Raw genomic sequence first — 60,785 nt, forward strand, 5'->3', positions numbered from 1 at the left:
TGGCTATATCTTGAGTTGATCATGAGCTGACCGCGCATTCTGGCCTTTACCAATTATAAATTCTAAGCCCTTAGGTCTGTTCATTTCCAGACTTTGCCCATCCCAGTGAAAGGCAGCAGTCTTGTATTTGTGGAGTCTCTGGTCTAAACAAGCTTCCACAGTGTCTCTGTTTTCTGCCTCTGCGTATGGCTTTATACCAAAAGTTCTTTGTGGTAGCTCTATCTTCCCCCTCTATCTTGATTGTAAAAATAAGAAGTAAGTTACCTTACTGTTTGACCCAGATAGTCTGAGCAAGACTTTTAATCTCTTTCTTGAAAGAGAGAAAGCAAAGAGCTAAAAAAAAAAAAAAAAAAAAAAAAAAAGTTATGCCTGTTCTAATAGTAATTTTATGAAATACCTTTAAAATATGGCATCTTTCTTTAAAATATGGCATCTTAGAAATGAGTAGTAGCCCACTGGGAGGATCATTCTAAGTTTTATAATGTCCTTTGCCTATAAGAAATCAGATATTCCATGGTTTAAATTAAGAATCATATCCCTAGCCAGTGTAGTTCAGTGGATAGAGCATCAATTAGAGGACTGAAGGGTTACAGGTTTGATTCTAGTCAAGGGTACATACCTCGGTTGCAGGCTTGATCCCAGCCCCCATTGGGGCACGTGCAGGAGGCAACCAATCGATGTGTCACTCTCACATCAGTGTTTCTCTCTGTCTTTCCTCCTCCCTTCCACTCTGTCTAAAAATCAATGGAAAAAAATATCCTCTGGGTGGGGATTAACAAAAAGAAAAAAAAGACTCATATCTGGTATCTGAAAGTTTCACACAGCTGCCAGTTTTACTGATATCAGGAGGGTATGGGGGTGAGGCAGGTGGAGGGTGGAGCATGGGCTCCAAACTGCCTGGTTTTTAAACTGGGCAAGACACACAACCCCTCTGTGTCTATTCGGATATAATATGAGGGTAAATCATAGCACCCACCCCACAGAGAAGTCTGGAGAATTAAGTGACTTAATTGTATAAATAAATAAAATGCAGAGGACAGAGTCTGGCAGATAGTAAGTACGCAATAAATTTTATCTGCTATCATGATCTTTCCCCACTTCACCAACTGCTGGGGGAAGCGGCACCATTTACTTTCTGCCAGAATCCCATTGCAAGGAACCTGGACTTGGTCCCTGAGAGCAAATAAATCATCAAGGATGAGGTCTCTGCCTGAGCAGTGGGGTTCGGTTCAGACATAACAAGACTGTTTCACTTCTCCCTGGGTGAGACCATTAGAGTCTCTTAGGGGCGTGGTTCCTCCTAAAAAAACAAACAAACAAATCCAGGAGGGGAACTCAAGTTCCCTAAATAAATCCATTTCCAAGTTCTGAGGTGACTGAGCAGGTCTCAGCTGCGGGAGAGAACTCCTTCTGTAGAGAAACCTGCAATAGCTTCCTTGAGTACTCCTTGGTGCCATGACCTGTCCTGTTCAGACTTTCTTTAACTGTAACCCCAAACCTCGCTGACACAGGGCTATGCATTCCAGAGTCCGCCCAGTCTTGCTCTCCTGCTACCACTTACACTCCCTGACTGGTTTGGTAATGACCCTGCCTGCCTGGCCTCAAGTGGTGGTTTGACCCGTAGAGCAGCTCATGCTGACCTGTGGTCTGGTAAGGAATGTCCAGTCTTAGCCAATGGCATATTGTGCCTATGTTGTGCTCAATTCCACCTATGGCCCATGGACACTTCATAAGTCTCCCTAACTCTACTCGGGCTCCTGGCCAACTCAAGAGAAAGCTTTTTTTTTTTTTTTTTTTTTTTTTTCCCCAAAGGGAAAACATAGGTACACAGAAACAAAATTACTTATTTAGGAAAATAGAGAAAGAGCTAGAAATTTCACTGAGCCAGGATTTAGAACCTTCAGATCCCGTTGCATCTAAAACGTAGTAACCAACAAGACTTCATTCTTAAATAAAACGTTGTTTTTAATAAAATACTGCACACATATGCTTTTCTTTTCAAAGATGTTTTGACCAGGAAGGTTGGTGTGAATGATAACACACGGCGAACTACATAATTAGTAGCAAAAACAAGGACTCTCAAATAAATAGACGTCAGCATTTTTTCTAGGACATAGTGTGCAAACCAGCTGAAACTGAGGACCGGCAAGGAGACTTCCCCTCCGAGGATGTGCCCTGGGTTGGCGTGGGATAGAGAAGGGAGTCACGGGTGCCCTCAGGAATCCAAAGTAACATCGGAGTGACCTTCTGGAGAGGAGAATCCTTGCCTCTCTGTACCTTTTCGCCCAAGATTTCAGAGCGTAGCTGGAACAGAGAAAAAAGCACCACCGCAGAGTCACCTGTAGGCATCCGAGGATCCAGCAGGGCGGGTGTGGAGCCAGTGGAAAATTCTGGGGAAAGCAGAGCTGGGCTAGTAAAGGAGGGAGATCTAGGGTGACAGAGGAGAAGCTTGACTATGCCTGAATGCCCTGACTTAGTACAAATCTAGGTCACGGCAGCCACTCAGAAATCCTGGTAAATACAATGACCACAGATATATAACAGAGAAATACAAGATGCAGAATTACCCCACTAACCACCCATTCATTACACCTCAGGTCAGTCTCCCACTATTGAGAACTCCTCACCTAAAGGTTTAAGTACAATCAAAGCCATGAAGGTATTGCTTGACATAATTTGCATCATAGTCAAAAGGCTAAAAAAAAATCCTCCTTAATCCATCCTTCCTTTGCTATCAAATCCGCTTCTCTTTTCTCCTTTTCTGGATAAGAATGAGCGTGGGGAGAGCCTTCTCAGGTGGGATTCCCAGCTTGGGACCGTGAGCTGTCCCCTCCCTGGAAGTCTGACTTTTGTGTATCTGACGGAAGAATAAGCCTTCAGGGAAAAACCCATACCCGGCTTCTAACAGACACGGCTTTCTCAAATACCCTTATTCGGTTTTCAGAAAACACCCCCTAATACAATTAGAATTGCATAGGAGGTAAGGGGTCACTCAAGCTGACTCAGACACTTCTGGCCTCAACGTGGGCTGGCGGGAGACGCCAGTTGCCCTCACTCCTCGGCACAGTCATGGACGTTAAATACTGTCCAGAAGTTTCCACGTTCCTTACAAAGACTTCTTGTCTGTCTGGCCCAGGATCCGGGCCAGGCAGTAGGGGATGAGGCTGGCCGAGGCCAGGGGCACTGCCGCACTTTTGCAGAAGGACAGGACGTAAAAGACCATCTCGACTCGGGATGGGGGTTTCAGAGAGTCGAAGAGGTGCAGGAGGACGAGGGAGGCCGCGATGCAGCCGAGGCGGAACGGGAGCCGCTTGTGGAGCTGTCCCTTGCAGCTCTCCCTGTACAGGCCGGAGTTGAGAGCCAGCCCGAGGCCAAAGAGGGTGCCCAGGTTCTTCAGGAGGCTGGCGAAGGGCGTGGTGTCAATGTGGACCCATTCTGGCCGCGCGCACCACCTCTTGGCCTTCTCCAGAGTCCACAGGAGGTCCACACCCAGCCCCTTCAGCAGCAGGTAAAATCCAATGGCGAAGCTGAACAGGAAGAAGGTGATGAGGAAGTATTTCTTGAGACTGGCGTTGTAGATGCCCTGGATGTGGCGGAAAGTTTCAGCAACGGCGATGCCTGAGCGGGAGAAAAGGTGACGGTGAGAAATGGGAAAGGCTCCGGACCTTCGGCTAGAGACGGGCTGGCAACCAATGGGTGACGTGTCATCTGTCGCCCATTAAATCACAGATGCTAGATTAGAGGGTCACCTGGCTTATTCCCATAGGTGACCCCAGCCCTTCCCCACCCATAGACTCTCTCCGAGGGAAGAGTCGTGGTCCATACATCCTCCTGCTGCCTGCTTGTTCCCTGTGGGGCGTCCTCATGTCTCTAATTGAACAGCCTGAGGGAGAGGAGTTCACTCCCACTTGGGCAGCCCACTTCCTCTTGGAATGGATTTGATTATTACAACATTCTTGCTTTTGCTGAGCTGAATGAAGCCTGTCCCCCTCCACTGCCAACGATTGGCCTCAGTTCTTCCTGCAGGAGTTAAGTGGCGCATCCCGAGCCTCTTTAACATGTTTGAGGATAGTTATTCTCCTCTATAATCTACGTTCCCAGGTCTTTCATGTAACTCGGCTTCTAGGCTCCTTCTCAAACATGGAACCCAGTACTGAATGTTGTGTTATTTTGTAGTTGCCATGAACTCATTCTATCTCTTGATTGCAGCACTGTTTTCTGCTCTTACAGATCTCCAGGGGAAAATTCACAATTTCCCTAATGAAATTCGTGCACAGGTGGGGTCCCTAGGCCTGGCCAGCGATCAGAGCCGATCTATGGGGTGACCAGTGGGGCAATCAGCCCCTCCCCTGGCACCCGCTTTGGCCACCCGGGTGCTGCCCACTCACCAACCCTGCCCCCTGCTGCTGCTGCCACCGGTCACCTCCTGCAGAGGGAGGCAACTGGCAGGGAGATGGAGTGGGTGCTTTGCTGGCATCCACCTTGGCTGGCTTGGGGCCTGTGGGATGGGGGCAGCTCCTGATTTGAATATCTGCCCTGTGGTGGTCAGTGTACATCATAGCAACCAGTTTTGCTGGTCGGTCAATTTGCATATTAGGCTTTTATTATATAGGAGGCCTACCACAAAGTCAAATTCTTTCTATACTTAGCCTAGATCTTTTCTCAACCTCATTAGTTAGATATAAAAAAACAAACCACAAACATTGAAAACTCTAAACTTATAAAAATGACCAATTGTGGGTCATATTAGGTTTGCAAGTGAATTTATTTAAATAAAGAGCTTTCCTGGGACACTGTGTTAATTTGTTAAATTTGGTAGAGTCCCTTAAAATTAAACGAGTGGCCACTCCCAATGGAAAATCAGTAAGAAATAAAGATTGTAAAAAGCTCAGAGATTTCAAGCTAACTTAATAGGGAAAGTATTCGGTGTAGTGCAGCTTTTCTGGAACACACTTAAATGTGTAGATCTGAGCACTCCCATAGAAATGAATCACCTTACACGATCTACCCTTGACTTTCAGCCCACTAAAATTATAATTAACGTAACCGCATTGATAAGCACAGAATATGGCTGGCATGCTGGGATTTTGTCCTGACTAGGGAGAAATGGGATACATGGGAGAGGAAGGGAGGGATCCAGAGCAGCTGATACCTGACAACACTCCAGCCACCACCTGGTGGGGAAAATGAGCAGCAAGGTAGATCCGTGACAGACAGACGTTCAGCTGCACAGCCCAGAATCCCAACCACAGAGCGATGTTCAAACACCTGCAACGGAAGAGGCAACCATGACAGAACCCAGATCCACATCCTTCAGCAGAGAGAACAGCTTCCGCAGGAGTGTTGAAGCCTGGCAAACTTGGGCTCACCAGTGGAATACTTGTAAGTTAATGCCTGTACTCACAAGCTCAGAGATGCCTGTGGCAGGCGGTGAACTCTTGTGTATGAGAATGTATTTGCACCGTGGCTACACACCCAGAATTCCCTGTAGTAGGAATGTCTTACATTTCTCAGTTTGTTTTAACGTAAATGGGTAGACTCTATGATTGGTACAGAAATGGGTCTTTGTTGAAATCCCACCACTACTGACTCCCTGATCTCAAGAAGCCCCTTTTCCATGTTTCCTTATCTGTACAATGAGGCTGTGCATGTGTGGGTCTCTTCCAGCCCTGACGTTCTGTGACTCTAATCTTCACACTCAGCAGACAGGCTGCAACTCTTATCAGTACCAACCCAAAGTGTGGGATGGGCTAGGGGGATGCGAGGAAGAGCAAGTGGTGTGTCAGCTACAGAGAAAGCTGCCTCCTGCTCTCCACCACCCACACCCCAGGGCTGAGTTCTTACCTAAATCCGAAGGTGGGCTTTTTCTTTCCCCGAAAGATGGAGAGGGTGGATGTGACCATCACATAGTATACACCTGCTGTGCCCATGGCATGGCCGGATGGACTCCCTAAAGGGCGGGAAAGAGATGAATGAATGTACTACAGGTGAAAGTCTCCATCCCAGAGACTGCTGGGAGTGTCATCTATCCATCAGTCCTTCCATTCATCCACCCATCATACCATCCGTTCATGTATCTATTTAGTCACCTATTTAACAAGTCTCTACTGATTCTATTCAGGCCCAGCACTATGCTGCGTCCGGGAGTATAGTGGTGAACAGAACCAGAGAAGGCCCAGTTCTTGTACCTACATACAGTCTAGAGATTACACAAAGGATCAGAGTATTGGATATATAATTAGAAACTAATTGGCCCTCCATAACCTCTCTTCTATTCTTTTTAAAATATATTTTATTGATTTTTACAGAGAGGAAGGGAGAGGGATAGAGAGTTAGAAACATCGATGAGAGAGAATCATCGATCAGCTACCTCTTGCCTATTGGGGGTGTGCCCGCAACCAAAGTACATGCCCTTGACTGGAATCGAACCTGGGACCTTTCAGTCTACAGGCCGACTCTCTATCCACTGAGCCAAACCAGTTTCGGCCTCTCTTCCATTCTTGCGCTCTCTGCCCTGCGCATGCTGGCCTCATTGCTTTCCTGTAAACATGCTCCCACTTCAGGGTCGTGGCATTGTTAGTCTTTCTGGCCACACAACTCTTCCTCCAGAATTTTTCTGGCTAATTCCCTTGCCTCCTTCAAGTTTTTGCTCAGATCTCAACTTCTCAATGAGTATTACCTTGATCACACTATTTAATTCTTGACCACACGGTTCCTATTCCCGATCCCTCTTCCCTGAGACATAGAGGGCCCTAAGATATGCTAACCTCCACCCAGATGCCCTTCTGGACAGAAAGTCTTATTTTTCCAGCTGTTGAAAGTGTGCTCACAGATGGGCCTTAGCTCTCAGCCTTCTCCGGCTGAGACAGCCATTTTGATCAGGGTTACCCTCTTCCCGGGGCTGGCCTGTACCCAGTCACTGGTCTCCATGGGAGTATAAGGGCCTGTTCCTCTTGACACAGTTCAGGCAACTCTTAAGGGCCATCCTCAGCTTCAGAGCTCCCTGTGGAGTTGGCTGAGGCTGAATTACAACTAGACCTCTCCTTCTGCCCTGTTGGCTTTAGTTTTCCTTCCATCAATGCTGCTCCTGAGAGTAATGAAACTCCTGTATGCTGATCTCCACCTGAGTCTGCTTCCAGGGAACCCCACAGGCAAAGCCTTGTCTTTTCTTTTTTAAAAAAATATTTTTTATTGATTTCAGAGAGGAAGGAAGAGAGAGAAAGAGAGAGAGAGAGAGAGAGAGAGAGAGAGAGAGAGAGAGAGAGAGAGAGAGAGAAACATCATTGATGAGAGAGAATCATTGACCAGCTGCCCCTTGAACCCCAACTGGGGATTAAACCCAAAACCTGGTTGCCAAGACCAGTTTGGCTCAATGGATAGAGCGTTGGCTTGGGGACTGAAAGGTCCCGGGTTCGATTCCGGTCAAGGGCATGTACCTTGGTTGTGGGCATATCTCCAGTAGGGGCTGTGCAAGAGTCAGCTGATCGATGTCTATCTCTCATCGATGTTTCTAACTCTCTATCTCTCTCTCTTCCTCTCTGTACAAAATCAATAAAATATATATATTTTTAAAATAAATAAATAAACCCGAAACCTGGGCATGTGCCCTTGGCTAGAATTGAACCAGGGACCCTTTAGTTTGTAGGCTGATACTCTATCCACTGAGCCAAACAAGGTAGGGTGCCTTGTTTTCTCCGTTCTCCTCCTCCTCCCTCTTCTAAATTATCATCTTCTAATATTCTATATAATTTACTTGTGTGTTACACACGCACGCGCACACACACACACATACACACACACACACCCATTCGAATAGCTCCACGAGAGCAGAGATCTTTTCTTTCTTTCTTTTTTTTAATCACTGAGGTATTCCAAGCTCCTAGAACAGTGTCTGACACAGAGTAGGTGCTCAGTAAATCGCACCTGAATGAATGCACACGGTCTGAAGTGAACGAGGGGTTTGTAAGAATGAATAACCATGGGCCATGCCCTAGTTTGGGGGTCAGGGGTAGGGCCCCTGAGGACGGAATGCCAGCACCCTTCCTAAGGGTAAAGGACACTTACGAGGAGTGAAGGGTTTGCATACTGATCACCTACTAAAAAACGAAATCTGCCATTTGATTGAGCAATACCAGCATGGCTATAATTAGCAGAACACTGGCAGGTTGTGGGCTTGGTAGGCCAGCTCAGGAGGACACAGCTGCCAGACCAGGCCCCTGGGAAGGACAGCCAGGGCACCAGGCCTCTGAAGCTTAACCTTTCCCAGACTAAGGGCCATTGCACACGTACCCTCATGAGCCCACTGCCCGTGAGGGTGCTTGCCTCTCCAGATTAGTAATTAAGGTTCTGGAAACATTAGGCAGATTGCCGAAGCAGCAGCAAGATGAGACTCAGGAAGGCCTTCTTGAGAGCAGTTACGATGGGATTGTATCAAATCGAAGACCCGGAGAAAAAGTGGGAAGGAATGGCTTTCCTCCTGTCCCCTCAAAGTCAGCTTCACCCACAACAAATGCTGACAGGGTGTCCACATGAGCAAGGGGCACCGAGCTTCTGTCTGTGCCAAGGGCGGGGCCCTTACCTGGGCCAGTCTCACAGGTGACGGGGAACTGCTTTATCAGCGGGGCGGAGGTATTGCTGTAGTAGTCTGTGTCCAGGACCCACCAGTACGGGCGCTGCCCAAAGAGAATCCTGTGGGAAAGCAGAGCCCGTGTCTGAGGTTGCTGAAGGAACCCTTTTGTCAGAAGCCCACACCTCTGAGAAGAGAGAGCAGCTTGAGAAGAAGATGCATGCGACCCTAAACAGAAAACTGGTGCATTGGCCGCCTGGGAGGAGGCGGGGGAGGTAGACTTGTATGCTACAACCTTATATCATGTTTGCATTTTCAACTATTTGAATTTTTTATTTATTAAAACATACATAAATAAACCTGAGATCCAAAAACCCATCTTCACAGCCAGCTAGGTGACTTTTTCTTAAAACCGCCAGACCAATTTGTCCTGGAAGGACGCATCTGGAACTGCAGTTTGCAACTGAAATTTGCGTATCCCACCCGGTCCCTCCGCTCTTTCTTCAGGCCTCAGAATAACTCCCTGTGAGACAGACATGGCTTCGGGTGCTTGCTCTGTCTCCTTTGCTTTGAAAGAGGATATCTCAGACAAACCCCTGCCCTTTTATTTTATTTATTTTTTTTTCCTTAATCCTCACCCGAGAATATGCTCCCCTTAGAGAGAGGAGGAGAGCGGGGAAGAGGAAGAAACATCGGTGTGAGAGAGAAACATCCACCCCTTGCCTCCTGTATGCATCGGACTGAGATCCAACCTGCGACCTTTCGGTGCATGGGATGATGCTTCAACCAATTGTTGGCCAGGGCCAAGCCACTTCCCTTTTAAAAAGCCTAGATCGTTTTTTGTTTTTTTTTTTAATTGATTGATTGATTGATTATGGTATCATATAATTATATCCTCCTATTCTCACCCCAAACCTCTCTCCACGTTTTCCCACCTCCCTGTTGTCCATGACCACTGGTTAGGCTCATATGCACAAAAGGCCTAGCTCTTTTATTGTGGAAACAGGCATCAGAGATCCTGCTGGAGGCCTCCGTCTCCCTGTGCTGGTGGAACAGTGATTGCTCACCCAAATCAGGGACAGCCACTAAACCCTCACCTCTACCAACTCCGAGGAAAGCTATCCCTCTTTAATTGAGATCAGATGTTTGCAACAACCACTTCTATTTTTATTGCTTAGGGCAGTGGTCGGCAAACTCATTAGTCAACAGAGCCAAATATCAACAGTACAATGATTGCAATTGCTTTTGAGAGCCAGATTTAAACTTAAACTCCTTCTAATGCCGCTTCTTCAAAATAGACTCGCCCAGGCCGTGGTATTTTGTGGAAGAGCCACACTCAAGGAGCCAAAGAGCTGCATGTGGCTTGCAAGCCGCAGTTTGCCGGCCACGGGCTTAGGGTCATGCTCTTTGATAGGGGATGTTACAGATAAAACTTGGGTTTTTCAATAGAAATTTCACAATCCCTTGGGCTTCTGAGCCCAATAATCTTTTTTCTTCTTTTTCCCCCCCCCTATTCTAAAGGACTTTTACTGTTTATGGCCAGAGACTATTAGAGCTGAAAGAGATGTAAGAATCGTCTGACAGTAGTCATAGATAGCTTTAGAGACAGTAAAGGGCTTAGACTCTAAGCCTTAGAGGGAAGCTGATTCCATTTTTCATTTTCTAGATGACAAAAGAGAGGCCAAACCAGAAATATGCTGAAGTCAGCTGGTACTGGCTAACAATTATAAAACATTCAGGATTTTTGCAAAGAAAAAGTCTTGAAGTCCTAGTGATTCGAACCCATCAGTAGCTTGCAAGTGGCTATAATGGGAATATACACTGAGTGGCCAGATTATTATGATCTCTGAACGCATAATAATCTGGCCACTCAGTGTATATCCTATATAATAATCCTATATAATAAAAGGCTAATATGCAAATTGTCCCCTCAACCAGGAGTTCGACCAAAAGGTAGGCCTGCCAACCACCCATGCCCCCCTTCCCCTGACTAGGCTGGCTGGATCCTACCCATGCATGAATTCATGCACTAGGCCTCTAATATATATACATATACACTGAGTGGCCAGATTATTATGCTCTCAGAGATCATAATAATCTGGCCACTCAGTGTATAAACAGTAGAATTTGGCAAATGTTAAAATTGGGGTTCTTCTACCTCCCATCCTTCCCTGAAATAGTCAGTTAATCAGCATTGGATATTCCATGGTTCTTAAGAGCCTTGCCCCTGAAGCCAGCCTGCCTGAGTGTCAATCCTGCCTCTGACAGGATTGGTCTAGGCACCGTCTCTTTATCTATAATGTAGTGACTACCCCCAGAAAAACATTCAGCACATGGCCTGGCACATACTAAATGTTCGATAACTGTTAACTATAATTATTATAAGGTCCCAGAGATAACCCAAGTTTACAGATTATAAAACAAAAACTCAGAGAGTTGCTATGACTTGCCCGGGACATGCAGCTGGTAGGTGGCTGAACAAAGCCTGGATGGAGCCTAGTTCTCTGGATTTCTCCTCATTGCCCCACACGCCAGGTTTTTAAATGACCTATATGCTTCCTTTTTTCATACATAATTTTTCTTCTTTCATACGTCTACTGTTATGTTGCCTATTCTGCTGCAACGTAGTAAAACTGTGTTTCTTTGCTTATAGCCTACAATCCAGACTTTCCACTAAGTCCAGCTGGCCTTCCATCCACATGACAATAGCCTTTCCCTGTGTCTTCAACTCACTGACAGGGTTTCCTCCGTCTTCTCTCTTTAGTAGCGGATGGAGATTCAGGAAGGGAGAATAGCATGGAGAAGGCAACTTCTGATGGACAGACATTTCCAGAAAGAACGCCAGCCTCTTTCCTTGCCGACCTCCTCTCGGCCTGGCTCTTACTCACCACTTGAAGATGAGGTTGAGCCAGTCTCCAATCACAGCCACCCAGAGGAGCTGGATGCCCACCGCTTCTTGAAGATGGAACCAGATGGGGAAGAGCACATAGAAGGCATTCCTGAGGTCTGCGAGCACAGAGACCAGGATGAACCAATCCTGGGAGTCCTGGTAGTTCACCTGGAGGTAGTGTGTTGACTGGATCCCAAAGTCATGAAGGATGTTCATGCCTTCCTCCATGCTCGCTCCCTGGCCCGTCAGCTGAGCCTTTGCAGACTTGGTGGTGATAACTCTGCTATCAGCCTGCGTCTTGCCTGTTTTATACACCCTGTCACCAGCCTGCAGGTCAACCCAGCCCTGATCTTTGGACTCAAAAATCACTTTTGTCTAAAATCTATTGATCAAAGGTGCATCATCAGTAGGTTGATGCAAACATGTTCAGGGTGATTTACGTAAAATAGAAAACCAGGCACACAAAAACAGCCTGATCGGCCATGTACTCTGCAAGGCCAATGATTAACTTGGGCATGCTGCTCAACAGTGCCAGGGGCTGCCCTCCTGGCTCTGAACCCAGCAGGAGACACGGGACAGAGTCTAAATCACCGTGGTTCTTGCAGAGATGCCTGATTTCCTAAGTCTGCGACTGCACTTATTTTCCAAAGAAAAAGTCTTGAAGTCCTGGTGATTCAACTTTTTCAGTTATTAATTTAGAAGGTAGTTCATTTGATTGTCCTGGGCAATGTCACCTTACTGGGCCTTTCTTAACTGCAGTAGGGTCTAGGAAATGCCTCTGGTTTGGAAGCTCAAACTCTCTTCCCATGTGGCTCCCTAGCTCAGGACCAGAAAAGAGTCCTCTTTGAATGCCTGATTAATTCATTCATTTAATGTCCTTACAGTGAGGACTTTTGGGGTTTTCCCACGAGTGTAAGCAATAAAATGAATGCGTGTTCATACAAAAACAATATGATTGATATATAGTTCTAAATAAAATCACCAACCAATTGGTGACTGGGGACTCTGGAAAGGGCTGCTGTAGTTTGATCTTCCATTTGTAGTTGGAGATATTTATGTTCACGAGGCAGTCAATCCGTTTTTACTACAGCCCTGGATCTAGACAAGGAATAAATTAAAGTAACAGATGCCCGGTCGTGAAAAGCAATGCTGCCTTTCTCCCCAGCACAAGCAGAAATCGCCCTGCAGCAACCAAAACCTCACCCTTGGTCAGTTCAAACTCTGAAGGAAGCAGGGGCTGAATCAGGCGGTGAACGGGGGCAATTTTCAAGGAGAAGAGCTGGCGGGAATAAAACTTTAAAATATTCACTTGAATTTCCTACCAGCAAGTCCATGATCCCTTGTAAGGAGTAGGTTAGGGACAGGGAAAAGGAACTCGGAGCTAATGAGTCTGTAGCAAAAGTAGACAACATTCCATGTTGGAAACGATTAAAACATCACCCGGGAAGTATAGTCTGGCATCTTCTCCCCAACCTCCATGGGCTCCCACCCACCTCCAGCAGACCCCAACTGCCCTTGACCACGTTGTCTCTGCTGGTCCAAGCAACCCTCTCCTACCATGCCTAGTCCGGGGAGGTAATGGTGGGTTGTGGGTGGGCTGCAAATAAAGCATGCACTTGGCAGTGCTGTGGGGAAGGGTGCTCTGTATTGTCAGGAATGCTAGGCCACAGGTAGTGGGCCCCACTGGAAGAGATAGTCTCTTCCCTCCACCCAGATAAGCCTTCCTCGAAAGTATTGAGCAACTGCTGTTGCGATCCCCGGGGACTGAGGTGAGTTGAGGGCAAATAGGGCAGACCCTCTGACAAAATATTCCAAGGCCACTCACTATCTGGCTCTCCACAGGGCTGCTAGCAGCCAAATCTCTGAGCCAGGCAGAGTTCTCTCAGCATAGGGGGAGGCCAGTGCAGGGCCCTGTCTTCTGGAGGGAACTCAGGGAGAATGCTCGTGTTGATAAGGAGTGGGATGGAGCTGATATCTGCTCACGGGATAAAGAAGGAGTCCCTCTGGCAGGCAGCCCGCCTGGTTTGGGTACCTCTTGGTCAGAGCCATTGCATATCATCATGAGACTCTTTGCTAGTCTATCTTCCTACCTTCCAGCCCCTTCCTGCTGCCTCCAGCAAATGTTTATCATGTACAGAAAGAGGTGAGGCCCCCAAAGACGCAGCCTGCTAGGAAGCTGACTGCAGAGAGAGATGGCCGTGTCCTCCAAGGCTCACAGGACGTGTGGATATTTCGAGGTGGATAATGGGGAGGAAGTATTTGAGCTGCTGGAGGTTTCGATGAGAATTTAATCTCTTAAAGAACTCTCTCCAGAGAGGGAATTCTATCATCACCTTCTAATTCCTGTCATCTTCCCTTTCAAGAAGGTCTCCAGTTTAATTCAGTCAACATTTCCTGAGCAAAGCCCCATGCTTGGCTCTATAAGAGATTGCAAGTGAGCCCTAGCTGGTTTGGCTTAGTGGGTAGACCGAAGGCTGAAGGGTCCCAGGTTTGATTCTGGTCAAGGGCATGTACCTTGGTGGCAGGCTCAATCTCCAGCCACTGTCAGGGCTCTTTGGGAGGCAACCAATCAATGTGTCTCACGTTGATGTTTCTCTCTCTCCCTCTCTTCCCCCCACCTCTTCCTTCCACTCTCTCTAAAAAGTCAATGGATAAATATCCTCAGGTGAGGGTTAACATAAACAAACAAACAAAAAAGAGATTGCAAATTAAATCTTGGTTGTCCTCTGGGACCTGGACATTCTAGTGGGGAAGGGAAGTTAGATGTTGACCCAACTCACTGTGTCAATTGGGGGATCCTTAGATTGAAACTGAACTCATATGTACAGATATCGGTGAGCTCCCTATTATTTTGTCTGAAGCAGAGATGACTCAAGACTTTTTTTTAAAAACAAACAAACAAACAAACAAACATATTTTATTGATTTTAGAGAGAAAGGGAGAGGAAGAGAGAGATAGTAACATCAATGATGAAAGAGAATCATTGATCGGCTGCCTCCTGCATGCCCCTACTGGGGATTGAGCCCACAACCGAGGCATGTGCCCTTGGCCAGAATCAAACCTGGGACCCTTCAGTCCGCAGGCCCACGCTCTATCCATTGAGCCAAACCAATTGGGGTGACTCAAGACTTATTGATGTCTTCTGGGAAAACGACCAGTCAAGACTGGGAGGCGACGAGGGTGGAAAGTTCTGTGGGAACACGAGTGGGGCACTCCTCAGGCGCTTTCTCCACAAACAGAAGCCCAGAGGCTCGGGGATCTCGGTTTGGGAAGCACACGCAGGAAAGGGGCCAGAAAGAACAGTCTGGTCTGCTGCTAAATAAGTGCAGCTGGTGCCCGTGTCCTGGCACCGGCTCCTCCTCGAGCCAGGCTGACTCATTCACTCAGGCGGGTTTATTTGCTACCAGGCAAGCAAAGAGGGGACGGAGTCATAATTTGCCACTCACCTCATCCCAAAATTGCTTTTATTAGCAGGAAGGCATCCTGACTTTCCCTGCAGTCAAATCCTCTCTTCTGGCGGGGGCTCTGGGTTCTGCGTAGTGAGGCGCTGCCTTGTTGCTCAGCTGTGATCACTAGAACGGGTCTTGCCTGCACATTGTATTAAGGATACAGAACCTGCTGAAACCGCTTTGGCTCAGTGGATAGAGCGTCGGCCTGTGGGCTGAAGGGTCCTGGTTTCGATTCCAGTCAAGGGCATCCACCTTGGTTGTGGGCAGATCCCCGGTGGGGGGTGTGCAAGAGGCAGCTGATCGATGATTCTCATTGATGTTTCTAACTCTCTATCCCTCTCTTCTTCTCTATAAAAAATCAATAATATATATATATATCTTATATATATATATTTTATTGATTTTTTACAGAGAGGAAGGGAAAGAGATAGAGAGCTAGAAACATCGATGAGAATCATCGATCAGCTGCCTCTTGCACATCCCTGCTTGGGGCAAGTGCAAGAAGCAACCAATGTACATGCCCCTGACCGGAATCGAACCTGGGACCTTTCAGTTCGCAGACCGACGCTCTACCACTGAGCCAAACCGGTTTCGGCTATATATATATATTTTTAAAAAGGATACAGAACCCAGCTTCAAGCCAAGGCTTTGTCTGAGCATTGGGGGAAGGGGATTTCCTTAAAGTATTACAGCTCAAACTCCAAAATGTACAGTTTTAAAATTTTATTTATTTATTTATTTACTTGTTTGTTTATTTATTTTTGGGCTCCTCTCCCAGGTGAGGGTTAACATAAACAAACAAACAAAAAAGAGATTGCAAATTAAATCTTGATCCCTGGGGAAGGTGGTCAGGGGTAGACAGTAGAAACTGGCTGGATCAACTTGCTGTCACCTTTTCAGTGAGTGACCCTGTCCATGTGTTACAAAACTATGTCGGGGAAAGCAGGTGAAGGGAGAGGCTGATTAATCATTGCTAGCCTGTGAAAATGGCTGGCTTATCTCCAGCGTGGTGAGAAAGTTCAGCTCCAGAACCTTGAACTGTGCACTTACCCACCACGTGGGGGGAGCATGCTGTCTGACTCAAGACGCGCTCGCTGCACATTTTGTCCACAGCAAAGCACCAGAGGCCTTTGGCTTCATTGTAAACAGTTAAGAACTCCCCGCTCACTGCCTTCCTCCTGCCGCCCTGCTTTCTCCCAGCGGTCCATGAATCCCTGGAGCCTTTATTATGGGAAGCACAGGCTGACCATCTTCTTCCTCTCCTCTGTCATCTTCAACACCACCCTCCACCCAAAGAAGCTGTTGTGACCCCCAGAGACAGCCAACCAGTTCCCTCATGACCAGATGGTGACACTTGTCCAACTGGCAGTCAACCCTTTGGCGGTGCCAAACCACCCTGGCAGCTGGGAAACCTTCTTGTGTTGTTTGATCCTTCCTGCCAGGAGCTAAGCTTTGTTGATGATGCACAGGAGAGGCAGAGTCAAGGGAAGTAAGCCTCTAACAGGATGGTTGGGACTGTCTGGGAAAAGCTTAGGTCCTTCCTTCTTCCTGGTCGGTACCACAGAGGCAAAGAAGAGCTGTCTGAGGAGAGTGGGAAGTATAAGCTAAGAATCTAGCCCCAATCCACTGTGCCTCCTTGCTTCATCTCACAGATATTTTGAAAGAATTGGGGCTAACTAAAGAAAAAAGGGAGGGAATGTGTCATCAGTCGCCCAGTCATAGCTCAGCCTGGTTGGGTGTGGAACGAGGTGGGGACTGGGGATGAGTGGTGTGTGTGTGTGTGCATGTGTGTGTGTGTGTGTGTAAAAGCTGGGTGTGTTTTTCCTTAGAAGACCCTCAGAAAATATCCTCAAGCTTTCAGCAGGCAGCCTTTGAGACATCTCTCCTACTGCCATCACTAGGACTTCTAAGGTAAAAAGAAAAACAATAAATAGGAAGATAAAGAGTGTGATCGTCTTGGCTGGTGCTGCTCAGTGGTTAGAGAGTTAACCAGAGCACCAAAGCGTGGCAGGTAAGAATCCCGGTCGAGGGCATGTACCTGGGTTGCAAGTTCAATCTCATGGGGCCACGGGCCACATGGGGGAGGCAACCAATCAATGTGTCTCTCTCACATCCATGTTTCTCTCTCCTCCTCCCTCTACTCTCTCTAAAAATCAATGAGGGGAAAAAAAATCCTCCAAGTGAGGATTAAAAAAAAAAAAAAAAGAGTTGTGTGATCTTGGCCAAGTCACTAGAGTTCTCTAGATTTTACTTTTGTCAACTGTAGTCTGAGACTTGGTGACTCTCACCCTCCTTTCACTTCTGTCATTTTCTAACTCTGGGGTGCTCCTTTGAAAGTAGCTCCAATGAAGTGGTACTTGACTTTTAGTGACCTAACAGAAGTAAATGATTCATTATTGCCAGAAGGAAAGATGTGTTACTATTTAAAATTTTTTTAAAAAATATTTTTTTTTTATTGATTTCAGAGAGGAAGGGAGGAGAGAGAGATAGAAACATCAGTGATGAGAAAAATTAACTGATTGGCTGCCTCCTGCATGCCCCCTACTGGGGATCAAGCTCTTAACCTGGAATCGAACTTGGGACCCTTCAAGTCTGCAGGCTGATACTCTATCCACTGAGCTAAACTGGCCAGGGCTCATATTTTTTAATTTAAAATATTTTCAAAAGTGATATATTCACATGGTTTTAAAGAGTTCGAAAGAGTTGTTCCCACCTCTGGGCACCGCCCAAACACTGGTGCTGCCAGAACCCAGCTGAGACCCGAGGTGCATCCAGAGTCATCCAGAGTACCCCCTCCCCGACACACACACACACACACACACACACACACACACACACACACACACACTTCTCCATCAGAAGTCAGCTCCCTTTGTAGAGCCTGGCATCCAGCTGAGATCCAGATTGGGGAGGGGTCATCCCTTCCACCTTCTCTCTGCCCTCCCCTCCTCTGTTTCTTCCCCAGCTCTTCCCTATAGTCCTTTAATCAACTCTTTCTTTAATAGCCGTGGAACGTTCATCCCAACCAAAATGCCCATGTTGTACAGTCAGTTATTGTCCTTCCCTCTTCTGGAGCCCAGTTGGGGGACGTAATTAGGAAATCAGTAGTCTTGGACCCTCTTAACCCACAACTTACCCCTTTTGAGAGTTTCCAAATGAGGTGTGGCCAGAATTGTCATGAAAACAAACAGTGAGGTTTCCCTGCCCCTCCCCCAGCCTCCCAGGCCGTGAGAGGGCCAAGGAACTATTCTGAGCTATGAAAACACAGATGGGCTCAGCTAGGAAGTAAACAGTAGTCTGTCCGCCAACGCTTGTCTCCCTGGATGGAAGTCCGGACAGTGCCTGATCTCCAGCCAGCCAGTAGGAGAGAAAGGGAGAAGGGGAGGATAGAAAGGAAAGTCAGTGTTTGCTTTATGTTTAAGATTTAAAAGATTTCCTTCACTTTAGTAGGTTTGAAGTGGAAGGAAGTCAGCCCAGAATCATGCAATTCCAGGGGATCGCTCCAACCTTGAATTCCAGAGAGAGGATGCTTGTTGCTCTCCTCAACCCTGTGGAATGTCAGCCTCGTCCGCTCTCCTGGTTAGTCACTGTGACCTTCTCATGGTCAGATCTGCTGGTTGGCCTTTTCTCATCGTTGTTTTCCCTTAATCTTTTGGTCACATCTGCAACATTTGGCAGATAACTGCCTTGCAACACTTGCCCTCTCTGTGTTCAATGTTGCTCTAGCAAAATCTACTGTCTCTTCTCCTCTTCATCCTCTCGTAGTCAGTATGATGTTAGACCCCACTTGGATACCAACTGGTTGTCCATGTATTCCCCAAACCTGTAAGTTCCTTCTAGACCCATTCTAGTTCCATACTTCTTTTTTGTAAACATCTCCTCCTCTGCCATCCCACAGGCACTGAGTCTGGAACCCTGGAGTCACCTTTGACACTTCCTCATCAGGTTCTGACTTGTTTGATTTTCTACTCTTACTGTGCCTCATCAATCCCTCTGTCTTGACCTACTAGTCTCTTCATTACCTAACAATCTCTTACCCCCCTTCTCACAGCCGCACCCAAGCCATCCTACAGACCACTGGCAAAAGAGCCTCTTACAATACCAGGTGTGTGTGTGTGTGTGTGTGTGTGTGTGTTTCACTTAACACCTGAAGAATATCCAGTGGACACTGCCTACAGAATGAAGTTCAAACTCAAACTTATCCACAATTAAACCTCAGGTTATCACTCCAGCCTTATGTCTTGCAACTCCTCTTTCTGGACCCCCTATTCCATATACATGAATGGGATTGGATTTCCCAAACACATTTTGTTTGCCTAACTTTGCTCTTTCTTCCATCTGGAATATCATTTCCTCATCTCCACATGTCCAGATTCTAAACATACTTCAAGGCCAAGCTAATAAAGCCTTTCCAACCCACTAGGCTTAGCTGTTGTCAGCTATGAAGGACCACTCTGTCCTGAACTTTCCTAGCATTCAATGATTCTTATTTTAGGGCGTTTAGCATGTTCAAACCTTGCATTGCTGATGGTTTTGCATAAGACTTCACCCTTTTGCCAAAACCGGTTTGGCTCAGTAGATAGAGCGTCGGTCTGCGGACTGGAAGGTCCCAGGTTCGATTTTGGTCAAGGGCATGTACCTTGGTTGCAGGCACATCCCCAGTGTGGGGCATGCAGGAGGCAGTTAGTCGATGTTTCTCTCTCATCGATGTTTCTAGCTCTCGATCCTTCTCTCTTCCTTTCTGTAAAAAATCAATAAAATATATGAAAAGAAAAGAAAAGAAAAAGAAAAAGACTTCACCCTTTTTCAGTTATCCTGAGCCCTGTGAGCCAAGAAAGTACCCCTTCCAGCTTTCAGACCTGAACTCTGCTAGCATATTTGGTGCCGGTGAGATAGATTGTTTAGACTGCTGTGATGGTTCCTTCCGTTGCTGATATGCACCTCTTTGCATTGTTACTTTGCCTCTCTTCCCATCAAGGAGAGAATTTATATCTCCATTCTTTGAATCTGGGGGCCAATGGGATATTAATAGATGCGATACAAACAGAGGCTTGAAAAGCATTCACTCACTAGGGCTTGTCCTCTTTGGGCTACCATTGGAATCCAGGACCACAAAGAGAAGTCCAGGCTGGCCTGCTGGACACACGTGGCTGTAACATGTAACCTGTCTGTCCACCAGCCCCTGCTGCCAGACGTGTGAGTGAGTCCATCATAGACCATCCAGCCTTAGTCTCTCTACCAGATATCTGCAGTCAAGAGAGTGATTCCAGGTGACTTCAGCAGAAGAACCACCCAACTGAGTCCCAGCTTTAATGAGCAAATAAAATGGTTTGATGGTTTAAGCCACTGTTTTAATAATGAGCAGATAAAATGGTTTGATGTTTTAAGCCACTGTTTTTCAAGGGGGCTATGCAGTAACTGAAACACCCAGTAGATGCTGTTAATAAAATATTAAATAATAGCTAGCATTCATTGAGCACTTACGCTACTCTAAGAACTAGACTTGTAAAATTACACAGATTGAAAAATCCTGATATCGATTTTATACTGCCCCCATGTTACAGGTAAGGAAAGTGAGGCCCAGAGAAGTGAACTAAGTTGCCTAAGGTCACACTTGTCAGGTTCAAACCCCAGAATCTGGTTCTAGAAATCATTATATCACATTGTAGAAGGAGGAAAAGATACATGCCAAGTTCTATAGCATTTTGGGGTCTAATGCCCAGCATATGCGTCTAACCCTCCCACACGATGTCCTCTTGAGTCTGTCCCAGGCTCTGGGCCCCGATTGCCTGTTTCAGGGAAAGTCTCACGTGGGGAACTGATTTAAGACCTGCCATCTGTGTGTCCCACGTTCTCCTTCCTACAACCTTCGCTGAGTTCCAGCAGTGCAGGTTTCATGTGAAGAGGAATTGCTTGGGCTCAGCGTGTCAGTGTTGAGCTTTGACCCCATGTCCTGGCTTAACCTGTGCAGCAGCCAGGGTGGTTTTTTCACTCAGGATCTTTGGACTTTCTTCCACCTTTTTTTTTTTTTTTTTTTTTTTTTAAAGCATAAAGACATTTATTTACTAACCAAGGGGTCAATCCTAATTAAACCAACACTCAGAAGTAGTTGCATATAAAATGATTGTGATAGAAAACTGAACCCAGAAATGGGCGGTGGCGGGGGCAGGGGTGGAGTCGGGGAGGCAGGCTTGAATTGAGTTTGTTTATCCTCATGGCTAATTCGTGTCCGGAAGGATGTTGGAATTTTCACTCCACTTTTTCATAGATCCAAGGACAGCTGACATTGTTCATGACACATTCCACCACTGACTTCCTCCTTCCAATCTTCTCGTTCTAGTGTTTTGGTGCGTTCCTTTCTGTCCCATTCCTGAGGTTGGCCCTATGCACTGTTTACAAAGTTGCAGGAGGCCTGAGTATTTCTGTCATCAGCTGTAGTCTCTTCAAACTTTTCTCTCGGGCTGCATGAGAACTGTGTCACCTTCAATGTGCTCTCGGTTTTTACCGTGAGGTTTTGGCCATCAGAAGTGATGACAGCCGAAACCGGTTTGGCTCAGTGGATAGAGCATCGGCCTGCCGACTGAAAGGTCCCAGGTTCGATTCCTGTCAAAGGCATGTACCTTGATTGCAGGCACATCCCCAGTAGGGGGTGTGCAAGAGGCAGCTGATCGATGATTCTTTCTCATCGATGTTTCTAACTCTCTATCCCTCTCTCTTCCTCTCTGTAAAAAATCAATAAAATATATTAAAAAAAGAAAAAAGAAGTGACGACTTGGCCATGGCGCTCATTTCCATGCCTAGTTCCCTCATGTGCTCGGTGAAGCCTTTGTTCTCCACCAGAGCTATCTTCCTACCAGCTGCTGAATGGAGGTCGTGGTGGGCACGGGAGGCCTGTGGGCAACATGATAGGGAGGTGGCAATGAACTTGAGTGTGGTGTGTGAACCTACATTGTAGAGTTTTGTTTAAAGTACCAAGGGAGTGGTTGCTTCAGTAGCACATATACTGAAGTACTAAGGGAGCAGAGAGAACAAAGCAATGAGCAGAGAACGGTGGGGGTGGGTGGTCTTTGAGTTGGGTTTTAGAGGATGAATAAGGCATCAGCAGATGAAGAGGGAGGGAGGGGGAAGAGGTAGGAACCAGAGGAAGAAAGTGAATGTACAAAGGATGTACAAAGGCACAGCATGTTTGGGGAAGGACACAGGGTCATGACAGTCTGGAGTTCCGGGCATCAGGATGGCAGGATGTACAAACCCAGTGTGAACAACCCAATGTGCCCCAGAGAGTGGGGAGCTCAGAAAATTTACAATTCCAGTTGTTCAAGGAAAAACTTGAACAACTGGAATTGAACAACTGGGGCAGGAGAGTCAGGGGAAACTGGGAATTTGCTTATAATGAGTCTGCTCAGGACGTTGGGAGAGAAGTACATGGAGAGGTTGGTGTGGGCTGTAGCAGGAGAGTCTGGCTGTTTCTTGGTGCATTAACCACAGTCCAAGGGAGGGGCCTAAGTGAGAAACCAGATTCATCAAGTTCCCCAAGGGAGACTGTCTTTCAGGGAAGATCTAAATTTACCAAAGGAACAATAAAGGCTAATCCTCACCTTATAGTAATTGTCAAGCAAAACCAATTATTATCAGAATACCCAGTAGTTCATTGACACAAGGGATAGAACCAATTTGCCCGTTTCTTCCCATGACCCAAGTGCGGTGGGAAGCTGACCGGCTGAGCTGTGAATCAGGATCAGCTGTTGGTCATGAGACAGGGTTGATAGGGCCCAGTGCCTCCATCTGCATGGCCAGTGTCCTCCGGGGCTGGTCTGTTCTGGCCTTGGGCCAGGTCTTCTGCTCCAGACGCGGTCAGATTGGCACTGCCCGGGCAGGCTCCATGATGCTCCTTTTCTGTGCCTCCTGACAGACACATTTTCTATGTGTCTTACACTCTCTGGTCAGGCTCCTCTGGCCAGTTTGGAACTAAACTGCTGTCCCAGGATTTTCTCCACCGTAGCTAGATGTTAGAATCACACGGGGAAAATGTATGCTGCTTAACGCATACATTTATGCTCTGCCTCGCTCTCAGAGATGGATTTTATTGGCCTGCGGTGCAGCCTGGGTATGTGGAGTTTTACAAGCTCCCCCGTGACTTCAGTTACGGCCCAGGTTGAGAGCTTTTGCTTTAAGGCGATGGTGCATACTTTTGCTCAGGGCCACTGAGTGTTGATTTTGCTCATAGAAGGTCACTTACCACAGACCAGGTGCCAAGTGCTTCTCAAGCATCACCTTGTTAATTCTGTAACCGGGCCTGCTAGTCAGGGAAGAAGAGCAGCAGCGCAGGGGAAGGCAGTGGGGTACAATTCCACAAAGACCTGGATTCAACCCCAGCCAGGTGACTTGGGGCACGTTACCGAATTCCTGTGAGTCTCAGTTTCCTCATCTGTGAAACTGGAAAAGTAGTTTCTGTGTCTCAAGGTTGTTGTGAGGAATAAATGAAGCCACAGATGAAAATGGGCTAGTCCAGCAGAGTCCCTACCATCCTGTCTCCCTTCCAATGGGAGAGGCGGAGACATCACATTCCTTGAGGGTCCTTAAGGGGAGCCCCCATCATATCCTAGCCCACAGACATAGGCCAAGGAGATGAGAAACATGCAGTGGGAAGGTGTCCGAGACCCAAGCCCTACTGAGAGTGCTGTGATCTATTGCCCTTCGCAGGATCCAGATGTGGTGAGGAGGAACCCCACAGGAGAGGCAGACACCCACCGGAGCCTGAGTGGAGAAAGCCTAGTCCGCCACCAGCCACAGGCCATGTGTTGGAGTGGGGACACATGAGGCCAGCACCACTGAGGCCAAGTGAGGGAACACACACTGATACTGCATGTGTGTGTGTGTATGTGTGTGTGTGTTACTGTGTGTGTGTGTAATACTGTGTGTGTAATACTGTGTGTGTGTAATACTGTGTGTGTGATACTGTGTGTGTGATATTGTGTGTGTGTGATACTGTGTGTGTGTGTGTGTGTGTGTGTGTGTGTGTGTGTGTGATACTCCATGTGTTCCAGGCTCCTTCAGTGGGACCCGTAGGTCTAAGGGTCCCTGAAGGGCCTGTATTCCCAAGATTCTCTCTCACTTGCCAGGTTCCTCCTAGAACTTTGCTGTTCACACCCTTTGGATTTCTCTGGGCTACATTCCTTAAGGTCTGGTTGCTTCTTTCTTGTGGCTGGAAGTCTATGTTCTAAGTAGAGCCCTCCAATAGGGTTCTCTGTGCACACACTCCCTGCGGCGGGGGGCGGGGGGGGGCACTCAGGCTGTGCCCTCTGGCCCCTGAGGAGCCCCTTGGCACATTCCTGGGTCAGTAGGTGAATCCCCCACACAGCCTAGGGCCACAGGTCCCCGCTCCCCATTCCTGCACCCGGAGGAACAGGTGGAGCAGCCAAGAGAAGCATCATTGGCTCCTCCACAGAGTTTGTTTTGGGGGCAAGATGAAAACACTTGCATCCATCATGGTCCCAATTTCCTTAAATAAGAAAACACAAGAAAGTCAAAACGATATTTATTTGGGCTGAGAAGGTAAGGAGACACTAAATCACTGGTCCGAAAAGCAAAATGGAAAGAGCCAGCAATAGCAAACTAGCTCTGCCTTAACCCTTTCCCAACTGAGCTCTTGTCACCATATCCTGCTGTTATCCTTGAATCAAGAATATAGCTTGCACAGTGTTTAGTCTTTGTATGAAAGTCCCTTTGCCAGAACTCAGTTCCTTTCCAGCTCACTTTTTTTTTTTTTTTTTAGGATTAACAACAAGAAAAGAAAGAAAGCTGTCCATTTACCAATGTCTCTCACAAGAAGATAACCAGGGATTGTCTTTCTCTCCCTAAGATAGCTCCTGCTGTCCTAGGCTTCCCCAGCCCAGGGACAGGGGAGGACACTGGAATTGAGGAATGGGGGAGAATTGCAGGACCTGAAGCAGCAGGGACATCCCTTCAGGACCTTAGGGGGAAGGCCAGGGAGTAGAGGCTGAAGAGGAAGAGGAGGGAGAACGAGCAGAGAAGGAATGTGCTAGGGTGATAGGGAATGAAAATAGAGGAGCACCTTTCCAACAGCTGGGACACAGGCCAGAAAGGGACCTTACCCTGAGGCCTCTAGAGGCCTCACCTTCATGTTCAAGACCCAGGGCCGAGGAGGAGCTGAGCAGGCCCAACAAAGCATGTGAAGGTACTTAATGCCACCGGCCTGTATGTTTACAGACAGTCCGATGGTAAATTTTATGTTATTATGTTTTACCACTCTAAAAAATTAAAGAGAGAGAAAAAAGGGCACAATCGCTTTGGAAAACAGTCTGGCAGCCTCCTCAAAAGGTTAAACCTATGACCCAGCAATTCCACTCCCAGGTTTGTGCCAAGAGAAGTGGACATATGCCCACATGAAAATCTGGACACAAATGTTCACAGCAGCATTATCCATAATAACCCAAATGTGGAAAGAATCCACTTGTCCTTGAACTGATGAATGAACAAACAAAAATGTGGTAACATTCATACAATGGAATAGTACTCGGTCCTCAAGGAGTGAACTCTTGTTTCATGCTACAAAGTGGATGTACCTCAAAAATGTTCCACTGAGCCGAAACCGGTTTGGCTCAGTGGATAGAGCGTCGGTCTGCGGACTGAAAGGTCCCGGGTTCGATTCTGGTCAAGGGCATGTACCTTGGTTGCAGGCACATTCCCAGTAGGGGGTGTGCAAGAGGCAGCTGTCAATGTATCTCTCTCATTGATGTTTCTAACTCTCTATCCCTCTCAATTCCTCTCTGTGTAAAATCAATAAAATATATATATTTTTAAAAATGTTCCACTGAAAGAAGCCAATCACAAAAGGCCGCATGTTGTATCGATCTATTTCTATGTAACGGCCAGAACACAGGCACGTCTATAGTGACAGAAAGCATGGTGGTTGCCCAGAGCCGGGAAGGGTTGAAGGGAAAGAGGAAGTGACCACTAATGGGTATGGGGTTTCTTTCTGGGGTGATGAAAATGTTCTGGAATTAGTAGTGATGATTGCACAACTTTATGAATATCCTAAAACCCACTACATTAGACACATTAAAAGGATAAATTTTATGGTATGTGAATGATATCTAATTGTAAAAAAAAAAAAAAAAAGAAAAAAAAAAAAGAAAGAAAGATTAAAAAACTGTTAGAAATAAATAAAAGTCTTCTGGGGAAAAGCTAGGCCATCACTGCAGCTCCAGCTGGCCATTCCTCTGTTCTCTGGGACAGAAACCCAGCAGGACTAGAGTTGAGTCTCTGCTGAGTCACAGGCTCAGGATGCTTACAGTAAGGAAGGGGATGCAAAGAAGCATGGTAAGAGAGAGGGTCTTGGGGGCAGGAGAGGAGAGAACCTTAGTCTGAGATCAGGCTTCTTGGCCTAGTGGCCACTGCTCCCCCTCTCCACACACCCTGGCCCTGGAGTCCCTGGACACTCCCCATCCCAGGGGCCACCTAGTTGTGAGAGAAGCCCCCATGAGAGAAGGCAGGGAGGTCAGGGGCACAGTCAGCAGCCTTGGGGAGGCAAGCCAGGGGGTTGACCTCACAGGCCCCAGCATCCTGGTCCTCCCGGAAATAGATGGAGTCCGCAGAATCGAAGGACGGGTCCCCGTCAAAGAAGTTGTAGGGTCGGAGGAGGAAGCCCACACCGTTCCCCACAGTCACTGTGTTGGGAATGTCCTCTGCGTGTGGGATGTGCAGGAAACCAGCTGTCACCCAGGCCACCAAGTCCTAGCAGGGGAGAAGGAAGAGGATCGTGAGGCCTGGCTTTGCTAAAGACACACCTGCCGCCCGCCGTAGCCTGGCCTGTAAGGATTCAGTTCACCAGCCCGGGAACAATGGGAAAACGTGAAGCTTCTTTTCTTTCTTTCTTTTTAATATATTTTATTGATTTTCCACAGAGAGGAAGGGAGAGGGATAGAGAGCTAGAAACATCGATGAGAGAGAAACATCGACCAGCTGCCTCCTGCACAACCCCGACCGGGGATGTGCCCGCAACCAATGTACATGTCCTTGACCAGAATGGAACCTGGGACCCCTCAGTCCGCAGACCGACGCTCTATCCACTGAGCCAAACCGGTTTCGGCAAGATTCGTTTCTTAACGGGTTCTAACGACCCTGGAGGGCCCCGGTGTGGGAGAGGGAAGGGGCTCATCCTTGCTCCTGCCGCCTCCCCCAAACTAACCTGCCCTGCAACAGTCTCATTGCTGATGAAGTCAGTGAAGTCCACGGTGGGGGTCCAAGGGTCGTTCAGATTGTAGATGCTGGTGCTGCTGGGCTCCTCCTCCTTCCGCTGGGTCACGGCCAGCTGGTACCTAGGGAGGTTTGGATTAGACCCACAAGACCATCAAACTGTCCTACTGTTTGAAGCCACACTGAAGAGAGAACAGGAGGGAGAAATAAGCACAAAGGTCTCTGTTTCTTCCCATTCTCACACTCTGCCTGCCCCTCAGAGTTCCCGCGCTTGTTCAGTAACAGGACTCTCAAACATCAATCGGCCATTGTTCAGACTCCAGGTCCTCAGGTCGTTCATGCGTCCATCCAGGTTCTAGATCAGAGCCTGGGCCCTGGATGCATGGACGTGGCCTGATTCCCACACTAGGTCAGTTTCTGTATCTCAAATGCCTGGGTTTTAGGGAGTACTCCCTGAGATCTGTGTTCCTCTTCCTCTGTTTTTTCCTCCTCCCCTATTGCTAACATTTAAAGATAAAGAATAGTGTAGTGAACATACATAGACCCACAACCCAGATTCTACCTGTAACATTTTACTATATTTGATTCCACATGTCTCTCTCCATTCTCCCATCCACTCAGTAGGCCTCATTTATTTATTTCCACTATTACTTTTTTTGGTTAACCCTCACCGGAGAATATTTTTCCCATTAATTTCTTAAATATCTATCTATCTATCTATCTATCTATCTATCTATCTATTTTAGAGAGAGAGTGGAAGGGAGGAAGGGAAGGGGAGAGAGGCATCCATGTGACAGAGACATATGGATTGGTTGCCTCCCACATGTGCCCCTACCAGTTTGGCGATCAAACCTGCAACCTAGGAACATGCTCTTGATCTGGAATCAAACCCAAGACCCTTCAGTGTGTGGGGCTTATGCTCTAACCACTGAACAACCAGCCAGGGCACTAGGATCATGATTGTGGCCACAGTGTGTGTGTGTGTGTGTGTGTGTGTGTGTGTGTGTGTGTAGGAGTATGCATGTGGTGGGAGGTGGGAGAACCTGGGTTCTCAGCAACACGGGGCCCTTCTTACAGTCCATCACCCCCAGCTTTCCTCTGACATCCTGCCACTCACCTCCCCCAGCTGAAGGCTCTCTCCATGGAGCTGTTCTGGGGCAGCGGCTCGCCAGCAAAACTCAGCACCTGGATGCGGTAGCCCCGAGGGTGACCCCACTTGTTGCTGTGGTTGCTGGCCAGGTACAGGTAGCGAGGGGCGGCCCTTCCCAGGGGGAAGGTGGCCTGCTCCTCCGTCTCTAGCAGCTTCCGGGTCACCTGCAGCCTCTGCATCTGGTGCTCAGGACTCCAGGGAACAGCCATGGGGACAAAGGCCATGTCCTCGGCCCAGACCCAGTTCTGCAGTCCTGCCGGGGTGAGAGAGGGAGGAGAAGGGATGGGAGAAAGGAATGATCGCCCACCTGGCTTCAGATTGGGGGCCAAAGGAAAGCCCAGAACTGAGTATGTCCTCTACTTCTCTTCCTTTTCTCCCGAAGATATTCCTGATTCAGAGATTGCGAGAAGATCTTTCTCCCTGATGTCACCTCTGGTCACAATCCCAGGTGTCTGGTGACTGGGCCCCCTGACCTTCCTCTGAGAAGGAATGTTGCTTACCTGAGGCAGAAGCAGCCCAGTGGGCAATGTGCAGAGTCAGATCTTTCTGATGTGAGGAAGGGATTTGGCCTCATATCTGAAGCCCCTGGCATCAGCAGAGCTACCGTGTCATGTAAATAATTACAGCTGCAGCTCACATTTTACTGAACCTGAGGTGCTATGCACAGGCATCGTGCTGAGTGCTTTACATGTTCTGGTGATTTACTTGTATAACAGCCTTCTGAAGGAGGAACTACAATTGTCCCCATTTTACAGATGGGACACTGAGGCTTAGAGAACTTAAAGAACTTGCCCTGGCTTTTCACCGAAGGGACACTGTTAGTACTGCTACAGTGCCTGAGACCCAAGTCTTCATTTGACATTTGTGCCTACACATCAGCACCTGGAGGAAACCAACATGGAATGGCCTTACCACACGACAGCAGACATGTGGGCCCCGTGATGCTGGAGCTTGGAGGTGTTTCCCATAGTTTGAGGTTTGGCAAGGAATTAAGAGTAGGGCCAAAGGCAATCAGTTCCCTAAATTTTGGAATTTTTGAATGATCTGTTAGGATAAAACTGGGTTCCACATTAGGAATCAAATTGAATGGTCTGAGACTGATCTGCTAAGGGTGGAAATCTCTTAGGAATCTGATGTTTTGCACACTTACTTCATATACTTTTACATTTTTAATGTTTCAACCACAAATTTTAAAGCGAGGCATGGAGACTTCAGCCCCCGCTTCTGGAATGCCTCCCCCTCCGGGATATCTCACCTCCAACATCCAGATCTACCTTGAAGTGGGCACTGTGGGTGTGGGCGGTGCCCAGCGTGTGCTCCCCGACCTGGTTCCCGTAGCTTCGGGCAGCACCGAAGAGGAACGTCGAGCTGATGTAGCCCGTGGCGTGCAATTTGACTTCCATGGCCCCATTGGGGTGGAAGACCAGATCCCACACATAGTCATAGTTGAGCATCGTGGACACAGATCTGACGACCAGCACTGTCTCTGCAAGGCCCCCAAAATAGTGGGAGTGGATGTCTGAGTGGTGTCGCCTCAGGGGGAGACCCTGGTTCTGTTCAAACACACAAAAGGCATCTCGTATCGTCTTGGGGGCTTGGGACTCCAAGAGGAAGTGCCAGTCCACGTAGGTGGCCAGGTAGGGGCAGTCCACCCCACGGGTCAGAGGTGACGAGAAGTGGCCCAAGCCAAAGCCACCGTCTGTGTACCGGCTCCGCAGAGCAGAAGGTGAATTGCCACCGTAGACGGTCAAGGCCTCCTGGACGCTGACTTCATAGGCCACTCTCTCCCCTTGGAAGCGGACGTCAAAGATCCTCGGGCCACTGAACGCTCCGAGCCCAAAGGAGAAAGTCCACAGGGAGGAGGCCACTCGACTCCCCCGCACACTGAAGCGGGGGCCCTCGGCATGGAACTGCAGAGGGGGGGCCGGGCCCGGGGGCACCTGGGACTTCAGGGACCAGGACCCACCTGTGCCGCTGTCCGGGACCACCACCACGTTCACCAGGCCCGCCTCAAACTGGTCCTCCAGCTGAGCCAGACTCTTATAGTAGCGCCCTTGAAAGAACACCTTCTGGATGGTCCAGCGGGCAGGGTCCAGAGCCTTGTGGTCTACCAGCAGCTCCAGCCCCACGGGGTGCAGGAAGAACCCAGCCCCTGAGACGTTGTAGTAGAGGCCAAACCAGGTGGCCCGGTCCCCTGATTGCAGACCCCGGGGAGCCGTGTTCATCGTGACGAGGTTCCTTCCTTGGGGCTTGTAGAAGCAGCAGTGGTGGAGGAGACCGGCAGCCTGGGGCAGCTCTCTGTCGAAGATCATCTGGTCTATGTCCAGGTACTCTCGGAGGAGCACAGGGCGTCGGTGATAGGGCAGGGGGCCCCCATGGCGCTCCACAGTCACATCCCGCAGGTAGGTGGGGTGGGGCAGTGGTCCCACCACCAGCTCACTCACGTTGGGCTGGGGCTGTCCGCCAAAGAAGACGATGGCCAGTGCCTCCCGGGCGGGCGGGGGGCTCCCCCCGTCCAGGTGAGCCAGGGCTGCAGCCTTGGGGGGCAGCTGCAGCTCCACAGAGAAGACACAGTTGTCTGATGGGAGGGCCTGGGCTGCATCCACCAGGCCTGGCCCCAGCTTCTGGGTCAGAAAGCTCATCACAGCCGTCAGCTCTTCTTGGCTCAGGTCTGCAAACAGCTGGTTCTGGCCAGGTTGTTTCCAGTGCTGGGCACTGGGAGATACGGAGGGGCAGCGGGGAAGCTGTCCAGGTTCACATTTCCTCTCAAATCCTTCCTCACTCCCAGCTCCCCCTTCACCCATGCCTATCACCAAAACACTACAAAGTGGCAAAATAAGGAAGAAAGCCATAGCTGAAGCTCCCGGGCTGTCTTCAGGCTCTTGAATTGGAATGAGTAATGGGAAACAGAAAGATAAAAAGAAGACCTGGGTACAGGATCAGCACCTCTTTTGATCTCTAGAGGTTCCTGGTCTCTGGCTGGTGCCGCTGGACAAGAGGCATGATGGGTACGTTGAAGAGAATCAGCCAAGGGCAAAGGGTCGGGTGGGGGTGGAGCTGACGCTGGAGGGAGCCAGGGGTCAGGCCGGGCTTGGGGGGTGGGGCTGTGGTAGGAACCTGGGCTTGAAGTGACCCACATAAGCCTCTGTCCCCTGTTCCAAACCAAACACTCAGGGTCAGGGTTGGGGAACAAAGTAGGGGAGGGGTTGGGTTGAGAGGTGACACAGCTGGAGGGAGGAAAGAGGAAGTGACAGGGGCAGGATTGCTCTTGGGCTCTTTTTCCACCCCCAGATGGACCCTTTCTCAGGCTGAGGGTGAAGGTAATTCTGCCCACACCTCTCCAGCCAGATTCCCTCATTTCTCCCATTAGTTCACGGTGCCCTCTAGATTCTTCCTCGTCACTCTCTCCCCTCCACCACCACCACCACCAACTAGTACCCCACTGCAGCCCCAGGGATGCTTGAGAGTAATGTTGCAAACACAAAGCATCTGGGAGGGGTTGAAGGTGGAAAGGCTGAGTGGGACAGGTCAACACTGTGGAGGCTCGGTGAGCACTCTGAGTGCCTGGATGTGGAGGATGTGGAGCCAGTGGGAAGTTGGAGGGGGTTCAGGGGCTGCAGAGCGTAACAGAGATACCCCTTCACCCCTTCAACACACACCTTGAGCAGGACAGATGGGCTGGTCAGAGGTCAGAGGGCCTGGAAAACTGGCTGTGGAATTAACCTAGCAGCCCACAACCCTCAACTCCGGGAAACCTTCCTTTAAAATGTTGCAGACTATGCCGAAACCGGTTTGGCTCAGTGGATAGAGCGTCGGCCTGCGGACTGAAAGGTCGAAGGTTTGATTCTGGTCAAGGGCATGTGCCTTGGTTGCGGGCACATCCCCATTAGGGTTGTGTGCAAGAGGCAGCTGATCGATGTTCCTCTCTCATCGATGTTTCTAACTCTCTATCCATCTCTCTTCCTCTCTGTAAAAAATCAATAAAGTATATATTTTTAAAAAATGTTGCAGACTCAGAGAGAAAAGCCACCTCCATTCTCTTCCAGGTGATGTGCCATAGGCCAACAGGATCTGGGCAGCCAGATCCCGAGGGGAACTAGCAGAGACTGAAGGTTCAAGAGAAGGAACAGGCTTCCCTCCTGAGCCTGGGGAAGAATCCTTTCCAGGCTGGACGTGTCCGGGGAGACTTTTTTCCAGGAATGATGCTAGACTGCGCTTGCAGGCAGCATGCACTCTCCTGGCAGAGAATGGGAAGGACATTCCAGCCAAAGGGAACAGAAGGTGCAAAGGCGCAGAGACTTGAGACAGCCTCAGCATGGGCAGGGAATGGCCAAACGGTCAGCGTGCTTGGTGTGAAGTGGGGATGGGAAGGAGGGCAGGCAGAGGAGCTAAAGTCAGGAAGCCTTGTGTGGTTCGTGTTTTAAGTGTTAGTAATCTGAGGGAGACATGAAACATCTCAGAACCCAGACATTTAAACTAGGGCAACCAGTCTCAGGAAGGTCAGATTATCCAGAAATATGTATACAACCAGTTCTATTTGGATGTGGAAATATTTCCTCTCCTTTGTTCTTTATTCCCTAAAAAGAATAGAGTTTTATTGTTTTCAGAGAGAAAGGGAAAGGGAGAGAGAGAGATGGAAAGATCAATGATGAGAGGAAAATCCCTGAGCGGCTGCCTCCTACTTGCCCTGCACTGGGGCTAGAATCCACAACCCGGGCACGTGCCCTCACTGGGAATCGAACCAGGACCTTTTAATGTATGGGATGGCATTCCAACCAACTGAGCCACACGGGCCAGTATTTATTTTTAATTAAAAAAATGTTTTAATAACATTTTGGTGATCAAACAGGAGAAAATGGGGCTTTTGCTCTAGGCGTAACCAGGTGTGGGTCAGCCCCTCCTCGCATCCTTGTCTTGGCAAGTCTGGCCTCAGGGCAGTGGAAAGGGAGTAAGGAGCAGTAACCACTGTTAGCTGAAGACGAACCAACCAACCAGTCCCCAAAGTCCCAGATGAGTCTGCTCAATCCTAAAGATGATCTCCACCCCCACCCCCAATAGCTGTAATTGAATTTCCTGCCAACCAGGTGAGTGAGGGCACAGGCAGCTGATCGATGATTCTCTCTCATCGATGTTTCTAACTCTCTATCCCTCTCTCTTCCTCTCTGTAAAATAATCAATAAAATATATATTGATTGATCTGTTACAGAAACATAGAGAAACATGGCATTCATACCCACTCCTGAGTGTTTACTTGACCACAGGTCTGAGGCCAACACTCCAGCGGGCCTCAGTGACCTGCTAGTAAGGAAGAGAGTAGGTTGGGGCTCCAGGGTATTGCATGGGAGCACAGGCCATGTCCTCAGGCCAGACCCAGTCCTCAGGTCCTGTCAGGTTAGGGGGTGTCATGGGGAGGGAAGGAGGGCTGGTCCTGCAGCCCTCCGGACCCCAGCTAGGCTGACACTCTCACGATCTACATGTCCATTGAGGCCTGGAGCAGGTGGTGTCACCCCTATGGTGAGATGTAGCGAGACCCAACCAGAGTCACATTTTCAGATAAAAACGTTTATGTACACACTCTCACACACACTCTCATCACATACAAACACTCACACTCCTTGGTCTAGAGATCATTGGGAAACTGACTATAAGAAGGAGTGATAGGAGGTAGAAACTCCTCCCCATTTCTATTCCACTGACTCAGAGGTGAACTTGAGCTTGGGCAGGAAAGAAGGTAGCAGAAGCCATACCTGAGCTCCCTGGATAGATCTCCCTCTGGTCATAAGCTGAACAGCATCCAAAATCCACTTCCTACACTTCACCCCCTGGCCTGGCCTGAGCTTCCAGCAAGCAGAAGTTCCCCTCCCCACTGCTTCTCATTGCTCCCTCTGCTACGAGCGATAGGGAGCAAACGTGGGAGAAAGAACAAAAGAGATTTCCTGAGGTTTAACCTTTTCTTCAGAGATATACAAGCAAAAGAAGGCAAAGGAGTTACCATAGGCTATGCCCATTTCTCTCGTTCTCAAAAACTTAAGAAAATGGACTCCATGGTCCCATCCCTTAACTTATTTTACCCTCTCCTACCCCAGACCTGTTCTAAAAGACATATCAGCTGAAACTGGTTTGCCTCAATGGATTGAGCATCGGCCTGCAGACTAAAAGGTCCCAGGTTCAATTCCGGTCAAGGGCATGTACTGTGGTTGCGGGCACATCTGCAGTAGGGGGTGTGCAAGAGGCAGCTGATCGATGATTCTCTCTCATCAATGTTTCTAACTCTCTATCCCTCTCATTTCCTCTCTGTAAAAAAATCAATAAAATATATACTTTTTAAATTAAAAATAAAAGACATATCAGTTTTTTTAAAAAGTTATTTATTAAGTCCATTTATTATTTAATTTTAATAGGTAATATAGTCACATGGTTCAAAATTCAAAATATACAAAAGGATATACAGTGCTAAGTCCCCTCCCTCCCCCGACCCAACCTCCTGGTTCCCTTTCCAGAGGGAACCAGTGTTACCCATTTCTTCTGGATCCGCATTTATAAGCAAATCTACACTTATATTTCCCTCCCTTCTGTCGACCACAAATGGGAATTGCACCATACACACTTCTGCACCTTGCTTTTCATTGGGTGATTATTCCCTATTAGTATATAAAGAAATGTCATTATATTTATAGCTCAGAGATAGATGGAGCCCACAGAATTTATTTAACCAATCCTCTAGGGAAGGATGTTTCTGTCCTTTCCAAATGCTTGCTGTTTGTATATCCGCCCCAATCCAGGCTCCTAAGCAACCAAGCCCCAGCTCCTTTGCATGCCCGTATGTGATTGAATGGCCCTGGCCAGTTAACTGCTAGAGTTCCTGAGTATTTGTGTTTCTCTCCCTTGTTGGCTGCTACAGAAGACAGAGGTCACTGGTTACACACAACCTTGGCAAAAATGACCACTCCTTATTACCACTGTACCCACAAAACCACCTCAAATGCTAACTTGAGCAGCTGCTGTCTCTATGACCATCCTCTGGTGAGAATGCAAGGCAGGGGGTATACAATGGGCAAAGAGAATACAGCTCAGGACTGGGGTGGGGGCAACTCCTACTTCCATATGTGACAGACATAGAGGGACAGACAGGGATTGTCCTCCCAAACTAGATGTCCTTTGCATTTTTAGACTTCCACAGGCCTAGGGCCAGAACAGGAGACTGAAGTTGAGAAATGAGGGCTGGGAGGGAAATCCCAGAATATAAGAAAGAGTAGAAACAGAAGGAAGAGGTGGTAGGCAAGAGGAAGAGGAAAAGAAGGAGCAAGATTTGGATAAGAGAAAATATGGACCCAGAAGCCCCTTCCAGCTCATCCATGTATGCACAGGCCTGGCAAGAACCCTGAGCTGGGCCTCTAGGGGACTATCTCCTTGCAGGCACCAGGGAGGTGAGGAGGGACCTGGAGGAAGCCCTAAAATATTCGGAAAAGCCAGAAAGAAAAAAGGGAGTTTTCTGGTGAAAAGCTTGACTATCACTTCAAGCTCCTGGCTGCCATTCCTCTCCTCTCTGGGACAGAAACCAGGCTTATCTGGTGGCAACAAAGCTGGGTCTCTCCTGGGTCCCCCCATCATCAGCACCACAGGCTCAAGATGCTCCCAGTAGAGAGGGGAAGCAAGGAAGGATGGTGGCAGGAGGTGGCCTTGGGGAAGAAGAGGAAGGAACCTCAGGGATGTGAGGAAGGAGAGAGGGCATCAGTCTGTCCAACCCAGTGCCCACTGCTCCCCCATTCCACACACCCTGGCCCTGGGGCCCTGGACACATTCCCCAAACCAGGGATCAATCACCTAGATATCAGAGAAGCCCCCATGAGAGAAGGCAGGGAGGTCAGGGGCACAGTCAGAAGCCTTGGGGAGGCAAGCCAGGGGGTTGACCTCACAGGCCCCAGCATCCTGGTCCTCCCGGAAATAGATGGAGTCCGCAGAATCGAAGGACGGGTCCCCGTCAAAGAAGTTGTAGGGTCGGAGGAGGAAGCCCACACCGTTCCCCACAGTCACCGTGTTGGGAATGTCCTCTGCGTGTGGGATGTGCAGGAAACCAGCTGTCACCCAGGCCACCAAGTCCTAGCAGGGGAGAAGGAAGAGGATCGTGAGGCCTGGCTTTGCTAAAGACACACCTGCCGCCCGCCATAGCCTGGTCTGTAAGGATTTGCCATGCCAGCCCCCCTTTCCTCAAAAGGATCTTAAGTCTTTAAACATTTTTCCTGCTGGTCCAGAAATCAAAGTATAGTCAATTTCATATTCCTATTGGAACCAGCACCTGCTCCCTGACCCAGACTGTACTCTTCTTCTCTGACACTCTCTGTCACACCTCATCAGTCTCTCCACCCACAGAGGAATGATGACGCCACAGGCTCCATCAACTTCTACCCCCTCAACTCCCAGAGAGTTCAAAACTATGACTGATGGAAGGAGGATGGAGGAGGGGAGATCCGGGTTTGGGAGGCAGAAAAGGCCAACATTTAGAAATTAATCCTTTAGTACCGAATCCAGTTTGGCTCAGTGGATAGAGCGTCAGCCTGCGGACTGAAGGTCCCGGGTTCGATTCCGGTCAAGGGCAAGTACCTTGGTTGCGGGAACATCCCCAGTAGGGGATGTTTCTCTCTCATCGATGTTTCTAACTCTCTATCCATCTCTCTTCCTCTCTGTAAAAAATTAATAAAATATATTTTATTTTAAAAAGAAATTAATCCTTTAGTGGTCACACCAGGAATGGGTTTTAGATATGCAAGATGTGGCCTGCCCTTGACTGCTGCCCTTGACCTCCAGCCCTCCTTGACTGCTGAAAAGGACTCTGTCCACAAAGCTGAGACTTAGAGGGCTGTAGGGTCTTGAGGATAGGCTGGGGCCTTGGCCACCATCTGCAAATGAACTCTCAGCTTGGGAGGATTCCCTCAAGAAGTAATGATCAGATCCACGAAAGCACAGAAGACAGGATTCAGCTCCACCCCTGAAGGGACCAGATGGTCTTCAGGGGCCCCCAAGAGAAGGTAGGGCTCGTCTTTGTGTCCCCACCCCTCTCACTGGCCCTCCCCATCAGCTGACCTCTCCAACAATGGTCTCATTATTGATGAAGTCAGAGAAGTCCACGGTGGGGGTCCAAGGATCATTCTGATTGTAGATGCTGGTGCTGCTGGGCTCCTCCTCCTTCCGCTGGGTCACAGCCAGCTGGTACCTAGGGAGGCACAGTCACTAACCCTATCCTGTTGCCTGATTATGATGGGAGGACCTCAGCACGTGGACCTCAGCTTCTCCATCTCATTCATTCAGTGACTCGGACACCACCCCGGTGAGTCATCCAACACCTTTCCAGGGAATCCTGTTCACCCCCCTGCCATGTCACAGCATGACCCGTCCACCAGACAAACGAGGGAAAGGCTCTCAGACCTGAGTTTTAGTCCTGCAATGGAGGACATGCCAGTGCCCACTGTTGTGCCTTTTGAGAACCAGGAAATCCTTCTTGAGCTCTTAGTCACTTTGCATACGGTTTCAACTGAGTTTTCAATTGCCCCTCCAATGCTCCCTTCTCTCTCATCTTCCCCCAGCTTCCCTAAGACACCCTGCTACTCACCTCCCCCAGCTGACGGCTCTCTCCATGGAGCTGTTCTGGGGCAGCGGCTCGCCAGCAAAACTCAGCACCTGGATGCGGTAGCCCCGAGGGTGACCCCACTTGTTGCTGTGGTTGCTGGCCAGGTACAGGTAGCGAGGGGCGGCCCTTCCCAGGGGGAAGGTGGCCTGCTCCTCCGTCTCTAGCAGCTTCCGGGTCACCTGAGGCCTCTGCATCTGGTGCTCAGGACTCCAGGGTACAGCCATGGGGACAAAGACCATGTCCTCGGCCCAGACCCAATTCTTCTGTCCTGCCGGGGTGAGAGAGGGAGGATGAGAAAGGATGGAGAAAGGAGTGATCACCCGCCTGGCTTCAGATTGGGTGCCAAAGAGAAGCCCAGAACTGAGAGTGCCCCTACTTTCTTTCCCTCTCCCCAAAATATTCCCAATGGTTTAGCCAAAGCTGTTGACCTATAAAATATTTTGTCAGGATTTCATTGATTTATTGTTGTTTGTTCACTTATCTCATCAGTGGCTAGGCTTAGGCTCGGCCCTGGGGACTCACAGATGAATAAAACTTCATCAAAACCCTTTTGCTCTCACAGAGGATGCAGAAGGCAATGCCCTGACTGGCCTGCTATATGAGAGGTGTTCACTCAAGATTCAAGGTCAGCCAAAACCGGTTTGGCTCAGTGGGTAGAGGTCGGCCTGCGGACTGAAAGGTCGAAGGTTCGATTCTGGTCAAGGGCATGTACCTTAGTTGCGGGCACGTCCCCAGTAGGGGGTGTGCAAGAGGCAGCTGATCGATGATTCTCTCTCATCGATGTTTCTAACTCTCTATCCCTCTCTCTTTCTCTCTGTAGAAAATCAATAATATATATATATATATATATATATATATATATTTTTTTTTTTTTATTTTTTTTTTTTAATGATTCAAGGTTATAGGAATAGATGTGCAGGCAAGAAAAGGGGCCTTCCTAGGATGTTACCAGCAGAGATGACCTAGCAGCACCTTCTAGGAAGGAACAAAACATGAGCCAAAGCAAAGGAGCATGACTGTCTTGCATGGGGTGTGTGTCCAGGGGCAGGATGGCTAAAGCAGTGCATAGGGAAGAATCTGAAAGGCAGGATGGAACTGCATTCTGAAGGGAAAGGCCTTATAGAAAATTCTGTGAATGGGATCCTATTTTGACGGGGGAAGTGAAACATGTATGAGGGAGCAGGCTGGCAGGGGCTGGTAGGTCCCTCTGGGCACAAAGTGAACCCTGGATCTGGGAGGAAGAAGAGTGGAAGCAGCAGAATGAGACCTTGCACCAGTAAGGTGAGGAGTTTAAGATATTTCAGATGCAGAACAGGAAAAAAAAAAAAAAAAAATCTGGGATCAGCTCAATGTGGGGAAGGAAAGTAAAAGGATAGACTCCAAGACTTCATGTTTCCTTGGCTCGCTCTGTGACTGCCAGGAACTCCCTGGAATGCTCCACAGGATCCATTCTATCCCTCACACTTAAGTTCAGAGAGAGATGGAAAACCAGGGCGAAGGAGGGCCCATCTCCCAAGGAAATGTCCAACCTGGGTGTCCCATGGCTGGCCTGCATGTGCCAGGGACTTGGCAGACTGCAAACAGGTCCTCCCAGACACCAGCACCACAGGCCAGATGCAGAGAAATGAACTGAAAAACAAATGGCTGCCCCCTGGAAATGGGTTCCATATAAACAACAGGGAGGGAAGAGGGCAAAGGGAACCCTGTTGGCTCAGATCCTGCCTCATCCCTGAGTTACCATGTCCCAAGATTTTCTGACGAGGTCATGTGGAAGGGTGTTAGCCATGTACCCAGCCAATGAGCTAAGTAAAATCTAGCATCCAGCTCTCTCATATCCAGCCAAAGAGGAAGCCTGGACTCCATAGCTATGTACTCACTCTCATCTCTTCTTTTCCTGCATACTTGCTATACATACAAGACAAATAGAGACGGCTTTTGAGCACCCTCTTCTGGAATACTTCCCCCCCCCCCCCACGTTGTCTTACCTCCTACATCCAGATCCACCTTGTAGTGGGCACTGTGGGTGTGGACGGTGCCCAGCGTGTGCTCCCCGACCTGGTTCCCGTAATTTCGGGCAGCACCAAAGAGGAATGCTGAGCTGATGTAGCCCGTGGCGTGCAATTTGACTTCTATGGCCCCGTTGGCGTAGAAGATCATATCCCACACATAGTCATAGTTGAGCAAGGTAGACACAGATCTGAAGACCAGCACTGTCTCTGCAAGGCCCCCAAAATAATGGGAGTAGAAATCTGAGTGATGTCGCCTCAGGGGGAGACCCTGGTTCTGTTCAAACACACAAAAGGCATCTCGTATCGTCTCGGGGGCTTGGGACTCCAAGAGGAAGTGCCAGTCCACGTAGGTGGCCAGGTAGGGGCAGTCCACCCCACGGGTCAGGGGCGTGGCGTACTTGCCCATGCCAAAGCTGCCATCAATGTAGCGGGTCACCATTGCCATGGGGGAGTTTCCGCCATAGATGGCCATGGCCTCTTGGAGGCTGATCTCATAAGCCAGCCGTTCTCCCTGGAAGCGGACGTCAAAGATCCTCGGGCCACTGAACGCTCCGAGCCCAAAGGAGAAAGTCCACAGGGAGGAGGCCACTCGACTCCCCCGCACACTGAAGCGGGGGCCCTCGGCATGGAACTGCAGAGGCGGGGCCGGGCCCGGGGGCACCTGGGACTTCAGGGACCAGGACCCACCTGTGCCGCTGTCCGGGACCACCACCACGTTCACCAGGCCCACCTCAAACTGGTCCTCCAGCTGAGCCAGACTCTTATAGTAGCGGCCTTGAAAGAACACCTTCTGGATGGTCCAGCGGGCAGGGTCCAGAGCCTTGTGGTCTACCAGCAGCTCCAGCCCCACGGGGTGCAGGAAGAACCCAGCCCCTGAGACGTTGTAGTAGAGGCCAAACCAGGTGGCCCGGTCCCCTGATTGCAGGCCCCGGGGGGCTGAGGTAATCACGACGAGGTTCCTTTCTTGGGGCTTGTAGAAGCAGCAGTGGTGGAGGAGACCGGCAGCCTGGGGCAGCTCTCTGTCGAAGATCATCTGGTCTATGTCCAGGTACTCTCGGAGGAGCACAGGGCGTCGGTGATAGGGCAGGGGGCCCCCATGGCGCTCCACAGTCACATCCCGCAGGTAGGTGGGGTGGGGCAGTGGTCCCACCACCAGCTCACTCACGTTGGGCTGGGGCTGTCCACCAAAGAAGACGATGGCCAGTGCCTCCCGGGCGGGCGGGGGGCTCCCCCCGTCCAGGTGAGCCAGGGCTGCAGCCTTGGGGGGCAGCTGCAGCTCCACAGAGAAGACACAGTTGTCTGATGGGAGGGCCTGGGCTGCATCCACCAGGCCTGGCCCCAGCTGCTGGGTCAGAAAGCTCATCACAGCCGTCAGCTCTTCTTGGCTCAGGTCTGCAAACAGCTGGCTCTGGTCAGAATGTGTCCAGGGCTGGGCACTGGGAGATATGGAGGGGCAGCGGGGAGGCAGGCTGGGCTCACCCCCATGTCCTCCTCTGCCAGCGAGCAAGACACACACCAAGGCGAAGATGGTGATGACCGCCAGAGTGAGGAGCACCAGGGTTGTCTTCTGGTTCATTGTCGTGTGAACCGAGGAGCAGAGGGTTAAAGAATGGAGAGTGTGTATTCTCAGGTCAGCAGATTAGGGGCTCTCTTGGCTCCTATATTGGGGGCTCCTGGACTCTGGTTTAGGTTCTCAGTATCCATCCAGAGGCACAGGAAACTGAGGGTGGGAAGGACTGGGGAGGCTGGGGCTTGGGGCGGGGCAGGCCGGGGCTTGGGGCGGGCCTGATGCCCGCAGCAGTGATTTCCACAGACCTTACATGGCTTTGTCTTCCAGGCTCCAAATCAGACTCTGGGTCAGGGTTGGAGCTGGTGAGAGTTGGGGTAGGGGAAAGGGGAGGGATTTCAAAATAATGTAACTGACCAGCCTGAGCACAATAACGTACCACCCTGGCCCTTAAGGAGTGGGGGTCTGCAATCCCACATCCTCCTCAGCCCCGCCTCTCCTCCCCCCAACCCCCACCTTCCCAGGGCCAGATGTTCCCTTTCCTGTATCTTGGAACCATTATTCTCCTTCCAAGGAAATCCCCACCCCCCAGCCCTTCAGCTTCCCAAGCAGCATTCCTTGGCAAGTATTGTCCCCCTTTCCTCTCTCTGTCACTGCTAATTTTCTTGGCCAGAATCCTTAATATTCTCTGGGGAATTCTGGTTATTTCAAAAGTCACATAGAAGAAATTCAAATAAAAATCTTGTAATTTTTTTGTATAAATTGCACATACCATCTAGTTTTTAAAATATACTTTTATTGATTTCAGAGAGGAAGGGAGAGGGAGAGAGAAATAGAAACATCAATGATGAGAGTGCATCATTGATCAGTTGCCTCCTACACGCACCACACACTGGGGACTGAGCCTGCAACCCAAGCATATGCTCCAATCCCCTCCTGGTTCATAGGTCAATGTTCAACCACTGAGCTATGCCGGCTGGACCATATCATCTATATATTTTTACAAAATTCTATCTATTCTTCCATTTCAATATTCCTGATGAAAAAAACATCTGGTATAATGGTCACCAACTGTGAACCCTAGCTTTTTTGGAGTGGTAGAATTTGTGGTGTTTTTGCTTGAATGTTTTTTTTAAATATATTTTTATTGATTTCAGAGAGGAAGGAAGAAAAAGAGATAGAAATATCAATGATGAGGAAGAATCATTAATTGGCGGCCTCTTGCACACCCCCATGGGGATCAATCAAGCTGGAAACCCAGGCATGTGTCCTGACTGAAATCTAGCCCTGACTTCTGGGTTCATAGTTCGACACTCAACCACTGAGCCACGTTGGTCCGCCTTGCTTGAATATTTTAATAAGAATATGACCTGTATAAATTCATCATTTTAAAAAGACACTGGAAATACGAATTAACCAAAAGGCTACATGAAGGTTTAGTGTTGGAAGGGGCTGTCTGAAACATTAAGAGGATAGAAGTCAGGGGAACAGGAACTGGGAACAGAGAGGAAGGTACAAATGTCTTATCACCCACCCACCCTACCTCTGTGTCCCACACCCTTGGGTTAAAAGTCTTGATAGGAGAAAGGGGGCAAGTCTGGGACACAGGCTGCCAGGTGAGGGATGCAGGCCACAGGGTTGACATGGCAGAGCCCAGCATCCTGGCCCTTCTCAAAGTAGACGCTGCCAGGGGAGAAGATGGAGGGGTCCTCATCAAAGAAGTTATAGGGTCGAAGCAAGAAGCCAACTCTGTTCCCCACAGTCACTGTGTTGGGGATATCCTCGGCATGGGGGATGTGTAGGAAGCTGGCTGTAACCCAGGCCACCAGGTCCTGCAGGAAGAAGGAGGAGCTGGAGGACTTTGGAGGTTGAGACACAGAGAATTACCCCTTAGCCACAATTCCCATCCTCCAGCCTCAGCCCTGCTTCCACCTCCTCCCAACCCCAAGTCCACAAAACGTGGTGATCTGTGTAAAGCGATCAATATCTCAGAGCTAATCTCACCCCAGGAGTGATGACCCACATTGGTCATCAAAGAACCCCTTGACTCCTGAATCTGAGCACTGGAAACACACCCTCCCTCCAATCTAGGGCCAGGTGTTGGGCAGCCAAGACACCAGACATAGAAGAGCCCCTCTCCTCTATCTCTAGATCCACCAACCTCTCCTAAGAGAGTCTCATTATTGATGAAATCAGCAAAGGCAATAGTGGGCGTCCAGATGTCATTCTGGTAATAGATGCTGCTGCTCTGTGACTCCTCCTCTTTCCTCCGGGTCACCGCAAGCTGGTATCTGACCAGGAATGTCATAAGAAGGTGGAGTCAGACAATGTCAAAGACATTTCCTGTCCCAGAAATCTTTTGGATCAGATTCAGTATGACATTTCCCATCCCATATCTATTTGGATCTGAGAGGAGGGACAGGGGTGCATAGTAAGCCAAGAATAGTGAGTGGGGGTCTCCCAGAGCTGGGATGGGTTTGGGGACCAGTTCTTCCCTACCACCCAGGGCCCAGGGCTCTCCTCACCTCCCCCAGCTGAGGGCCTTCTCCATGTCACTCTCCAGGGGCATGTGTATGCCGAGGGGGCTGTGGATCTGGATTCGGTACCCGCGCTGGTGACCCCAGGCATTAGTCTGGTTGCCAGCCAGGTAAATGTAGCGAGGAAGGGGACTTCCCAATGGAAAAGCTGTCAGATCCTCCCTTCCCAGGACCTGGCGAGTCAGCTGTGGACGCTGAAGTTGGTGCTCTGGACTCCAAGGGGCTGCCACAGGTTTAAACACCACGTCTTCAGCTACCACCCAGTTTTTCAGCCCTGCCAGGGGGAGGGGAGGGAGAGGAGGTCCATACCAGGTAAGACAGGCTCCTCATCGCCCCCACCAATAACACTGCAGTGTCCCGGCAGAGGGCAGCAGAACTCACCAGAGAGCACTCCATGCTGGGGGCCAGAAGCTCTAGATTTGGGAGCCAGCCCATCTCCTTCAATGCTGCCCTGCCAGTACAGTTACTTCCAGTCACAAGTGGCTGTTTGCATTTAAATTAAAAAGTCAGCTCCTCAGTCACACTAGCCACATTGCAAGTGCTCCACAGCCACATGTGGCCAGTGGCTAATGTATTGGACAATGCAGATATAGAACATTTCCATTACTGCGGAAAGTTCTGGTAGCACTGGTCTACCCTTGGACAAATTATTTGCTTCTTTCATTTTCCGAATCTCTACACCGGACATAATTAAAGCTGTTCTATGGTTGAGCTCTGTAAATGGAAAAACACACGCAGGTGGCTAGTAACTGTGAAAGGGACATTTGTCTTGGAGAAGCTGCCTGGAAAAACCCAATCCCCTTCCATGGTGCCCTGCACACCCTTCTCCGCTCTGAGAATTTGCTTTCACTGTTTTTCAGAAGTGAATAGATTTATGTCCTTAAATTGTCTGAGAACTCCTTGGAACTCTATTGATAACCTGAACTCATCACTCCACTCGGCACCTGATCAGAAACTTGGACTCACTTTAAAACAGGAAAGTAACTGTGAAGACAGCTGGCTCAGGGGCACTCTACTAAAGCCGGTGCCTCTGCTGGTCTCCTGTGCATAGGGGGCCTGGCACAGCCTCCAGCCCACAGCACCAACCTGTGCTGTACCCACCAGGTACCCAAAAAATGTTATTTGATTTTACTTCCTGACAAGGCTCTCTGATACCAAAATGCTGGAGAGATTTTCAAATCAGAAAAGTCATATTCTAAATATGTCAAAGAATTGTTAATATGCCATTTCAACCATGCTATTTTCTTAGTTCTTCCTCCCCTCTGCCTCCACATAACCCCCATAGGCACACCACACACACACACATCCACACACACACACAGTCATGTCTTTATACCCAGGAGAACAAGAAAATGTTTCACAAGAAATATCCTTAGTTATAGCACATTATACTTGGATAACCATTTTCTGTCTCATCTCCCCCCACCCTCAACTTCCCTACCTATAATATGGAGAGGGTCTGGTGGATTTCTAATTTTCTTTCTGGGTCTAATTGTCTGATTTGATACGTTGGTTATTTTCTGTCCCTGACAAAACGTGTCAGGAGCAGCAAGTCCTCTTTGTGCCCTGAGCCCTACTCGAGAATTTCCTTTCTACACTTGCAGCAAGCCTACTATGTGCTGGCCATGCCACCAGAGGGCCCATTGTGATGCCATGTGCTGACAGGAATGGGACCCCCCCGCTCCTCAGAAGGATGGGGCCACTATCCTATATCCCCATTTGTCTGAAATCCTGTGGAGCAGCTCCCATCTAGTACCTCCCTCTCGTGCCCCCAAACCACTCTCTGAAAACCTGAGACGGACTGCTTCCTACCTCTGCTCAGGTCCCTGCTTTCCCCTCCTCCACTGACTCAGAATTAGGAAGAACAAAGAGCCCCAACTCTAGTCCCATTCAGCCTTAGGGCCAATTCACCATGCACAGTCACCTGAGGTTAAGGTAGACAGGCGCAGCCTTTACATTAAACTAATTTCACAATGGCGGCAAGTCAGAGGGGCTGGCTGATCCCCCTTCCCTACCCCTCTGCCAGGCTCAGTAAGCCCAGTATTTCAGACCGACTGCAGCGGAATACACTTAAATCAGTCTGTGCCTTGTTGCCACAATGAATTGTGGAGCTGGTCTGCTCCTCTACTCTTCAGGCTTAATCTGGGGGTGAGGAGTCTCTGTTCCCTCTGCCCCATCCCAACTCTCCATCTTAATTCCCCGAGCACTCACCTGCCACATCCAGGTCCAGCTTGAAGTGGAAGGCATGCGTGTGCACCGTCCCCAGCACTCGTTCCCCCACACGGTTCCCAAAGAGGAGGCTTCCCTCTCCCCCACTCAGGAAAGCTGTGTTGACAAAGCCTGTGGCATGGACCCGCCCTTCAAGCGCCCCATTTGGGTAAAATACAAAGTCCCAGATGTAGTCATAGTTGCCTACAGATGACACAGACCTGACTACAACAGCTGAGCTGGCCAAACCACCGTAGAAATGACTCTGAACGTGATTGTAGTGCCTTCGAAGGGGCAGTCCTTGGGCCTCCTCAAATACACACACAGCCCCTGGGAGCAGCTGGACAGCCCCTTTGCCCATGAATACATGGATATCCACCATTGTAGACTGATAGGGGCAGTCCACGCCCCGCACCAAGCCCCGGCTGTTTCGGCCAAGTCCGTAGCCGCTATCCAAGTATCGGGTCATCATTGTCTTGGGTGAATCAGCACCATAGACAGACACACACTCCTGGACACTGACTTCATAGGCCACTCGCTCACCCCGGAACCGGATGTCAAAAATCCTCATGCCACTAAACACCCCATGACCAAAAGTAAATGTCCAGAGGGAGGACACCACCAGGTTCCCTTGGACACTGTATTGGGGGCCCTGGGGTGAGAACTGAAGCGGTGGAAGAGGACCTGGGGGGACCCGAGACCTCAGGGATGAAGCCCCATTTGGCAGGGGCAGAGGAACTCTAACTACCTCCAGCCGGCCAGCCTTAAACTCCCGTTCCAACTGGCTCAAGTCTGCATAGTAGCGTCCAAGGTAGAAGACCTGCTGGACAGCCCAGCGAGCAGGGTCCAGGGCCCTGTGGTCCAGCAGTAGCTCCAGCCCCACTGGGTGTAGGAAAATCCCAACACCTGAGACGTTATGGTGGAGGGCTAGCCAGGTAGCACGGTCTCCTGAGCGCAAGCCGCTAGGAGTGGCCTGCACAGGGGCCAAGGTGGAGCCGTTGTAGTTGAAGACCGAAGCAAGGAAGACCGGTGCCTTGGGCAACTCCACCTCTTTCACGTGCTTCCACATCTGGGCAAGCTCAGTTCTCAGCATGGGGCGTCGGTGATAGGGCAGGGGGCCCCCATGGCGCTCCACAGTCACATCCCGCAGGTAGGTGGGGTGGGGCAGTGGTCCCACCACCAGCTCACTCACGTTGGGCTGGGGCTGTCCGCCAAAGAAGACGATGGCCAGTGCCTCCCGGGCGGGCGGGGGGCTCCCCCCGTCCAGGTGAGCCAGGGCTGCAGCCTTGGGGGGCAGCTGCAGCTCCACAGAGAAGACACAGTTGTCTGATGGGAGGGCCTGGGCTGCATCCACCAGGCCTGGCCCCAGCTTCTGGGTCAGAAAGCTCATCACAGCCATCAGCTCTTCTGGGCTCAGGTCTGCAAACAGCTGGCTCTGGCCAGGGTGTGTCCAGTGCTGGGCGTGGGATACAGAGGGGCAGTGGGGAGGTTGGCTGGAACCCCCTTGGCTGGACAGCAAGACATAGGCCAGGGCAAAGATGGTAATGAGGGATAGTGCCAGGAACACGAGGACTACCTTGACATTCATGGTGAGTGCCGAGAGTTGAAACGAGAGTCCTAGCAGCTGCTGCTTCCAGTTACTGACATCAAATCAGGGTTTATATTCAGTAGGATGGATAGGAATGGAGAAAACTCCACCCTGTGGGTTGAACAGGAAATTTCTGACCTTGATTTATATAATCCTGTTCCAATTTTCTGTTCTGTGGTTTGGCCCAAAGCACTACTTCCATGTCATAGCATCTCCCCTGCCCCTGAAGTATTGGCAGCTGGATTTCCATCATTTAGACCAGATTAGAGGGCATTTGAAGTACCACTGAACTGCACCTTCCACTCAAAATGGGTCTGAGGAAGAATGCAAATCTCAGATGCCCAATCAAGTCCTGTGTGCTGAATGCAGGCACCAAAACCGTCCATTTTCCACCCTCCTGGCAGGCACTATGCCCCAATATTTCCAGGACCTACTGCCTAGGTCAGCAGTAGGCACTGTGCTCGGCCAGTTGCCTAAGGTTAAGCGCCTGATCCGTAGTCTTAGACCTCTTCTATCTAGTCAGTGAGAAAGGAAAGAGTGGTGAAGGCCTGAGCTTAGCAGTCAGGTTTCCAGGTCCCTATGCTGTGACCTCAGGGAAGGTACCTATCATGAATCAATGTCCTCACCTATAAATGGGTAAAACACACGAAGACTAAATGTGATCATGCATATAAAGTGCTGAGCAGAGCCTAACACAGGGTAGGCATTCAAAAAGTGTTACCTACTGATTATTTCTGAAACAGAACAGAGCAGATGTTCCTCCATTGTTTAGGACCTTAAATCTCTTTTTGCAGAGACAACGAGGGAATCATTGGATACCAGAAGGCTACGTTACAAGGTGAAAGTTGAGGAAACTTTATTTCAGAGGGAGGTAGAGTCCTAGACAGCCAGCCCTCCAAGTCATTTGAAAACCAAAACCTGGCATCTCCTTAAGAAATTTAAGACATTATTCTGAGGGGAGAATTAGTATAAGGTAACAAGAATGACACGGTAGGGTGCGCCTTGAACCAGGTGATTCCCACATGGAACTAGAGCAGCCTCTACTGGCAGTTCATGGGTATCACTGGGGAAGGAAGGAAGGAACTGGGATCTTGTTGAGGGTAGAGACAGAAGGCAGCTTAGATTTGGGAAGTGCTCTCTCTCTTTCACATAATTCAGGCTTAATACAAATGAAGGACCCACCCTTGCCTCTTGGTAGGCAGAAACCTCAATCTTTCCATTATTCCAGAAAAAACGAGGAAGCATAATTGGTATAAAAACACCGACTAGGATGACTGGTGGTGTATGTGGAGGTGGGTATCCCAATGCGCACGCATATGAGTATGGGTATGTCTCTAGCCACCAGAGAATCTCACCAGGGTCTGCAGCTTTAGAAAGAGGTCGAAGTACCTGTCTTTTTAATAATTTCTTGACATGGTAAAAGAATTTTACATTACGATCCAAGGGTGGTGGGGTGAGAAGGGGCAGAACAATCCAACAAACAAAAGGGGAAACAGAAATGCATGGTGGAAGGGATCTGAAGGGTGGGGAGGGGCATTGCCCAACTAAAATGCAATTGGTTTGTTACTGAATACTATTCGTGGGAAGACAGCATCCTGACTCCTTCTCTATAGAGCATATGGGAGTAAAAATGATGCATCCAGGTGGAAATATGATTAGGGGTTGGAAGACAGACAGGGGAAGAATAAGTCAGAAACAGACACTGAGAGAGTCACTGGCTGGCGGCTGCAAATACTGACTCTCCAGTAGTGACAGAATAAAAAAGTGGGGGATATCTCTTGAAGCTTCGAGAGATAGGGGGGAACTCTTCTATGGTTTTGACTTGCGCAGCGGATTTCCACATACACACGTGTACTCGCCTGTGTTTGCGTGCACACACATATACACATAAGTGACTGCTTTCCCTGGAAGCACAATACTATAAATAAGGAATATTTTTCCCAAAGGAAAAGCCCAGGAGGAGCAGCAGCAGCTGGTGCTCACAGCTAAAGACACTCCCACCCCCAATTACAACTTGTGTGGAAAGAGGCAGTCAGGAGGCAGAGGACTGGCCTTTGCAATAATGCCCAAAAGGACCTGAGTCACAGAGAAAGGAGCTTTCCCCCAATCCCTCTGCTTCTCGCCTCTTGGTCCTCCTCCAACTTAATAGCCTGTGGGCACGAAGAGGCTACAATATCAGGAGACGATGGGTGCCGGTGGATGATGACTGAGACAACTGTCACCTCCTGAACAGTGTGTGTAACAGGGTTTATGGGGGAGGGCGGGGGAGTGTCAGGTAACAGAGTAGGAAGGCAGATGTGTGCATGTCTGTGTGTGTGTGTGTCAATCACGCACATATGTGTATGTGAAAATTCTACTTATAAAAACATCTGAAGGACTTAGGGACTTAGCCAAGGTCTATGGTGCTTCTTGTCATGTATGTAGATGGAAAACCTGAAGTCATCACCAAGACAACTGGGACAGGGAGGATCCAATATCCCACACTGGCAAGAGACACTAGCCTTATATCAGAAGAGGAGCTAGTCTCCCTGACCCCAGATCTTAGAAAAAACAAAAACCTAGCACTTTCCTTTTAGCTCCCTCAGCTCCTAACAAACTAATCATCAAAAGGAGAACACAAAGCCCAAGACAAAGAAGGGGGTGGGGAAAGAAACACAAGTATTCTGGTGCCAACATCTTGCGCACACAAACCTGGAGTTCCCCAGAAATTAGAACAGCTCAGGTGTGGGGTGTGAGGGAAGGAAAGGGAAGAGCTCCTGAGGCCTGAAAAAAGAGGTAAACACGTCACAGAACTACATGAGAGTTTCATTAGACTCTAACTAAAAACAGAGAGGTGTGATTACTATTTCCAGCCAGTTTCCCCGTCACGATAGTCATGTAACAAACCAAGGCAATGTCGGTCTTGAGCCAGACTCACAGAGTCCCCTGGCCCTGGCCCCGGCCTCAGTACAGTGTCTCTGCATTGCTGCTCCGGGGCCGTTTGATCTTCTCAATATTTTTCAGGATCATGTCATGTAGGGTGACCTGGGAGAGGAGAGATCGGAGAATCACACCTCTATTCTACCTCCACCTCGAGGAGAAAAGATCCCTCCCAACCAATTACCCAAGTAATCATTTACATAACCCCCTTCTCACTCATTTGAACCTGAAGTCAAGGTGGATGCTCCACCTCTCTTCTCCCCCAAACTAGGTATCCCTGGCATTTCCAAGGTCCTGAGTGTCTGATAACAACTGCCATTTGTTGAACACTTAACAAGAAGTGCACGGGGTCCTTTAATGCATCATCTCGCCAATTTTTTAAAATATATTTTATTGATTTTTCACAGAGAGGAAGGGAGAGGGATAGAGAGCTAGAAACATCGATGAGAGAGAACCAACGACCAGCTGCCTCCTGCACACCCCATACTGGGAATGTGCCTGCAACCAATGTATGTGCCCTTGACCGGAATCGAACCTGGGACCTTTCAGTCCGCAGACCGAAGCTCTATCCACAGAGTCAAACTGATTTCAGCAATCTCGCTAAGTTTTTTTTAAACCATCTTTGTGCAGTAGATATGCTAATGTAAGTTTCATTTTAGAGATGAAGAAACCTTGAAGTCTGAGGTTAAACAACTTCCCAAGGTCACACACTACAGGTGAGCTGGTTCCAAACCTAAATATGTCTGACTAACAACTTCATCTTCACCTCTGTACCATATAGCAGGTGGAAAGAAGGAAGATGCCCAGCTATATGCCCTCAACTCCATAGTTCTCGACACTTGGTTGATAAGCAGAATTCGTTCTGTCAACTTTACCTCCGTACCCGCTCTCAACCCACAGAGAGTGGCAAGAAATTTACCACCAGAACTAAGAAAAGCTAGGGCAACAGTTGGCAGGGATCGAGGTTACTTACATACTGATTCCTTAGTTCTGATATGATGAGACGGAGGCTGATATATTCTTTCTCGTCAATCTCTGTGACGGTTCGGCGATAGTCCTCCTGAAAGGGGCGGAGAAAAGGCTCGTTCCCAAGGCCGAGCTATCCACAGTCAGCTCTTTCCCCGCAACAGTCACTCCTCCCTCCCCTACCACTTCCACCCTCAGGCCACAAAACCCTTACTTACCACATGGGGATATTTAGCTATTTTAGAAACCAATTTGGCTCTTGTAATATAATATCTGGAAGGAGAAAAAAGAAGAGGAAGCTGCAGGAGACCCTGGACAGTGCTTACCACCTCACCAGCCCCCAATTTCTGGGCCAAGCCCAAGAAGGCCTACCTAGAAATCTGGTCCAGATACGATGCAGCTTCACTCTCAACAGTCCTTAGTTCTGCAACTGTCTCCTCCTGAAAAACAACAAACAAACAAACATGGTGAGTCAATGTCACTTCCACATTACTCCACCAGGAACCAAAGAGAAAGGAAAAACAAAGCAGGGGAGATGAGTCTCTCTCCAACCTTCCCTTCCAGTAATGTAATTACCTGAATAGATACCCCGAAGTTGTTCCCATCTTCTATCCTAGGAATCAGGAGCTGTACCCACATTTTGACCTGCGGGGCAAAAAGACCAAAATATATATATGAGGACCAAGGCTTGAGGAACATGGCTTTTTCTAGTGATGCCATGAAGAATACAATTCATGCTGCTGGGGCCAGGTGCCAGGAGCACAGGAGCCAAGATACTTAGTCTGCCAACACCCATATCACCTCCATGCCTCCAGCCCCACCATCCATGATTTTTCATAGGTCAAGCCAGGCTGGTGGAAGTCAGCCCACCGGTCACTAGCCCCTGCCTCACCGTGTTGCATTTCTCAATCAGCAGCCGGATCTCAGGCTTCACTTTCTCAATAATGTCCACCAGCTGCTGGTTGCTTTTTAGCATCCCATTGGGCATCACAAACACCTTGGTTCCTGGCAAGGACATGAAGAAGGCCAAATGATCAGGGTGGGGGCCAGGATATAGAATCCTCCACCCGTCCCTCTTCTTCCCCCGATTCATGAAATGCTATGACCTCTGCCTTTTATCTGTCACAACGAACACTGATACCACCAACAGAACCAAAGAGAACATATGGATTAACAAATAAATGAGCATCTAAAATATGCCCAAAGTCTAAAGGGTAAGGAAGTTAAAATATGCTCTAAAGCACATGTGTCAAACTCAAGGCCCGCGGGCCAAATCCGTCCCGCCAGGCCTTGCAATGTGGCTCGCACCGCGCTGTCATCACTGCACTCCGCTGCGTTTCCATCACAATGACAGTTTATGACTGTTCAGTAAACCATTCGGCCCGCGATTTAGGCTGGATTTTAGATTTTGGCCCCTTCTCTGATTGAGTTCAACACCCCTACTCTAAAGACTTAATGTACCAACTATTGTTAAAGAGGAAAAAAAATAACATGGAACTGGGACTTCTGTGAAAAATCTGCAATAGGTAGTAACCCCCAAGTCCTTTCCTCTGGCCGGTTTTCACTAAGTTAAACCCTCCCTTTTTATTGGAAAATCAGGTTCAGGGTGCTAAATAATGCCACAGAGGGAAGATCTGAGAATGTTAACTCTGGGAAATAAAGTCAGACCCTGCTTTCAGGCCAGAACACATGCCCCATCTGCTTCTAAGGCTGTAAGCCAGGGTGGAGGGGTGGGGCAGCTCTTACCTTGAAAGGCCTCTTCACACTCATCCAACCTTCGCTTCTTGTAAGTGGGCTGAGGAGACAGACAGAAGTTAGCCTACTCTCCACATTCACATCCCTATCACAAGTTATATTTTAAGCAAGTTTAATCCCTACTTTGACACCATAGGTTATCCTATCCTATATAATAAAAGGCTAATATGCAAATCGACCGAATGGGGAAGGACTGGCCGCTATGACACACAGTGACCACCAGGGGGAAGACTCTCAATGCAGGAGTTGCCTCAGGAAGCTCTCATAGGGAGAGTGCTGCTCAGCCAGAAGCTGGGCTCACGGCTAGCGAGTGCAGAGCTAAGGCTGTCCGACTGACAGCTTCGAGTTAGGCCCCGCTTAGGCCCAAGAGGACATAGCCCGAGGGCTCCCAGACTCAGAGGGCGCACTGGGCCTCTCCTCTTATTAATTTATGCAAGTTACTAAGTACATAAAAGGCTTTAAGAAAACGTTCTCTAATTGTAAGACCAACCTTTCAAGAAATATAACACATTAAGCAACGAGAGGGATAGCCAGCAATTTTCAATCTTTTCCCTCTCCTGGCACACAAAAACCAATTACTAAAATTCTGTGGCACACCAAAAATATATTTTTTGCCTATCTGACCCAAAACAAGGCATAATTTTGATTCATTCACACTAGATGCCATTGTTGTGTTGGCTGTGTCATTTTTTTCAATTTGCCAGTCAATTGAAAAAAGGTCAGTGCTCCTGACTAAAGAGTCAGAAATTGCATGTTTAAAAAATTCTTACAGTACATCAGTTGAAACTGGCCACTATAAACAATAGGAAAAAAGAACCTTTCAGTGGAAGGTAAAGATAATTAAGGGAAAATATATAAATCTGCTGGTTCCACAAAGAAAAACAATATTCAATCAACAAACACATACTTAGCACCTGTTATGTACCAGAAACAATGCTAGGTGCTGGGAATACAAAGATGATTAAGACAGTTTCTGCTTTCCAGAACTAACAAGTTCTAACAAGGAGACAATAAGGCAGACAAAGAATAATGCAGTGTCATCAGTGTTATAGAATGCGAACATTAATTGATGAGGACTAGGTAATAAAGATGCACAGCAAATACAGGGACTACAGTTATATATCAAGAAGGACTACTCACTCATTCAATAACAAGACTCAAGACATTGAAACATGCAACAGATAAGAAAAAGTCTTGCTTAGAGCCATGGAGTCAGACCAGATAACCCAAGGGAGCCTGCAGCTATTAAAACTCACTCTCACCCAGAGTAGCATTAGCAAGTTCACCTCATGCTGTAAATGAAATCAGGATCTAAAGGGGGTATACCGGAGCCATCATGTCTGTAAGAGCCCCCATTCCCAGATCCAAATCCTACTGTCTCCTCTGTACACGTTCACACTGACCAGGGAATAGAGGACAGAGAACCTATTGCTACAGAAGACAAAGATAAATATAGGACACTTACACCATCCAGTCCATCGTGGCTATTGGTGAGAAGAATGGGGTCAGGGACAGGGAGATTCATGTCTGAGTGGATCTGAGTTAGGTCATGAATGTTTAGAATTGGTTCCTGAAAAAGAGACGCCCACCCCCCCAACATTAGTCTTTTCAAGATGAACAAATAAATATTTCATGTGAAGGGCAAGACAGGAGAGTGCTTTACAGTACAAAACAAAATGGAACCAACACATGATTTGTCCCATTTGACGGAGAGATCGGGGGCCCCCCCAAAATTGGGAAATCTGAGGAAAAGGGTCTCTCACCTTCAAAAAACTATCAAGTTCTAACAACTTCTTTGGGAAAAAATTTGCCACCAAGTCTTCTGCCTAAAGGTGAGAAGAAATGCGTTAAAATCGTGGGATGGTATCTCTCAGCAGTTCTCTCCCCTTTGGGAAACTCCCAAGTATTAACCAACTCTCGTTTTGCTATTTATTTCACTCACCTCACTTGTGATCCGCTCCCTGAAAGAATCAACCTAAAACCAACAAAGAGCAATTCAGTAAGAGCAAATCAGTACCTGGCAACAGAGGTAAGGGCGGGATAGGGAAACCCAAGTTTCGCTGTCTTTCCCTCACCTTGTGATTGTAGTGAGAAGCTGAGAGGCCCCCAGACTGCAAGTACTTTATTTTTTTGAGGACCCATTTCTCCATCTCAGGAGAGGGAAGCAGGGCTTGAGGGCAGCACTCACCTGTCTTCCCTCTCTCCCTCCCTGTGTGTGAGGCGGTCTGAATTTGTGAGCAGGCGGATAGGGGAGGTGTGAGCTCACAAACGTGCCAGCTCCCTTTCAGACCTGAGATACGAGGCAGGCCTGACTCCAAGGACAGCGGCAGCGTCCGGAGGCGGGGCTGGGGAACTTCCAGCTGTCACGAACCTCGAGCACTGAATCCACCACGTGTCCGCGGGCTCTCCATCACCAGACAAGGCACAGAAGGCCACCCTACATTACCCTCTCTCCCTTGATGCGGTCTCCGGGAATGGGGAAGGGGGGGGCTGGGCTGAGCGGAAGCTCAGAGCTGGTGTCCCCAGGGAGACAAAGACGCCATGGGGAGTAGGGAGCCGGTCAGAGTGCTCCCAGATCGAAGCGAGGGGAAAGGGAGCCCTGACCGGTGTCGCTACCTTGAGCTTCACTTCCTGATCCACCTTCAGCAACGAGGCCATGGCCGGGCAGGGCCGTGTTCGCTCCGCTGGAGACCGGAGGCGCTGTGGGCTCCGGGGAGGGGGTCAGAGGGACGGGAGTCAATTCGGCTTCTCTCGGGGCGTGGCTGCCCTCGCTGGCTCACCGGCTGCTCACTGGCTCGCTCGCTCCCTCCTTCGGTGCCGCCTGCCCGCCCGCCCGCCTGCTGCCTGCTGCTGGATGCCTGCTTGCACTATCGCTTGCCCTCCCGGCTTTCGCCGCTCACGCCGGAAGTTGCGTCACAGCCAAGCGCCGGGGCTCCGGCGTGGACGCGCGCGTGCTTTGCGCAGCCGCACTGAGGTCTGGTGCGCGCCTCTCCTTCCAGGTTCGTGCCTCCCGAGTTCCAGGGCTGGGTGAGAGGAGAGTTAGCGGGGAGGGTGGCGGGGGCTGGTGAACCGAGAACCGAGTCCCAGAGAGACCCGGGAGCTGTGTGGCTCTCTGCTAGCTCGTGGGCACTCGCCTTCACCGGAGGAACCTAAGGAGCCCCGCACTTTGGAGGACAGACCGGCGACGGCGTCGCACCCTGAGTGACGTCAGACCAAGGAAGCTGGCGGTCCAGTCTATGGTTCCTGCTGCTTCCTCTCGTTGGCCGGGGAGCTCTGGTGCTGTGCGAGAGCCAAACAGAGGACGAGGTCTGTGGTACCAGGCTTCCTCACCTTTCTCCATCACTTACTCATACGCTCCCAGACATTGGAGAGCCACTGCCTGATGGGCAGACTGACTCCCAGGGTGGGGGAAGCTACACAGTGATGCCAGTCAGTCCTGGAACAGAACCCAGGTCTCCTGACTTCCAGGACAGTGCTGTATCCATTTTCCTAGTGGAAGGCAACTATCATGTCTCCACTCACCCTTTATTTTTTCTTCTTTTTCAGTTTGTCTGTTAACACTGGTTATTTCTGCAAATAAAATGAGTCAGGACACTGGGCTAGGCTCTGGGACAACACTGCCTCAGAGCCTAGAAATAGAATGGGAGTCACTTAGTGTAAGTTAAAATCTTTTAGTAGCCACATTAAAAGTAAAAACTGGTGAAATTCGTTTTAATTATATATTTAACCTCGTTTCGCCAAATGTTATTTAAACACCTAATATTTAAAAATATTAATAAGGTCACATATGTTTTGTTCTCATACCGAGCCTTCAAAATCCAGTATGAATTTTACACTCACTGCACATCTCAGTTCAGAGTGAAATATGGTAGCAATCGTACTTGGGTAAAAACTGTTTGAATTTTAACCATGCTATTTGACTTTGACCTTACTTGCTTAAACAATAGGGTAGTTACAGGAGACTGACTCCCAAGGACTCAGTAGCTTCAGGGGTAGAAACTATAGATAACCTTTAGAGATTAACCTCTGAGTTCTGCTTTTGTATTATGGGCAAGATAGGGCCACATTCCAATGTTCCCAGCCTTTAGAATTTAGAACTAAGGGGAATTCCTGTGGTTTGAAGCTTCAAAAGGGATTGCCTACATCTGGATCAGTGCAAGTCGCGTGGGGCCCACCTGCGTGTGGTGCTCCCGCAGCCGTCCTGGCCAGTTTTTCAATAAATCCTTGCCTGCTTTTTCTAAATCAATCGTCAGCCTCCGGTGGTCTTATTTTGAACCCAGGGTTCGACCCCACAACAAGAGGAGCCACATTTGCAGTACTGAATAGCCACAAATGACTAGTGGCTCCTGTATTGAACAGCACAGTTCTGGGATATCAAAGGTAAACTCAAATTCTCTGATCTCATGGGGATTAATTCTGGGGAAAGACACCAGAAAGTAAACTGAAAATATGACAAAATGGCTGAAACTGGTTTGGCTCAGAGTCCCGGATTTGGTTCCAGTCAAGGGCATGTACCTTGGTTGCAGGCACATCCCCAGTAGGGGGTGTGCAGGAGGCAGCTGATGATGTTTCTGACTCTCTGTCCCTCTCTCTTGTTCTATAAAAAAATCAATAAAAAATATTTTTAAAAAATATGACAAAATGTAATAAATATTAGAAAACAAGTTACTGATAAAAAATAGCATGGGTTTTATTTTAATCACTATTAAGCCTTCAAATTCCACCTCAGCTCTTTATTAATTGTGCTGTCTTGATAAAATTACTGGAATGCTGAGTCTCAATTCCCTCATCTGTCAAGTTTTATTTTAATCAATATTAATAAATAAGTGGATAGAGCGTTGGCTTGGGGACTGAAGGGTCCCGGGTTCGATTCCAGTAAAGGGCATATACCTTGGTTGCGGGCACATCCCCAGTAGGGGGTGTGCAAGAGGCAGCTGGATCGATGACTCTCTCTCATCGATGTTTCTAATTCGCTATCTCTCTCCCTTCCTCTCTGTACAAAATCAATAAAATATATTTTTTAAATAAATAAATAAATAAATATATGTAATTCTGTAGGGTTGTATTGGAAATCATATATATTTAAAAGAACTAGCACAGTACCTGGACATAAGGCAGACACTACATACATAGTAGCTATTGTCAAATAAGCTACCTGTTAATGTTTATTCTTTAAACTATGTAATTATCATCCCTACTTTAAGACTCAAAAAAAGCTCTTTTCCGCAACAAGCAGACTGTGAAATTACAGCGGGGAGGTTGGGGAGATCTGGGGGAGATAAGAGATCAACCGAAGGACTTGTATACATGCATATAAGTACAGCCAATGGACACAAAACTCTGGAGAGGAAGGGTATGTACGGGGGGGGGGGGGGGCATTGGTATATGTACAAAAATTAATAAAATATAAAAAAAATAAAATGTGATTGTCAACTTAAAAAAAACAAAACTTTTTCATTTTTTCAAGACTACATACGGCATAGCTCATACTACCCATCTTGCTCATTAACATCTGTTTCTCTTTTTTCTTTTTAATTCTCCCCCGTGTTGTTTTACTGGTTCTATTGAGATGGGAAGGGTGGGGGAAGAGAGACATCCATTTGTGAGAGAAACATGGGTCGGTTGCTTCCTGAATGCACCCTCATCCAGGCTTGAACCCACAACCTAGGTATGTGCCCTGTCATGGAATCGAACCAGAAGCCTTTCTATGTACATCCAACCAACTGTCATCCCTCTGTTTATAATATGACTATCTTTATGTCTAAATTGACCCTTTAAATTTTTTTTAAAAATTGATTTTTAGAGAGAGAATATCCATTTTTTTGTTCCACTTATTAATGCATTCATTGGTTGATTCTTGTATGTGTCCAGACCAAGAATCAAACCAGTGACCTCTTGGTGCATAGAATGTCACTCAGCCAACTAAGTCATACTGGCCAGGGCCAAATTACCCCTTTTTATAAGAACACCAGTCATGTTGGGTTAGGGCCCACCGTAAGGACTTCATTAACTTGATTATCTTCAAAGACACTATTTCCAAATAAGGTCACATCACAGGTGCTGGGATTAGGACTTCAACATCTTTTGGGGGTACAAAATTCAACCTATAACACCTACCATTATCTGAAATCATTGATTTATTTACATTTGTCAAATTCTCTCTAGAATATAAGCTATGAGAACAGTTCACAAATGTATCCTCCCAGACCTAGCAGAGTGATTGGTATATAGTAAGTCCTCAATAAATATTTGTTGAATTAATGACTTGGGTTATGTTGTTGAGTATTCACAATCCCTTGGGCACTGTACATACTGACTGTCATATATTCTCCAAGCTGCAGGGCACACAGAATTTACTATGTGCTAGGCCTTGCTCTTTGTACCTCATATTAGATCATGTAATCATCACATTACCCTATGTGACATACACTATTATGCTCACTTCAGAATCAAGAAAACAAGGCACAGAGTAGTTGAACAGCTTGCTCAAGATCAGTGTTGGTGAATGATACAGATAGGTTTGAACTCAATCTGACCTTCAACCTCAATTGTAATCTCTATGCACCCTACCATAGAAGCCCATTACATCTCTAATGCCTTTGTGAGATGGTATTAGTGGCAGCTAAGCAGGAAGAAATGTAGGGCTACGAACCCACCACAGCAGGCCTTCCCTAGAGGAAGTCTCATGCTGAAAGATCCAAGAGGAAAAAGGTTATCTAGTTAGCAATATCAGGAGAAAATAAATCTAGTTCCTATAATACATCTAATTATAGGAGGATCACCTACATTCAAAATAATAAAGTCATTTCTAGAAGTGAGAACGACTTTCTAAGAAATATAAGGCACTAATCCCCTGGCCGGTTTGGCTCAGTGGATAAAGCATCGGCCTGTGGACTGAAGGGTCCGGGGTTTGATTCCAGTTCAGGGCACATGCCTGGATTGTGGGCTCGATCCCCATTACCTAAACTGTAAGCATCATGGAAAATTATTCAGTATGTACTGCTAAATTTTAAAAGCTGGATACAAAATGTGTATGTAAATTATAAATACAACTGTGTTAAAATACATAGGAAAAACATTTTAATGGAAAACAAAAGTTATAGTGTGGTGAGACTATGGATAATTTCATGACATTATCCCCTAACTTCCTGTATTGTTAATATTATATTTCTATAAAAGTTTAATTTTCCTATAAATTAACCATAGGCATATTGTATTTAAAAAAAAATCTAACAATACAAACTGTGAACTCAAGCCTCTGTCCAATGTCCAGTGAAAAACACTGCTTGAGCATATCAAATATAATGTACATCATGCACCATATATAGTATGTTATGGTGTATGTTACATACAAATGGAATCATATCACGTATCTGCCTATAACTTTTTTTATTTCA

General features: G+C 48.4%; 4 protein-coding genes and 1 long non-coding RNA gene across 11 annotated transcripts; 1 reads left to right on the plus strand and 4 right to left on the minus strand.

Moving 5' to 3' along the window:
• Positions 1–1,944: 1,944 nt before the first annotated feature.
• Positions 1,945–30,925, minus strand: G6PC1 (glucose-6-phosphatase catalytic subunit 1). Its single transcript, XM_036451253.2, has 7 exons — positions 30,920–30,925; positions 21,675–21,676; positions 11,455–11,705; positions 8,579–8,688; positions 5,845–5,950; positions 5,153–5,268; positions 1,945–3,618 (listed from the first exon to the last, which is right to left on the minus strand). Exons 3-7 carry the CDS (start codon positions 11,682–11,684, stop codon positions 3,107–3,109), a joined length of 1,074 nt encoding a protein of 357 aa, XP_036307146.1. The 5' UTR covers positions 11,685–11,705; positions 21,675–21,676; positions 30,920–30,925; the 3' UTR covers positions 1,945–3,106.
• AOC3 (amine oxidase copper containing 3) lies at positions 25,867–41,776 on the minus strand. 2 transcript variants are annotated; one of them, XM_036451217.2, is made up of 5 exons: positions 40,282–41,776; positions 29,530–29,926; positions 28,242–28,527; positions 27,117–27,246; positions 25,867–26,662 (listed from the first exon to the last, which is right to left on the minus strand). In XM_036451217.2, the coding sequence occupies exons 1-5, from the start codon at positions 41,482–41,484 to the stop codon at positions 26,387–26,389; spliced, it is 2,292 nt and encodes a 763-aa protein (XP_036307110.1). In that variant the 5' UTR covers positions 41,485–41,776; the 3' UTR covers positions 25,867–26,386. The 2 variants fall into 2 exon arrangements, with proteins under 2 accessions (XP_036307110.1, XP_036307108.1); XM_036451215.2 differs by lacking the exons at positions 25,867–26,662; positions 27,117–27,246; positions 28,242–28,527; positions 29,530–29,926 and adding exons at positions 34,840–36,374; positions 37,356–37,485; positions 37,882–38,167 and having other exon boundaries at positions 39,885–41,776.
• Positions 41,777–42,410: 634 nt separating this feature from the next.
• AOC2 (amine oxidase copper containing 2) lies at positions 42,411–48,973 on the minus strand. Its single transcript, XM_036451220.2, has 4 exons — positions 46,164–48,973; positions 43,941–44,226; positions 43,577–43,706; positions 42,411–43,247 (listed from the first exon to the last, which is right to left on the minus strand). Exons 1-4 carry the CDS (start codon positions 47,746–47,748, stop codon positions 42,981–42,983), a joined length of 2,268 nt encoding a protein of 755 aa, XP_036307113.1. The 5' UTR covers positions 47,749–48,973; the 3' UTR covers positions 42,411–42,980.
• Positions 48,974–49,116: 143 nt separating this feature from the next.
• On the minus strand, positions 49,117–56,298 carry PSME3 (proteasome activator subunit 3). Of its 6 annotated transcripts, none has more exons than XM_036451261.2 (12): positions 56,005–56,298; positions 55,331–55,363; positions 55,152–55,214; positions 54,854–54,958; positions 54,314–54,331; positions 53,380–53,428; positions 52,526–52,638; positions 52,210–52,278; positions 52,006–52,073; positions 51,852–51,906; positions 51,641–51,727; positions 49,117–50,772 (listed from the first exon to the last, which is right to left on the minus strand). In XM_036451261.2, exons 1-12 carry the CDS (start codon positions 56,044–56,046, stop codon positions 50,692–50,694), a joined length of 783 nt encoding a protein of 260 aa, XP_036307154.1. In that variant the 5' UTR covers positions 56,047–56,298; the 3' UTR covers positions 49,117–50,691. The 6 variants fall into 6 exon arrangements, with proteins under 6 accessions (XP_036307154.1, XP_036307153.1, XP_036307155.1 ...); XM_036451260.2 differs by lacking the exon at positions 56,005–56,298 and adding an exon at positions 55,464–55,940; XM_036451262.2 differs by lacking the exon at positions 54,314–54,331 and having other exon boundaries at positions 56,005–56,297.
• A 1,387-nt stretch (positions 56,299–57,685) lies between these two features.
• Positions 57,686–59,618, plus strand: LOC123652917. The gene is made up of 2 exons (XR_006742487.1): positions 57,686–57,768; positions 59,554–59,618. It is a non-coding gene; the product is annotated as an uncharacterized LOC123652917 (long non-coding RNA).
• The last annotated feature ends 1,167 nt before the right edge of the window (positions 59,619–60,785 follow it).

Source organism: Pipistrellus kuhlii, unplaced genomic scaffold (assembly GCF_014108245.1).
Source record: "Pipistrellus kuhlii isolate mPipKuh1 unplaced genomic scaffold, mPipKuh1.p scaffold_m20_p_22, whole genome shotgun sequence".
Lineage (NCBI taxonomy): Eukaryota > Metazoa > Chordata > Mammalia > Chiroptera > Vespertilionidae > Pipistrellus > Pipistrellus kuhlii.

Bases quoted from the DNA above. Each gene is read 5' to 3' on its own strand.
- G6PC1 (XM_036451253.2), bottom strand. From the start codon at position 11,684: ATGGAGGAAGGCATGAACATCCTTCATGACTTTGGGATCCAGTCAACA. The intron at 5,269-5,844 runs GTAAGAACTCAG...CTTCCGTTGCAG, and splicing joins AAGCCCACCTTCGGATTTAG to GTGTTTGAACATCGCTCTGT. The intron at 3,619-5,152 runs GTATCAGCTGCT...TCTCCCGCTCAG, and splicing joins GGTGGCTGGAGTGTTGTCAG to GCATCGCCGTTGCTGAAACT.
- AOC3 (XM_036451217.2), bottom strand. From the start codon at position 41,484: ATGAACCAGAAGACAACCCTGGTGCTCCTCACTCTGGCGGTCATCACC. The intron at 28,528-29,529 runs GTGAGATATCCC...TCACCCCGGCAG, and splicing joins GGTAGATCTGGATGTTGGAG to GACTGCAGAACTGGGTCTGG. The intron at 26,663-27,116 runs GTTAGTTTGGGG...CTCCCCTGCTAG, and splicing joins ATGAGACTGTTGCAGGGCAG to GACTTGGTGGCCTGGGTGAC.
- AOC2 (XM_036451220.2), bottom strand. From the start codon at position 47,748: ATGAATGTCAAGGTAGTCCTCGTGTTCCTGGCACTATCCCTCATTACC. The intron at 43,707-43,940 runs GTGAGGAGAGCC...ATTCCTGGTCAG, and splicing joins AAGGCCCTCAGCTGGGGGAG to ATACCAGCTTGCGGTGACCC. The intron at 43,248-43,576 runs GTTGGTGGATCT...TTCTTCCTGCAG, and splicing joins ATGAGACTCTCTTAGGAGAG to GACCTGGTGGCCTGGGTTAC.
- PSME3 (XM_036451260.2), bottom strand. From the start codon at position 55,538: ATGGAGAAATGGGTCCTCAAAAAAATAAAGTACTTGCAGTCTGGGGGC. The intron at 55,364-55,463 runs GTGAGGGAAAGA...TGTTGGTTTTAG, and splicing joins CTTCTCACTACAATCACAAG to GTTGATTCTTTCAGGGAGCG. The intron at 50,773-51,640 runs GTAAGTAACCTC...CTCCTCTCCCAG, and splicing joins CAGAACTAAGGAATCAGTAT to GTCACCCTACATGACATGAT.